The sequence below is a fragment of the Quercus lobata genome, chromosome 5 (genome assembly GCF_001633185.2).
Source record: "Quercus lobata isolate SW786 chromosome 5, ValleyOak3.0 Primary Assembly, whole genome shotgun sequence".
NCBI classification, from domain to species: Eukaryota; Viridiplantae; Streptophyta; class Magnoliopsida; order Fagales; family Fagaceae; genus Quercus; species Quercus lobata.
Genome location: NC_044908.1, coordinates 17,555,961 through 17,608,510, shown reverse-complemented (window position 1 = coordinate 17,608,510; position 52,550 = coordinate 17,555,961). Strand labels below are relative to the sequence as shown.

The 52,550-nt window shown below is 34.1% G+C and overlaps 2 protein-coding genes across 5 annotated transcripts; both read right to left on the bottom strand.

The window, feature by feature from the left end:
- Positions 1 to 18,753: 18,753 nt before the first annotated feature.
- LOC115992664 (transcription factor bHLH87-like) lies at positions 18,754 to 21,226 on the bottom strand. 3 transcript variants are annotated; one of them, XM_031116892.1, is made up of 3 exons: positions 21,195 to 21,226; positions 20,378 to 20,554; positions 18,754 to 20,178 (listed from the first exon to the last, which is right to left on the bottom strand). In XM_031116892.1, the coding sequence occupies exon 3, from the start codon at positions 20,167 to 20,169 to the stop codon at positions 18,769 to 18,771; it is 1,401 nt and encodes a 466-aa protein (XP_030972752.1). In that variant the 5' UTR covers positions 20,170 to 20,178; positions 20,378 to 20,554; positions 21,195 to 21,226; the 3' UTR covers positions 18,754 to 18,768. The 3 variants fall into 3 exon arrangements, with proteins under 3 accessions (XP_030972752.1, XP_030972750.1, XP_030972751.1); XM_031116890.1 differs by lacking the exon at positions 21,195 to 21,226 and adding an exon at positions 20,830 to 21,178; XM_031116891.1 differs by lacking the exon at positions 21,195 to 21,226 and adding an exon at positions 20,830 to 21,109 and having other exon boundaries at positions 18,754 to 20,554.
- A 15,447-nt stretch (positions 21,227 to 36,673) lies between these two features.
- On the bottom strand, positions 36,674 to 49,432 carry LOC115989498. Of its 2 annotated transcripts, none has more exons than XM_031113189.1 (11): positions 49,373 to 49,432; positions 44,964 to 45,071; positions 43,453 to 43,628; positions 42,776 to 42,907; positions 42,640 to 42,690; positions 41,325 to 41,421; positions 40,418 to 40,464; positions 39,597 to 39,813; positions 37,229 to 37,358; positions 37,096 to 37,138; positions 36,674 to 36,952 (listed from the first exon to the last, which is right to left on the bottom strand). In XM_031113189.1, the coding sequence occupies exons 2-11, from the start codon at positions 45,013 to 45,015 to the stop codon at positions 36,887 to 36,889; spliced, it is 1,011 nt and encodes a 336-aa protein (XP_030969049.1). In that variant the 5' UTR covers positions 45,016 to 45,071; positions 49,373 to 49,432; the 3' UTR covers positions 36,674 to 36,886. The 2 variants fall into 2 exon arrangements, with proteins under 2 accessions (XP_030969049.1, XP_030969050.1); XM_031113190.1 differs by lacking the exon at positions 49,373 to 49,432 and adding an exon at positions 46,322 to 46,344.
- Between the last annotated feature and the right edge of the window lie 3,118 nt (positions 49,433 to 52,550).

Sequence of the window (52,550 nt, the reverse complement as noted above, 5' to 3'; positions counted from 1 at the left end):
TAAAAATAAAAACTTTTTGGATTGATCCATATAAAATTGAGCACACACACATCACATTTAAACAAGTATAATCGAACAAATGAATAAAGCATTCATTGAACATTAGACATGTGTGTTTTGTGTGTGTATCAAGTGTGGAATAGTCCTTAGTCTAGAATGAAACTTCAATGATCAATTCAATCAAGTCATACACAACTAGTACTAAGTCAAGTGGTCTATCTCAATTATAGAAATGAACATATATGACCTCCCACAAGAAAATGATTACATATCTTTGAAGCTTTTTGTTTGGCTTCTTTACAATTCATAACATTTAATCATTTTGAATCAATACATCTCATTTTGAGATTGATGCCTGAAATTTTTGATATTTCAATTTGATAAACAAGTCTTTGGCTTTTGGGCATCATACATTTTCAATACAAGTCGCTTTCCCTTTTTCCTAGTCAAATACTAGTATGTGCAATGACTTTTGCAGCTCATTATTTCTTTTCATTTTGAGATTTACATTTGTTGAGCTCTTTAAGCAAAAATATAAAAGAGTGGGAAGATATATAGGTACAAGTCTACGTATGTATCAAAACCAACATGACAATTGATTAATCATTCATGACAAGCTTGAAGATCGATTTACAACAATCACACATAGATGTCAAGATTTTTCCCATAGAGATATAAGTGCATAAAGAACAAGCTAAGCTTGTAAATGCACAAAACCATTTAATAGAGGTACAAGTCAAAACTCACATGTGATATGTGCTCAAACATATACGATCAAATTTTTTGAAATTTTCACTTTTTATGTGGTTTTGGATTTTTACTCACATAAAACTAAAATATAAAAGGAAGATAAAAAAAGAAACAATGCATAAAAAGAAATGTGAGATGCACAAAATGCATGAAGATATGACATTTAATGCATGAAGAGTCCTACAAAGATCGAAAGAATTAGATCAAGGTCCAAAAGAGCAAAAACTCAACCATAGGAACTCTTCCTCATGCAAACAGAACGATTGTTTGGAATGAGTGTCTTATGAAAAGTGAGACAAGGGTTAGAAGAATGAGAACTGGAGATGCACATAGACAAGGAGTTAAAAGCATTAAACACTTTCTTTAACAACATGCTATTTTCACTCAAATCCGGTTGACCCTTTTTAGCACAACTTCCATGAAGCTTAAGTTTCTCTTTTCTTTTGATTCTTTTAAGAGCATGAAACTTAGAGCAGTGAAATCTTAGATGACCAGAAGCACCACAATGGTGACACATAATGTGTTTAGGGCCACTGGGCTTTTTGGGAAGGGATCTAGCAATATGGTTTTGTTCCCTCTTTAACTTATGACATTGAAGTCTTATATGACCAATCACACCACAATGGTGACAAGTTGGAACAAACTTAAATCCATCCAAAGTCTTAAGTTGAGACCTAAACGGAGGTTTTGACTTAAGAGCCTTTCTTTCCACCTTTTGATTTCTTTTGTGTGAAGGAATGTACACCGATTTGCCCTTAGAGATAGAACACACATTAGGCACAAAATCGGGTACCACAACATGATTGCAACATATATTATCATCCTTTTTATCAATAGGTTCAACAATCAAACACTTGGCATGCATCTTAATAGATTCATTTTCACATTTTAGCTCATCAACAAGTTTGTTAAACAAAAAAAGTTTAGCATCCAAGTCCATATTTAAACAGTCAAACTCTTTTAGCTTTTCAAGAGAATTTTCAGCAAGTTTCTTATATTTCTCAACCAATTTGTTGGATTCATTGAGCTTAACAATCAAATCATCATTTTCACAAAATAACTTGCTCAAATTCTTTTGAAACTTCTTAGCCTTTTTTTGCAAGAGTTTGTCATTTGGAATATCAACAACAACAAATAATTCAAGTAACATAGCATCACAATCATGAGAATTATCACTCATATAGGCATTTTCACAAACACGTGGCATGTTACATTTATCAACATCCAAAACATGCATAGAGGCATACAAAGCATTATCCATGGCAATTAAACACAAGGGATCAAGGATCACATTTAGATATTTAAACCACAACAAGTGTACCCGCTTTGATACCAATTGAATGTTCAAATAGTGTGTAAAACACCTTCAGCGTTTAGACCCCCAAATTACAAATTACCAATTCAAGTTTATTATCAAATAATGTATGTGAAGAATACGAAAATAAGCTAAACCAGAATTGATAAAACAATCTAAACCAAATAAAATCACAACCGTAGCAGAAATTAAATAGCAAAGATTAAGAGAAGAGAGATGCAAACACAAAGATAACACAGCGATGTGTTATCGAAGAGGAAATCGAAGTCCTTAGCGTAAAACATCTCCGCCGCCCTTTAAGTGGTCAATAATCTACTAAAGAATGAAGTTGGGATACATGAACAGTAGAAGACCCTCCAAACCTAATCTACCCAGTGTACCTAAACCCTCCAAGCTTCTTGCTCCAACGAGGTTATGCCGAACCTTTGTCTTCTCTAACTTACCGGATCCCGTTATAGCCCATAGCATCAACCAATATCAATTGGTACCTTCCTAATTGCTTCCCAAGCACCAAATAGCCTCCTTACAAATATGGGTATGGTGAGAAAAGGTTTTGGCTAATGTACCTCTCAAGGATGTATCAGTAGAGAGGATGGGAGTAGAGGAATTTGGAGAATCAAAGGATGAAGATTGTGGATGAGTCAATCTTGTTTTTCTTTAGGGTTTCTCTATTAAAATTCTCTCTGGAAGCTCTCTACTATACGTGGATATAAGGGGTATTTATACTGGTGTGTGTTTGGAATGCGAAAGGTTAGTTTTTCCCAAACAGAGTGGTCTGGCGACTTAACCTCGCGACTTGACTGAGTTGTGAGTCTAAGTCGCGAGCTAACTGCCTGGCTAGACTGGAAGTTTTGTCCTGTAGTGCTCCAGCTGGTGTGACTCTTTAGCTCCTTTGCATGCTACACACATGTGCCAGCTTTGGCGACTTGCCAACCGCGAGCCAGTCGCGAGATCCAGTCGTGAGGCCCTGTTGAGTGCACACTCTTGAGCTTTTCTTCACACTTTCTCACACACTACCCTTACATGAATCCTACCTAAATACAGGATTTCTAAATACTAAATTATAAGCAAATTTGGCACGGAATAAAGCCAACAAGATGGTTGATTAAATTCAACCTTACAATAGCAAATATTTATTTGCACATAGGCTACTATCAGACATTACAATAAACATTTGGCATTCAAATATGCTTCAATATACAATTCTTATACATGGACAGGAGATGTTAGTAAAGAACTCAACCATGGATACCATTATTTGATTTTTTGTGAACACGTGGAAGAAGAACAATTGAATGTGTGAGGAGGGGACTCCATTTTTTGTGATACTGACTTATATGTATATATAATAAGTGGTTGGGATTTACTATAATGCTCTATGCTCACTGTAAAACAAGTTACTCATTACATATTTTATGAGCCAGGAGAGAGGTACCAGTCTCCAAAGTTGTGAGAATGTCCCTGCAATATCAAACCAGATTATTTTAAATATGTTAATAGTACTATAGAACATGAAATAGATTATTAAAAAAAAAAAAAAAAAAAAAACGGCGATTATTGCAAAAAAAAAACACAAATTTTCCAATTCCTACGTCTAAAGGCAACCAAAGGAAAAATACACACAAATACAAATCCACCAAAATTTAAACACTTAAAAGCATATCAAGTAGAAAGACCTATGTGAGATAACGTGTGGAGCTAAAGTGTGTCTAATCAATTATTGGGCAACCATTGCAGGAGTGAAAGAAAAAGGGTTTAAAGGAGGGGTAGAGGGAGGAGTTCAAGAGATTCAAGTATAAGGAAAATAGAATTTTTTTTTTTTTTTTTTTTTAAAAGTGAAAGGAACGGAGTTGTAAATAAAAAGGAAAGAACCCAAATTGATTGAAACAACACAAGTTTGGCCTTTGTGGCATGTGCAGCTGAGAAAGACCAATAGAGAAAACCTACCCTTTCAATTCTTTTCATATAATTCTCCTCCTTTTTCACATCTTCTCCAACTAGAATTCAATCATGACCTTCTTTTCTTCCTCTCTCTCTCTCTCTCTCTCTCTCTCTCAAGACTTAGCAGTGGAGAAGACACGAAATAGTGTCATATATGAGGATGAAGAATTGAAGAATCTGTGAGTTAACAAATTCCATAGTAGATAACTCAACAGACTCCATAGTAGATAAACACTATCACCTTGAGAAAAAAAAATTATACATTAATCATCAGCAATTATTGGCTACTTTAAAAAAAAAAAGGTTACATATCAAAATCCAAACTAAGTATTAAAACAATAAAACCCTCCAATTCAACTAATTTGAACATTTTCCTCTGTAGATAGATACCCAAAGAACCAATCCGTAAACAGGAACCCACCTTGTAACAGCTCTGGTAGAGCGATGGAAGAGGAAATAAAGTTTTCCTATGGTTGGAAACTAATGGTAATGTCGGCCCTGAGATGTCTCTCTTTTTCCCCTGTGCCCTATCAATCTCAAACAGTTTGTGTTTCTTAATAGTGATACATTATTTAACGTTCCACACCAAACGGTACTCACAAATCGATGTTTATTCACAGCCCCTAATAATACTATTTTCTCAATCTGATTGCAAGCATACAAACTTGATTTTCATATTCAATTTTTCAAAGTTAGGTATTTTAAAATCAGTTTTAATTTCTTTGCTTAAACAAATGAGGTTTTTTTTTTTTTTTCCCTCTCTTTTGGGTAGCTTTTTTGTTTTTCTTGGGTTTCTTTTTATCTTATGTTGTGAATATGTTGGCTTAACCACCTAAATGTTATAAAGGCCAAACTGCATACATTGAGTACTTTTTTTGAAAGAAAAAAGAAAAGAAGAGGAAAATTGCATTAGAAAATAAAATCAAGAAGAAGTAAAACAATTAAGCTATGCAAACCTTTCAACTTGTTTGGGTAGTTGTTCTAGTGCAAAACAATGTCAAAACAGGGCTCTTAAAATTGAATTATAATGTAATATTAGACACACTTGTCAATATATATTAAAAAGGGAATTGATGATACAAACCTTGAAACTTTTTTCAGTCATTCAAAGCAACAAACATACTGCCAACAGAAGCCAATAATTGGTTGGAATTTTCAAAACCCACTACGTCTCCAACCCCATCAATCTATGAATTCAATTTCTAATTCACCCATCATCCAAGTCTATGCATAATGAATTAAAATTAACAATAGCCAATACAATAGAATTAGAAGAAGACAAAAATTATTAAATGATCACCAACAACGTTGTCGAGACATTGAAAAAAAAATTGGAACCTTAACTATTTTAATTAATATCTATTATTTGTTAATCATGCTAAAGAATAACTTATACAAACCTACACCTCAATCATAAGCAAATTCATAATAGAAAACTTTACTGGAATACTTAAAATGAATTTAACCCAAATATCCAAAAGAAACACAGATAACTGATATTAAAAACCATTCTAAACCAAATTTCTTACTCAAAACCAATCAAAGCCAAAACATGAATGCAATCCAATCCTATTTAATCAAAATACCCAGACCTAAATCATATTTAAACCAAATTTAAAGAACCTAAACCAAAACACAATACAATTTCACAACAGTACACCCACCAATTAGCACCATTTTTGGTAGGGATAGAACCCAAAACTATGTCGTATTTCATTCCCAGATCTAAGAAGAAAAAAAAAAAAAAAAAAAAAAAACCTACTTTACTAGTGGTAGTTTCAACAGTTTGATGGTAAGTGCTTGTATATCTATGTGCCTGCAGTTTCGATGGTCGGAGTATGGCAAGGGAACAAGTGGTGGTAAGAAAACTGATGGTGATGGCTGGCCTTTAGTTATTTCTATCTTGATGTGGCTTATGATTATAATATCTTTTCTCTCGATCTATCTTTCTCCTTTGATCTCTCTTTCTCCTTCTCCATATAGCAATCCTTTTGATTGTAATTTATTGATTTAAGCAATTAGTTTTCTTTTTATACTGAGATGCTCTCAAACAGTTTTTTTAATTGTAGTGAAACACTATAATTTATCACTTTTTAATTGTGAATGTGGCAGAATTTAAAGTAGGCATTTTTTCCTATGTGGCAGCATCTCCTTAATTGCAAGAAAAACCTTCTGCTTTTATATATAGTATTTGATTCTACTAAGTCTAGTATAACTTATGATTTTGGTTTGTAACTTATTACTACTTCTAATATAATGATTGACATGATTTATAATACAGTGTATTTTCTACTAATACCTCATTTGTCATGATGTCACTTTCATTACTTTCTTCTCTTCACATGATAATGCTTACATTACAAAATATTGGATTACTTGCTTGTGACACGATATCCCTTACAAGGGCAATCACTTGGAGGAAATACAAAGAAAGGTAAAATTACATACTACTACTTAAGCATAATATTGTTTGAGCTATTTGCCATTGATGGGATACATCAAGTCATTCCCATTCACCCATTTGCATTGGCCTTCCTTATCACAAAGGGTCCTTTCCATTTGGGCACAAGCTTGGATGGTCTCGCCAATCTTCTTTTGACATGTTTTGCCATTCTCAACATTAGTTGTCTTTCTGCAAACAACCTCTCTTTCATGGCCTTTCCATAGGCTTCCACCATCCTTTGCCTGTGCCTGTGGCTATGCTCCTAAGCTTCTTCCCTCTTCTCATCTAATCCTTCCAAGTTTTTGCATCTTTTGGCCAGGAACACATCTTTCTCGTTTCCCTTCTTTTGTGCATGGAGGACTCTCAAAGAAGATATCATCAATTCTCTAGGGCTGACAGCTTCTAGTCCATATGCTAGTGAGAAAGGGGAGAAACTGCAGTAAGCCCATAACGTGTTTGCCAGGTGTGACACCCATCCTCCACTATATTCTTGACTCATTTTGCTAATGATCTTGATGAGGGTTTTTTTTGTTGCCTCAGCTTACCCATTCCCCTATGGGTAGTATGGTAAAGATTGATGGTGCTTCACTTGATAGTGTTCTAACATTCTCCTAACTTCCCTATTTACAAAGGGTGTGCCATTGTTGCTTATAATCCTGTGGGGTATCCTAGATCTTGCAATTATATTTTCTTTGATAAAGTTTGCCACGGCTCCTCCTGTGGCTTTGCAAAGTGGGATAACTTCTACCCATTTAGTGAAATACTTCATGGCCACCAAGATCCAAATGTTTCCATTTGAGGGAGGATTAACTGCTTCCACCAAATCCAGCCTCCAAGTGTGGAACGGCCACAACGTTACCATACTCCATAGGCTTTGGGGATGGGTGTTCATAAGATTTGCCTGCACCTGACACCCGTGGCACTTCTTTACAAGTTCTACTGTATCCCTCTTCATACATGGCTAGTAATACCCCATCTATAGAATGTACCTATACAACTTCTTCCTTCCTTGGTGTTCTTTGCACTCGCCAGAGTGCACTTCCTTCAACATCTCCTTGGCTTCCTTTCGACCCTAGCATCGTAATGGGTCTCCACCAAATCCTTTCCTGAATGGTATCCCCTCATGTAGGAAATAATGGGTCACCAATCTTTTAAGCTTGTACTTGTCTTCGTGTTTCCAAGGTAAGATGCCACTGGCTAAATATTCAACAAAAGGGTTTCTCCAATCTTCTTCAGTAAACACAGCATAAGTTTCCTTCCGATCTATGGCCATCTGGTAGGCTTCACATTGACTTTGAGTCTGATCTGCCTCTTTTCTCATATTAGGCCAATAGAAACCTACTCTCTGCAGCCTGCGATATAAGCTAACTTCCTTGCAAAATCCACAAGTTCTACTGTGTACTTCTTCCAGTTTCTTCTGGGCCTCTCTATGCCCAGCACGCCTCGCCAGAATTCCACCAGGCATTCTCCGGTAGAGCTACCCTTTCACAAGGGCATAATCCTTCACACTCTTCAATCCTTCAATAGTCCTTTCACTTAACAAAGCTTCTTTTATGGGAATCCTCCAGTCTTCCCCACATCCCTCTTCTTTGGCAAACTTTTCCTTGAGTGTTTCGATAATGGGCTCCTTTCTCTTCCTAATCTCTGTCGTGGTGCTATTCCCTTCTATTAATACCGTATTTTGTCTAGCCCCAATTCACGTGATGAAACAAAGACCATAAAAACCAAAAAAAATTAGAAAATGTGCAAAATAATGGATTTCAAAGGAAAAGAGGGAAAAAATAAATACAACATATTTGAAGGGTAAATCAAAAGGTCACAACATTTGAAAAACCCGTTTTACAGAAAATCTTACTAAAACCTTAACTTAGTATGGTCAAAAAGTTGAGTTTTTGATCCGACCATTGGATCATTTTTAATTTTGGACCATCTCGTAGGGAATATTTTTCCCTTCAAAACGATAGTTTATGGACCAAAATCAGAGTTAAAACAGATGAGATATCACAAAAATACCAAAATACTAATAAAGTCTTCATTGAATTTTTCAGGAAAACTGGTAGTTTTTTACCTGGCTTTGTGCAATAAACTGTATCGATTGGGCAAGAACTGAAATGAACGGGCTGGACCATCTTGAATAACAAGGTCTTAGCTAATTTTCACCAAAAGGGCTCGATGATATCAGATCCAGATTAAAAGATATGAATTTTTCAAGGAAAGACGTTCAGAATTTTTCAACTTTGCATCACCTCCCTTCTGAGCGTAATATCTCGACGACCGTAGCTCTAAATCGAACAAAGCTAAAACCATTGGAAACTAGATAGCTAGAGCTTTCCATGCATATAAAATTCAAAGAAACCAGAGCTCGAAAAGGTCTCTAAATAGACATGCGAATTTCAGACTAGAAATAAGGAAAAAGATGAAAAATGCTGACGAGGCGATGACGTGGCAAATAAGGATGGAGTTGGCATTGGTGTACCAAGTGTCATGCTTCAAACCCAAAAGGATCCAAAGCATGAGAAAAACATCTAAAAGGTACCTGTAGATTTTTCCTTTTTGACAATTCAATTCAAATAATTCATATCAAGTACCAATATCAAGAATTATCATAATAATTCTATTAAAGATACTCCCAAAGTAAGTTGAAGCTCTATACAAAAATTACAAGGACCATTGGCCACAAAAGAGTGGAGGTTTAAATAACTATAATTACATATCATTAACTTGTTCCATCGGTAAAAATAAAGTCATAACCACTATTAGATACAAAAGAATGATTGTCAAGCCTACTCTAGGATGTACATCATCTAAACATCTCCATCACAAAAGTCCAACCTCCATTAGTAGTTAGTCTAACTACTGCTAGCTACAAAAACCTGTCTCAAAATGATTGTTGCCTACTCTGAAAAGGTTTGTAAAAGAATGGGATGAGACAGAGCCCTATAAGTAGCATAATCAATGGGGGGTGGGGGAAATGCAAGTTTCATGATGATAAACAATTTACAAAGCATGTTTTAATTAGGGAAATTTCTAACTGAATAATGCAAGATCATTTTCAATAATAATATGACAAAAATGATCAAATAATAAAAGACAACTTCTCAAAGTAAATACCATGAAACTATATACTATAATCTATGAGCACTAACAACATAATTCCCAAGCCATGAAATCTAATATAAGGTAAATTATCACAAAGATAACACACTACCACATAGACCGGTCAGGGGATTCACCGATTCACAATTGGCATGATATTGTCCTCTGTGGTATGCAGTCTCTTGGCCCCATAGGCAACAGCCTCTCCCATACTCTCAAAGTTTTGTCTCTCCCATGGGCAGCAGGGAGAACACGTTAAATAGGACTTCTTTTGCATGTGGTCTTTTGGCCCCATGGTAGCAACCTCACCTACACACAATCAAAGGACCTCTTCCCCCCATGGGCAGCAAGGAAGAATGCGTCATCCAAAGTGAAAGGGCACTAATCTAGATCTGATTCCATTGTCACAAACACTACGAAAACCAAATCGGGTGATTACTGGAAAATCACACATGGCATAGAGTTAAAACACCATAAAGCTCACACGTTACATTTCCTTTCAAATACATAGCTTATATCCAGGTGGTTTTAGATACATAACAATCAAAACTTCCATAAAATTTGTAAGGTTTTCAATTTCATTCTTTGTCCAAAAAGGTTTTCTATCTATTTCCCAAATAATACAAGACAAGATAAATAACCACCTTTAAATTTTCCAATATACCATAAAATCCATGAAAGTCATCATCAAAGGTTAAATCAAAGATGCTCATATTTTCCATGCCAACAATTCATGCATTTCCCCATATGCAATAACAAATACGATGCACTTTTCATGTATAATCATATATAATAGGGTCACAACACAACACTTTTTAAGAAAACATAATCCACAAATAATTTTCCAAAATGTGTTTGACCCAAAAATAATTTTCCCATTAAAAAGCTACTTACCTTGCAATCCGCAAAAAACCTAATTATCCGAGCTCCAAAGGAGATTAACTAGAGCCTAAACAATATCAAGCAATAACAAATACGATGCACTTTTCATGTATAATCATATATAATAGGGTCACAACACAACACTTTTTAAGAAAACATAATCCACAAATAATTTTCCAAAATGTGTTTGACCCAAAAATAATTTTCCCATTAAAAAGCTACTTACCTTGCAATCCGCAAAAAACCTAATTATCCGAGCTCCAAAGGAGATTAACTAGAGCCTAAACAATATCAAGCAAACCTATTACAATAAGCATAAATTTTAAAATTGTATCTAGATACAAATTAGGAATTGTCAAATAAGCAATTAATTAGGTAAGCCTAGTATTTAACCTCACAAATAATATATTCCACTTCCAAGGTTTCTCAAAAAATTAATTTACAAGGCATAGACTCCCATTATTCTCATAAATCATTCAAGGTATTATCTCTAACATCAAAACCTCCACACTTAATAAGTAGTTCCCACAAGATTTATATAATATCATCAAGAGACCCATGATACCAAAATCATAATATTCTCCAAGACAAACAATTTAGAACTTCAACTAACTCTAAATAATCAATAAAAATTATATTCACCATTGATTTCACATTAAAAAGCCAAAACCCCCAAATCTTCCCCGCTTAGATAGCCACCATTGTAAAAACTATAAACCACTCATCAAATAAATCCACTAAGACAAAATCAATACATGTAAACACATCTATATCTATATATCTAAAAGCTGAAGCGTAACATTTATTATTACTATGCTCTTATTGAGCCACATCAATGGCAACATCATCTACCTATTTCTCATTTCTCTCCACTACATCCAATCGTAATATCTCTTTTACATTTTCATCTCTCCACTGCTCTTAACCTTAATGTCACTCTTGATTTATCTCTTCCTTTTCCTTTTATTTTGACTCTTCTTATCCCTCTTATATTACTATAAATATGACATTCTTTATCTCATTCTATACATATTTTCTCACATGAAAAAGGTTATTACTCTCTCTCGCTCTCTCATGTTTTATTTTTGTGTGAATTTTTTATTTTTTGTATCTCTACTTTAGATTGATGTACTTATACGTTCTTTAGAATTTTACTTTGGGTTGCAATTTGGTTTTGTGTTTTTAAGTTATTATCTTTTTTTATTTTCTATAATTGTTAAATGTTATTTTATTGCATATAAATATAGTTTGCAAGAATATAATGTTATTCTATTATATATCAGGCTTGGATAATTTGGTGTTTGACTTATGACTATATTTTTTATTTGATACTTCATTTTCTCATTTTATTTTCTATTTTTCTCTCAAAAAATCTGATTACTCTCTCTCTCTCTCTCTCTCTCTCTCTCTATATATATATATATATATATTCTTTTTTGCAACTTTACTTTAGGTTGCTGAATCATTGTATTTTTTATATAATACTATTTTTGGTTAATAGGATTTGATAGTGTGTTTGATTTTTTAAGTTTTCTGTCACAAGTCTTTTCTCTCCCTCTTTTAGCTTTTGTTTGATTTTTTTATTTTTTTATTGACATAATAATTAGTTATTTTGGAAATGAGATTTTGAATTTATATCAAAATAAAATGTTGGCTATGTATTTGAATGTGTCTATCAACTATTAAAATTAAACAGCCCAAGATGAATATGTAAAGCCAATATATTTATATTTTTAATATTTTCAAAAAATTAAAAGTAAAAATAAATACTAAAAGGAATAATGATGTGACCAATAATGTGACAAATGAGAAGGCTCAATAGTAGCGTAGTAACAAAAATGCGATATGAAGATCCAGTCAAAGGCAATAAAATCTTAATAAATAAAAGTGTATGTAATAAAAAAAAATTAGATCATGTTCTCTTAATGTTATACTGATTATTTTCTTTCATTTCGATAGTTGAAGTGTCCAATTTTAGACATAAAGTCTATTTTTTTCCTACATATTATTTTAAATATTAAATTTATAATATGGTATAGTCACTTAGGAATGTTTAAGAAATATACAGTTCCAATTTCATGTATCTATATTAGTAAAGAAAACCCAATTAATAGTTCGAAACTAATCCTATGATAATAAAAATTATAAATATAATAATCTTTTTTTAAGTGAATGAAAATTTTGAATAATATATTTGAAACTCAAATAGTTTAGTTGTACAGGAAAAACAAATTAGGAAAATATAACACACGATAACATAATTTATCAAAATATGGACCGTCTAAAAAATGAATAATATCAATCAAATAAATCCAAATAATAAAATGATGATATATTTTTTGAGATAAGTAAATGAAAAATAATTTTAGAAAGTGTTTAAGTTTTTGGGAGAACAAATTATTTTCCACAAAATTTAGAGAACAAATTATATATTATACCATAACTAAAATATAATTATTTATTCTCACGCATCGCGTGGGTATGTGACTAGTGAATATAACTTCCAAAGCTCATAAATCATGTAAAGTTGTGATTTACAACTATGTTTTATGTTGGCTTTATTCCATGACAAAAAGTGTTGTAATTGATTTAATTTTGTTCCTTGTATTTTATGGGATTTTATTGTATTGGGTTTAGTATTAAATTGGTGAAGAATCGAGCATGTATTGGATGAACAAGTGGATTTCATGAGTGTCTCACGAGAAACTACTCGCGAAAAAGCCACGTGAGAAGCACATGTTAGAAGCTGAAGAGTCGTGTCAGGCTGTCAATTTCGTGAGTGACTCGCGAGAAGGGCCAACCCACGAGATATCCGTGAAATTCTCTGTCTGGAGGATTTTAAGTGTGACTTTCTTACCCTTCACCCATACTATATATACCCTCATTACCAACAAAAATATGAGAAACCATTCAGAGAGAAAAACCCTAGATAGGTTTTCTACAACATAACACACCCATCTTTTAGAAAGAGAGAGCTACTCATCTTTAGTGAGAAATCATTGTAGCCTCTTCTCCTTCCCTTTCCCATTGCCATACCTTGAGAGGAGATTAGTACCCAAATACAACCCACATCTTTTCAGAGTATAGAGAGTGTTTTGGAACTTGGGAAGCTTTGGGGATTTGCCAAAAGAAGCTAGTAAGGCTTGACGGATGCAATCAGGTGTATTATTGGATCCAGAAAGCTAGAGAAGACATGACTCCGAGAAATCCGTTGGTAGCAGGAGCTTGGAGGGCTCAAATATATTGGGTAGACTAGGCTTGGAGGTTCTTTTGTTATTCGTGTACTCCAACTTTATTCTCTAGTGGAACGATTTCGACTTGGAGGGTCACGGGGCGGTTTTTCGCCGAGTTCTTCGGTTTCCTCTTCAATAATATGTCTTGGTGTTATCTTGTATTTGCATCTCTCTTCCCTTACTCTTGTACTTTACTTTTATTGTTTGTTGCTCATGTTTATGCACTAGAGTAGTATCGGTTCATTGCACACATTTACTCTTATTCCGCACTTTGATTAAATAAGAGTAAAAGCAATTTAGCCGTAATTTTTATTTTGGGGTCTAAATAAGCTCTTGTGTTTTCACACAAATCTGAGCTTTCAAATCACATGAGTATCATTATCAAAGCTTAGAATAGAAAGCCTCTAGCAAAAGCATATAAACCCATCAAAAAGCTTAGAAATGTTTACCTCAAATAAAAGATGTGAAGATGCAAAGGTTCCTAAGAAGTTTTTCTAGTGCTTGTCAGAAAGATGATGGTGGTGTGGAGTGGGTACCGTGGGAGAGTGTGAGGGAGTGATAGAGATGAGTGTTGAATGAAAAATAAAAAGTGGAGGATCCTATGTTGACCGGCCAAAAGAGTGAGATATGAGATGAAATTGTGTGGTGGGGAAGTAAAAGGGGTAGGTGGGTCATGTGGGAGTCTCAAAAATATATGACCATACTTTTTCATTATTATTAAACTTAGGACGTTAAACCAAGGTACACCAATGCTGGCCTCTCCTTTCCCTCACTTTCCCTTTAAATACCCTCCCTTTCTTTTTGAAAAATCATGTAGAAATTAGTGTAAGGTTGGATGCAAAATTTTTGTGAGGAAAGAATAGAGAAAAAGTGAGAAAAAAAAAAAAGAAAAAAAAATCGAGAAGTTAGAAAAAGAAAGGGAAAAATCAAGAGAAAAACTCTCATAAAAAAAAAAAAAAAAAAAAAAAAAAAAAAAAAAAAAATCTCTCTCTTTCTCTCTAGGAAACCCCACACCAAAAACTCCATCATTTCTCCGTTCTTATAACCTTTTGTGGGTAAGGATTTAGGGGTGGGTTTAGTTCATTAATAACTAAACCCATCCCACCCCTTTTGTGTATTGTAATCATCTTTTCATATATACATATATATATATATATATATATATATATCTTTCCTTTACTTTGTTGTGTAAATAGTTGTTTTATTTGACTAAGTTCTTGCATATATTGTGTTTGTTTCTAACCCCTTTCTTTTAATGCTTTTAATATTAATGTTGGATATTATATTTGTATTGTTCATCCTAGATGGGTATTGGACCATCATCCTAGTTCATGAACGGGAAGTACCCTTAGGGGATCCCATACCACCTAGGCATCTAGGACTTTATATATTTGCCTTTACATTTCTTGTAATCTCTTTTATTTTCTTGCAACATCCCTATCCCCCTTTACATTTCTTGCAATCCTTTTTTTTTTTTTTGCAACATCCCCATTCCGTTTTACTTTTATTGCTTATATATATATATATATATATATATATGTATGTATGTATGTATGTGTGTGTATATATGTATATATGTATGTCTGTACGTCTGTACGTATGTATGTCTATACATATGTATGTATGTCTGTATCTAGACACCTAAAAAGAAATGATTTTCTATTATGTGTATTTGTCACAAGAGTGGTGATGGCTTAAGAACTCCCCACTTCTTTATGTTGATGGACGCATAAGGCTTGAAAGGGATTAAATCCTATTTAATGGGAAAATAAAACATTTTAATCAACTTTACAATAGAAAAGAAAGAGGCAAAACATGAAGAAAAAAAATAAAGAAGAAAGAGGCAGCAGCAGCAGTAAGCCAGTAAGATTTCCAAAAAAAAAAGAAAAGAAAAAAAGAAGCAATATTAAGAAATGAATGGGAGGGTAGATGGGTAATTTCACATCAAACCCACTCCCTCCCCACTTTTCTTTCTAGTTTTTTCTCCAAATTGGAGAGAAAAATTTTTCCTCTTAAATTGTGAGCCCAGCGAGAAAACTCCACCATCCTATTCCTCCCCCCCCCCCCCCCCCCCCCCCCCCCCCCCCCCCCCCCCCAAAAAAAAAAAAAAACCAAACGCCCTCCTCTCCCATTTTCTTTCCTACTTTCTCTACCCCTCTATCATTTCACCCCCACCCAAACATACCAATAGGGATTAGCATCTTGAGCTTTCTCATGCCTTATAGGGACATCACATGTATATTCGTACTACCGTCAGAGCTAGCCCATATTTTTTCATACAAAATGTGGCAACATCCTTATTTGGTGCAATAAATGGGATAACACTATATACATTCTCAAATCTATGGAAACTAAATTTGACCCTAATTAAATTGAGTTGGATTCTTCATTTGAAATAGAGAGGATCATGATCAAGCTCTCCTAGTATTCAAGGAACCAAGATCTCAATATAAAAGGACACCTTCTGTCTCTTCAGCTGATCGAGAAGCCTAATGACCCCATTGTTCACTCCAAGTGAAGTGCTTTTATTTCTATATGAAGAAGTGAAATTGGACATCCAAACACTAATATTTGACAAGTCAATGAATTTGACGGTTTGCTGATATTTCATTACATTTCATAAATATAGGATTTTAATCATCATAAGTGCAGGATTTGTTTGAAAGGATGGTTCTATGGTTCGGCCCAAAATAAAACCAAGAATACCATGAATAACAGCTTTGGAGATTCTTAGTTTGACAATCCATGGGGACTACAACCTACCAGTGTAATTGTGAGTCTAATTCCCTCCCACATTCCTCTCTCTTGGACTGTTGAGAAAACTTTCCACTATTGAAAAAGAAGTTACCGACGGTATTTGGTGAATCTCAATATAAATGAATAAGAAAAATACTAAAATTATAAACAAATTTTTTGCAATTTTTTTTACAAACTACTAATGTAAGAAGTGATTATTGCTAATGAATAATAGCATTTAGCAAGAACTCATTGCAGCCAATCCTTTCCTATCATTTGTGACACCTGACCTCAAGTAGTAAATTACCGCAAAATTACTAAAAAAATAATGGATTAATGGTTATTATCACTTACTTTCAACCAATATCAGGTTATTGGTGAAACAGATATATGGATGAGCCCAACCCACTGAAAACCCCAACATAAGTGCAATGGGCCTGCAATTTTAAGAAGACCACTATACTGGGCCTTAAACAATGAAGAAAATTTAAAAAAAAAAAAAAAAAATGAAAAAAGGATTGAAGATCACAAGGGACCTGTAGCAGCTATTTCTAACTAATCAAGATATGACACCTGTAGCAGTAGTCAGCTTATGAGAAAGTTAGAAACTGTAGCTGTCCTCGGCAAACAACAGCTATACATCACAGCCTGAAAACAGAGTCAAAACTCTCCCACTTGTGAAAACCTACAAAATATGAAGTTGTAAGACATTCTTACACACACGCAAATTGGTTATCATGTGACCTATTGTTGACTTTAGAAGTGTAAGAAGAAAAGCCAAGCCAGAGATCTGGCTTTTTTTCAAAACAGAAAGCCTAAATTTAGAAAACAATCCCAACCAAAATAACCTATTTGATCATTTTGAAGCCAACCTTTCCAACCCTTTAGAGGCAAAGGCAAACAAGACCCACATATCAAATCATAGTCCCACATCACTATTTCTGTTTTTGATGGTCATAATAAACAATGTAACAAAAGGGAAAAAAACTAGCGCACATGGTGTGTTTTATACCTACCGAAAATATTCACTTAAAATATAATTTAAAGTTAATCAGTTTTTGGTGTAGATGGAAATTAAATCCCAGATTTTTTATATAACCATTAAAATTTTTTTCAGTTGAGCTAACTGAAACCTACTGAGCTGTGTAGATTTAATACACTAAGTGCGCAATTAACATTACCTATATATCATAAAATACAAGGAGAAGAAATGGTTTTAGATGAAGAGAAGGATTATAAGGGAACATTTAGTATTACTTTTTTTTTTAAGTATAATTTTTTAACACTATTTTTTAGTATGTATAATACTTTTAAATAATCCCATTTTCAAAATAAATAAATAATTAATTAAACCCAATATACAAAAGTTATGCCAATTGGAAGCCCGCCCCACATGCCAAAAAAGAAGCATAAAATAGGCGGTGAGACTTGTCATTTGTATCATGGTTCTCACTGGAGAAAGTCAAGCTATATCTAGCAGAACCCATTATGAAAACCAGAAAACTAACCCACATCATCATACCCTAATTATCAATTTCATCATGAATAATATCATTAGCTGCATAACCCTTATGATTTATTGTAATTTTCAAATGGTTTTATGCAGCCTGCCAAAAAAGAAGCATAAACACGTGCTAAGCAATGAGGTTGGAGTGATTTCCAAGGGCACGCTTTGGGTTGAATCAAGGAGACAGGACCACTGACTGGGGCTCACAAGTCTTAGAGAATGTCCCTTGCTTTGGTTAGCTAAACAAATTACATTAAAAAAGCCATAAAGATAACTAAGAAAGTGAGCTTTAACTACATAGATTACATTTAACAACAATATAACAAAGTGCCAATCACTTTCTTGGCATTCATCTTAATCATAAGTGTTATAATTGCTAAGCCTTTTTGTACAGAAAAGGTTCACGAATAGCTTAGCAAATTCCACCCCTTACTACCACTTCCACTATAATCATCTTCCTTCATTGAACAAAACACAATGATGGTAGAAGCAGCAAAAGCAAAACTAATAAAGGGTAACATACAGTGAAGCCAAAAAACTCTGCTTGCTGTTGGGCGGTGGGTCTCATGATGGTGATAATTAGGAAAAAGCCATTCTCATCAGTTAAAGAGTTTAGAACATAGTAGACCACATAGACATATAATAATGAAAATTCTGATATGGGCCGGGCCACAATAGATTTTTCAAACTTTTTTTTTTTGGGGCTAGAAAATGGGATTTGGGATGTTAATGATTGGTACTGAAATGATGTTGAATATGATTAGGGGATCTTTGGTTAAAGTATCTTAATGCAGCTTAAGGGACTTGATAGTACAATGGAATTTTTTTTTTTTTTTTTTTTTTTGGGGGGGGTTGGTCACTGTTTTCAACTCTGTGAATGGTGGATATGGTTAGGGTTTTGGAGTGGTAGATGGGTTTGCATGGGAAAAGAAGGGTTAAAAGAAAAGGCAAAGTCTGCAGGAGGACAATAATTCATTGTGTCAAGTTTGTGGCCAAGAATTTCTAGTGTTTTGACTTGTGACCTGAGAAACTTGAGGTAGTTTGCAGCCTCATCAAGCATTGACGCAGTGTCCATCTTGCTTCCACCAGGAACCAGCCTCTGCAAAACCCTAATTCTCTCACTGATTCTCTCCCTCCTTTGCCTTGCAGCCACAGTTTGTGGATCTGTGGATATTTTAACATTCTTCCTCTTTGGCTTTTCCATCACCTCCAAACCCAAGTTCACTGGCCTAAAAGCTGCAGCCCTATAAATCATTTCCTTCATTTGTGCAATGGCCTCTGGATCAGGTTCTTCAATGGAAGATGATACTGATGAAGTTGACTGTTGAAAGTTGATGTTGGATGAGCTTGGTTGCTTCTCTGATCTAGGTTTTTTGGATTTTGGTGGATTCTCAGAGATGAGTTTAAAACCACCTTCTGAATTATCAGAATGATCATTTTGAAGAAGATCAAAACAATGATAGTTTGGAACAGCTGCCTTGAGCTCAGTTTGATCATTGCTTCTCTTTGTAGAAACAGGCTTGCATTCTTGAACTTTTTTTCCATGATTGACATAGAGATCCGAGGAATTTTGAGACAAAGTCTCATCAATCTCATTTACAGGGCAGTGTTGCATGTCATTGTTTCTTGCATTATTGGAGGCATTATTCTCGGACTCACCTGATGAAGCTGCACTGCCAGAACCAAAGCTCCATAAGTTTCTGCAGTCAGAGAATAACATGGAAATCCCATCATCTTCGGCCGATGTGTCTGTATTGCTATTGGTAGCTGAGAGCAAGCAATCCAATGACTCAAGTGAGCATGTTGTTGCTTGAGCCTGGCCCTTTTGTAAGCCGTTAATGACTTGTGATTGGAGTGGCAACCTAAAACCCCCCATGACACATCTCGGTGGGTTCATGCTGTAAGGCCTATTGATCAAAGAAGAAGGATATAATTGATCAGATGTTAAACTTGTCCCAGCTCCTAATTTTGCAACCATTGTTTCTCCACGTAACATCATAGCTTCTTGCTGGTGGGATAAGTTGTTCATGTTTGACTCAGCTCTCATTGAATCCAATAGGACAGCTGGTGGCTGAATCATGTCACTCACTCTTTCAGAATTTGTATAATTATGAGATGTTTGAGCGTGTTGGAGCACCTGAATTGGATTGAACAAGCTGGAATTTGAGTTGGACAGAACCAAGCTTTCTTCAAGACCATGATGGTGATTACTCCACAAGGATGGTGTGTTTGTGCCTTGTAAGCCATCCCAACCCAAACCATCCATTGATAATTACTAATATTCAATATGACAAAGTAGGTAACTCAGTCAAAGAAATATCATCAAGAAAGAGAGGAGGACATGAATATGAGATAAATCAAATAAACCATCAGATTCATGGGAGATATGTCATAGTAATATATGCCAAATATCTTTGCAAAAGAAAGGCATTTATATGAACAAAAAAAGAATAAGTGTTGTACATAGGACTTACCAATTCCAGGATTAGCTGCCTTCTAAAGAGGAATACCCAAGAACAAGTCAAGTCACTTGTTTGAGTCTTTTTATGCCAATAAGAGAAGGAAAATGATCAAATTAGCCTCAGCTTTATAGCAACTTGTGCCCAATCTGGTACTGGCCAACCAACCTCTTAAATCCTATATCATGAAAACTGTGATCATAGAAACGGAAAAACCAATGCAAACGTCAGTTTGAGCAAACAAATTTTGTCCACTATTATAATGAAGACAACCCCAAAGAAACTCAAAAGAAACCGCTTCAAGAATTCACACTAGCTAGTAAACATGAAAATAAAAGCATCCCAAGAGAGAGAGAGGACAGAACAAGTATATAACAGAAAGTTGGCTTTCTTTGATTTAAATTGCATTACAAATTAAATACGCAAAAGAAAGACAACAAAGAAGGTTTTTTTTTTTTTTTTTTTACCTTGAGCTGCCATGGAGAGCCAAAATTGATACAGTGTTTTGTTTGTTGAAAGGTATGCTTATATAGATGGGAAGAACAAATGGTTCAAGTTTATAATGCAACAAATATTGGTAAGAGTACTTGAGCATGTATGATATGAGAAAGGGAGAAGCCTAATAAAATATACTGTTAATAGTTGAATGAAGTATAATGGGGTTTGAAAAAGATAAGGCTTTTTAGTCAGTTTGGTGGGGTGTGAGAGTATAATATATTTTTGCAGATGGGGAGCATGAGATTTCAGAGAAGCATTTTAAATCTTAACTAGTTTATTTGTTTAATACATACTATGTGGATTTATGTATTTCTTTAAGTGGGGAAAGTCTGACCTCCTTTTGTTGCTTATGTTATGCTATTCCATGCGCACTGTAAAGTTTCAATAAAACTGCAGTGAGAATGAAAATAAAGGCATCTTTAACAGTACCACTTTCTTCTTAAAAGGATTTCCTTTAATCATAGTTTTAATCATAACCTTTACTGCTTCACTTTCTACTACAGTACTTTTTATTTTGGTGAGAAGATGTACCTGGTACCACTCTTTTTCTTAAAAGATTTCAATTACTCATAACTTTGAGCAATCTGTCATTTTTATAACCGTCCATAGGATGGAAACAAAAGTCTAAACCTTTATTGCAAAATTTGTCCTATTGAACTATTTGTGGTTTGTGACGGTATGTATGTAGACAATTTTATGAGTTCAAATCTTATTATTAGACTTCACTTTAAAACAAAGAAAAACAAAAACAAAAACAAATGCATTATGATGGGATGTAAAGTTAGACATTTTTTGTTTTACTAGTTGTAGGTCTGTGACAAAAGTTTACCATTAATAGGGGGATTTACTTGTTTTTATGTGTACCTTTCATCCGTGCAATAGAACGATGTCAAATCATTAGCTTCATGATACACGAGGTGTAATGGTTACAGACAATTAAACTCTTACCAAGCAAGGACAATAATCACCTGTCAATTTTAGCTTGTGAGTTCCACATGTACATCAGTACATGTAATAATTGGACAAAATAAATGCTTATGTTTCCTCCAGCAACATTATACCTAGGTAGATTAAATTTGTACCTTTGTTGATGTAAATAGTGAAAGAAGTACATTTCACAAACACTATAGCACATGAAAAACCTGAAAAAAGATATGTGGGTATGAATCTTAGGATTACCATTTTGAACAAAAAAAAAAACTGGCAGTGGGACTGGGATGTTTAGAGCATAAAAGATATTGCCAGGCAAGCAGAGGTAGGCAATAGCAGAGAGAAGATATAGCAGAAGCAACTTGCTAAATGTTAACAGAAATTTGTCTCTTCAATACCTTGATTTTTCACTTTGTTTTTATCAAAAGAGAGAGAAACAGAGAGGTATCAGCTGAGTTCTGAAACCTACCCACATGCGCCCCATGATTACAGCTCAGTGAATGGGTTACCATAGTATTTGCTTATAACATCTCTAATTGTCAACTTTCATGTATTTCTTCACTTCTCTGCAGATCAACATACAAATAAGTAAAACTTAGATTTCTTGAAAAAAATTTAAGGAAAACCCAAGAGAAAGGGTGAGAGAATTTAAAGACAAAAAAAATACCTAACCAGTCATATTCCTTTGCAGTATTGAATTGACAAGTAATTATTCAGTTTTTCAAGATTTGTTTTCACCCTATTCAATTTTTCTGAGATTAGTTTTCACTCCTCTCCTATAATAACAGGTTTTATTAATTAAATTTATGATGAAAGGGATCCACTATTTATGAAAGATGGGATCCATCATTTATAAGAGAGAATAAGCATTAGTCCCTTGATTTGACACCACTTTTTGTTTCTTTCTTACCAAATTTGAAACCCTATTGATATATCACACAATGACATAAAAATTTGAGAGAGAGAATAAATAAAACCAATTTATGCCACGCAAACTGGAAGTTATAGGGACAACTTGTTCAAGAGTTTTGTAAGCTGACTCAATGATGAACTATGTGTCACCAAATTTGACCCTACTCGTTTGTATTTTGAATAAAGATGTCAATTATGAGCTCACATTGAACATAGCCTAGTATTACTAATACATGTACCTAAAGGTAATCAATGTGAACCCTCCAAAGTTCTAAGGTTTCGATTGATTTAATGCTTTTCCATTACTAAAACTTTTATGTCGAAGTCATATATAGTGTCATCTTTTGTTCCTCCCCTCACTATCTTTATAGTAGCATATACTTAAAATGTCAGTTCTAAAATAATGACTCTTTACTATCATGTCAAATAGTAATGGATTTTTATTTTTATTTTTATTTTTCATTACCAAGGGAATTTGAATACATGTTCACTATTTAACTATGAAATATTTTACCAATCATGAATAGACTAAGTTAGACACTTAACAATACTCCTATGGTTAGCCAAAAGAAAAGATATAGTACTATTTCAATCTTTCTTCTTCTGTTTTGTCCCCCATTTTCTTAACATAATTTCATAAGAAATTCCATCTTGTTAATTGAAACAATACCGAAATAATAATAATAATAGCCGATGTTCAAGATCATAAGTAATAGTTTCATGATCTTCTTGTAACTCTAAACTGAAAATTACATGGGAAGTAATAAACATAAACCATAGTAATTTCATTCACAAATCATTTTGGTTGTCGAACATTCACATGTCTTATTATAAAGATTGCAAGTAGCCACATTAAACCTTTAAGACTCAAGAGTAGCATTATATAGGCTTCCAAAATATTCCAATCTTTCTCACACAAAATTTGTCTCTAAATCAATTTGGAAGAATTTCTTTTAATTTATTATGTGGTGATTTAAAATACTATCCATATATATTATTTAAACATGTCATAGGATTCGTTAACTAAGTCATCTAACTAAAACAACACATGATGATCATTTTAATTGTCATATAGTAGGTAAAGGTATTAGATACCTCTTGACATGTCCCACTGCAATTTACTAATGGAAACAAACATATAAATTAACCCAAAGATTATTGGTAACTTAATTGTTTTTAAAATTATATATATATATATATTATTAGTAACTATTAATCTTTTTATTTTTAATTTTTTTATCATTCTTATTGTGTTTTTACTACCATCTTTATCTGGTCTTTCATAAATTATATATCTTGCCAATGCAACGAGTTAAAATTATTTTTGAATTACTAATTCTGCCAACCATTCTATAATGTAGAATCTCCATTTAAATTGGTTTAACAATTATTTTTTTTACCACCCGCTTGTTAGGCAGGAGCAGGATGAGCTTAGGAGTTGAGGGGAGGAGGTGTTGGGTTCTATTCTAGCTCGAGGGGAGTTCTTTAGAATATATTAGGATAAATCATTTTTAAAAAAAATCAATCTAAATAGTTATTTTTACCCCAAAAAAGAAAAGAATCTATCAATTTTTTAGATTTTTTTTAATTTAAAATAGAGAAATTTGGAAAACAGTAAATTTTAAAAATAAAGGAGGGAAAAATAATTTAAAAAAATGATTTGGCTTATTTCTAATATTTTTTCAACTTGACATTTCCTTTTATTTTAAATATACAATAGAAAGTGGTAGTGGATTTTAATCTCCACTTTTTATTTTAGTTAGTGGATGATATAACAATTTATCATTAAAACAAAAAAAAAAAAAATTATAGTTTAAAAAGTACTGAAAGTAAGTCAAATCCTAAAAAAAATAAAAAATAAATCCATTTTTTATGCACTTTCTCCTCCTTTTTCCATCCAAATTTGTCTTTACCTAAAACACAAACGTCAAACTTTCCTAAAGGATACATGTGAATTGAGAAGCCTTCATTTGGCTTATTTCTAATACTTTTTCAACTTGACATTTCCTTTTATTTTAAATATACAATAAAAAGTGATAGTGGATTTTAATCTCTATTTTTTATTTAGTTAGTGGGCGATATAACAATTTATCATTAAAACAAAAAGAAATTACAGTTTAAAAAGTACTGAAAGTAAGTCAAACCCTAAAAAAAATAAAAAATAAAAAAATCCATTTTTTATGCACTTTCTCCTCCTTTTTCCATCCAAATTTTTCTTACCTGAAACACAAACATCAAACCTTCCTGAAGGATACATGTGAATTGAGAGGCCTTCATTTGGCTTATTTCTAATACTTTGTCAACTTGACATTTCCTTTTATTTTAAATATACAATAAAAAGTGATAGTGGATTTTAATCTCCATTTTTTATTTAGTTAGTGGGTGATATGAAAATTTATCATTAAAACAAAAAGAAATTACAGTTTAAAAAGTACTGAAAGTAAGTCAAACCCTAAAATTTTTTTTTTTTAAAAAAATCCATTTTTTATGCACTTTCTCCTCCTTTTTCCATCCAAATTTTTCTTTACCTGAAACACAAACATCAAACCTTCCTGAAGGATACATGTGAATTGAGAGGCCTTCATTTGGCTTATTTCTAATACTTTTTCAACTTGACATTTCCTTTTATTTTAAATATACAATAAAAAGTGGTAGTAGATTTTAATCTTCACTTTTTATTCAGTTAGTGGGTGATATGGAAATTTATCATTAAAACAAAAAGAAATTACAGTTTAAAAAGTACTTGTGGGGCCCAGCAATTCGTGGACCAGGCCCATTTGCCCTTAGAAAGTCCGAGGGCCCAATCCGAGGAGAACTGTGGCCCAAGCTCCATGACGCCGAATACGGACCAATTTTTGGGAGGCAGCCGAGGACAGTCTAGTCCTCGGCAGGCCCATAATCTGCCCAGAATAAAGGGATAAATTCGTAAGGAAATCCAAAATACCTTGGGGCGATTACCCTAAATACCCTTCTGGATAAGGCCCGATGCCTGGCAGAACCGTACTCTACAGCTTTATCAAGTCATCCCCAACAATTCCGGGATTAGACTGATGGGACCAATGTCAGTATTTGTAAAGACTGACCCTACACGTGGACGAAGGACATCGAACGCACACTAGTATAAAAGGAGAAGTAAGTGAATCTAGCAGGGAGAGGCAAAAAAGGGAGACTTCATGAGGAAGATCGCCGGAACGATCCATGCACAGAACAGAGAAAGTCCTCCGTTGGACAGCCGGAAAGGACCACAAGGGCCCTCGGATCAAGTCCGAGGATCCCATTCTCAGAGGTGGCAGTATGGCGGGGCTTTAAACGTTTAGGCCCAGTCCATTTTCCACAGGGATCTTTCTGAAATCCAGACCGAACCATCCCACCGTGACCAAGCCCAAGCTTTTCAAGCCCACTCTCTACAAATCGTATTGTGAGGGATCTCTCCCGCGTGAACCCGAAGATGTCACTGGGCCGCGCAGGAACCGTGTCCTTACAATTGGCGCCGTCTGTGGGAAGCATGCGCGCTTGGCGCAGGTGGCGGTGGAGTCAACTCTCTACTAAGCAAAAATCCACGGAGCTTCCTCCGTCTCCTTTGACGTGCAGCTGTTGTTCCGACATAAACTTCTGCTAGGGGCTACTCCTTGCAGCGCCCATGGCGTGGGCAGCCCTAGGGGCTCTTGGCCTCAAGCCGGCTCTCCCCGCCCTGATCTAGGGGCTTACATCCGAAAAACAAACCAAAAGTTTTGGACAGAACCAAGGCCTTGCATGGTCCACGGACTCAAGCCTGTGGGGAAACCAAACACAAAAAAAATAAATCTCGTAAGTTTTGGACAGAACCAAGGTCTTGCATGGTCCTCGGACTCAAACCTATGGGGAAACCAAGTACAAGAGATGAAAATCAAAAGTTTTGGACAGAACCAAGGCCTTGCATGGTCCACGGACTCAAGCCTGTGGGGAAACCAAACACAAAAAAAAAATAAAATAAAATAAATCTCGTAAGTTTTGGACAGAACCAAGGTCTTGCATGGTCCTCGGACTCAAACCTATGGGGAAACCAAGTACAAGAGATAAACATCACAAGTTTCGGACGGAACCAAGGTCTTGTATGGTCCTCGGACTCAAACCTATGATAAAACCAACTACTCGTAAGGAAAAACTACATTACGTAGAATTTGGATTCATCTGAGGAAAGCTCCCCACTCGCCATTGGGTCAGTTCCCAAACTGCGGGGATTCGCAAGTCTGCTCTTAGATCTGCAGCACCAGGGGAATCGATGCGACGTAGGGCAATACGTCACCTGAGAAACAATTTGAGTTCTTTACCCTCCGTCAACTCCTTGGACGGTACTCTCATACTTATCACAGAATATTCAATTGTTATTTTTGCTAGTTTCCTGAGTTAAACCTGCTATGAGTTATCGCCGTAAGGTTTGGTAGTGTTGGTACATTAGAACTGATTGGATTATGTTTCAAAACTTCCTGCTCTAAGTATCATTGAAGAAACAGACACAGGGAGCACACCCTTCCACAAAATAATGTTGCAAAAAGAGTAGTATTCAAAATAAGTAGGCAAAATTTCTTTTCTTATTAGAACAAAGAAACAGTACAGCATACAACAAAAAGCTGAAATCAACTTGTGATAAAACTTGCTACATGATAGAAAGGAAGGTTACAAGGAAGCAAGAGAAGGCCGAGGAGGTAGCACAGACGAGACGTGGGCTACTGCTTCGAGGCCTTGTCCCTTCCCCCATGCTTTCGCATGCCCATAGCTCCGGCAGCAAAGGAGCCCAACTTGAGCCTCACGCCGCAGTGGGGAGGACGCAGGTAGCACAGAGGAGAGGTTGGCTGCTGCCTCAAAACCTCGTTTCATCCTCAACGCTTTCACGTGCCCGAAACTCAGGCAGCAAAAGAACCTGACCTCAGGCTAACACCATCTACAAAGAAGATGCAGGGAGCCGAAAGTTGGGAAGCCCCCGCAGAAATTTGCCGGCTGCAAGGTAGACAGTGCTGATGGTGGAAATTCCTTCTTCGGACATACCAAAAATCTGGCATGACCAGAACCTGCTTCGGATTTTGACTAAAAGCGTGGGAAACATCCTCTCCCCTCTGTCATAAGGGAATATTTCTTTGAATCTATGCCTTCGTTGCCCGTATATCACTCTTCTGAGCTTGAGGAGAATGTGGCGCCCTTGCGGCGGAGAGAGTTTTTCTTCCCCGACCCTTGTCTCAAACATGACTTGCTGCGGGAGGAAGCTGAAGGAGGAGACTAAGGAGCTGGTGCCTAGGCAAAGAAACTTGCTCTCTTATTTATTTGAGGAGATAGGGTGGTAGCATTTAATTAGCGCAGCTTCCCGAGGAACGCTACAGACAAAACGTCTCCAGCTCGACTTCCAACAAACCTCTGCAACGACAAGACTAAAGGAGCCTCGTCGAAGTGCACCTCGAACATCGGGACACCCAGAAGTACCGCGTGGCCAAAGATTATGGAAATATCTCATGACCCGTGGGCCTAGTAAATCCGCGGCCCATGCCCTTGCTACATGATGGCCCACGGACTACGGGCCCCGCCGGGTAATAACTAATGCCGAGGACAACCTCCTGCCCGGCCGTGTACGGGATACCTGAGGAGAGGGAATAAAACAGAACCAAGGCCTTGCATGGTCCTCGGACTCAAGCCTATGGGGAAACCAAGTATAAAAATTATTATTATTACAAGTCATGGACAGAACCAAGGCCTTGCATGGTCCTCGGACTCAAGCCTATAGGGAAACCAAGTATAAAAATTATTATTATTACAAGTCATGGACTGAACCAAGGCCTTGCATGGTCCTCGGACTCAAGCCTATGGGGAAACCAAGTATAAAAATTATTATTATTACGAGTTTTGTATAGAATCAAGGCCTTGTATGGTCCTCGGACCCAAACACGGCATCAAGCCTCCAGTTCTCTCCTCGGCCAGCATGGGTAATCATTACTTTTCACTGGTCGGCCTTATTGGGCCAAACACTTATATTAGGGTTATGGCAACATCTTTTTATTATCAAGTATTTTGGTCTTAGTTGTCATCGGTTTAGAGACTTTCTCATTGAGCCGAGCAGCATTTACCAATATACAAAAACATAAACGGAATATGCAAAATGAAATAATAAACACTTTTATTAATATAAGAGATTATTACAATGTACGAAAAAGGGCTCAAACAAGCCTATACAAAAGGAGAACTGCTGAAGCAACGATAACACTCGCAGTACAGAGAAGTAAACAGTCAGGCTTCTTCTAAAACTCATCTTCAAGGTCTCTTCAGTCTCTGCCTCAACATTGCTCATATCATGACAAGAACCTTCTTCGGAAAAGGATGAAGGACAAGGAAGAAGAATTGAAGGAGAAGGAAGAAGAATTGAAGGAGAAGGAAATAGTAAGGAAGAAATCAATGAAGAAGATGGAGGAGATGAAGGAGGAAGATGGAGGACATGAGTAAAGAAGGAGGAGAAGAAGAGAGAAGGGATGAAAAGAAAGAAAAGGAGCAAAAGAGGGAAAAGGGAAGGCACCAGGACGGAACTGGTACTGGGAAGACTATAAGAGGAAAGCGGAGGAGGGCACCAAGGAGCAAAAGAGGGAGAAGCAGAAGCACTTAGCCCCTGCCTCAGCCCTGACTCCTAACACGTTGGTGCCATATTAGGTATGCACATGAGGAGCCGGGTGGTGCTGGTCTTGGTTGTTCTCGACTCAGTCGCGCCGAGAGTTCGACACGACGAGTCCCTGCTTCGGATTTTGGCTGAAAGAAAGGCGAGACAAATCTTAAGTCTGCGCCACCCTTGTCCTGATTGAGCCATTTCAAGTTTTATCAGAATATGGTGTCTAGAAGAGGGGCATGATTTCTTCATCATTTGGTGCGATCTCAGAAGAATAGAAGGGAGTTAGTACGAAAGTGATGGCCTCCTGCTTGCCTTCTTATAGGAAGAGCAGAACGGATGGCATTAAATGCATTCAACCTTCCCAAAGAATCTGAAGAAAAAAGAAGCGTCCGTTCCACTTCTCCACCTTATCAAATAAGCCGCTGGATATAAATGAGCCTCATTAAGGGGAATTCATTAAGGGCGCGTCTGGGACATCCAAGCGGAAGGAGTAGATCCCGAGCGGATTAAAAGGAATCCCTCAAAAACCGCCTGACTTCCTGAGAAACCGCTCACATAAATGCGGGATCAAGCTAAATGGGCCATATTAAGGGCTCGGGTTTGCCAAAACCCTCCTTTCCAATCCGGAATTCGGATAGAAGGGTTTTGAGGGGCTATTGTGGGGCCCAGCAATTCGTGGACCAGGCCCATTTGCCCTTAGAAAGTCCGAGGGCCCAATCCGAGGAGAACTGTGGCCCAAGCTCCATGACGCCGAGTACGGACCAATTTTTGGGAGGCAGCCGAGGACAGTCTAGTCCTCGGCAGGCCCATAATCCGCCCAGAATAAAGGGATAAATTCGTAAGGAAATCCAAAATACCTTGGGGCGATTACCCTAAATACCCTTCTGGATAAGGCCCAATGCCTGGCAGAACCGTACTCTACAGCTTTATCAAGTCATCCCCAACAATTCCGGGATTAGACTGATGGGACCAATGTCAGTATTTGTAAAGACTGACCCTACACGTGGACGAAGGACATCGAACGCACACTAGTATAAAAGGAGAAGTAAGTGAATCTAGCAGGGAGAGGCAAAAAAGGGAGACTTCATGAGGAAGATCGCCGGAACGATCCATGCACAGAACAGAGAAAGTCCTCCGTTGGACAGCCGGAGAGGACCACAAGGGCCCTCGGATCAAGTCCGAGGATCCCATTCTCAGAGGTGGCAGTATGGCGGGGCTTTAAACGTTTAGGCCCAGTCCATTTTCCACAGGGATCTTTCTGAAATCCAGACCGGACCATCCCCCCGTGACCAAGCCCAAGCTTTTCAAGCCCACTCTCTACAAATCGTATTGTGAGGGATCTCTCCCGCGTGAACCCTAAGATGTCACTGGGCCGCGCAGGAACCGTGTCCCTACAGTACTGAAAGTAAGTCAAACCCTAAAAAAAAAATAAATAAAAAAAATCCATTTTTTATGCACTTTCTCCTCCTTTTTCCATCCAAATTTTTCTTTACCTAAAACACAAACGTCAAACTTTCCTGAAGGATACATGTGAATTGAGAAGCCTTCATTTGGCTTATTTCTAATACTTTTTCAACTTGACATTTCTTTTTATTTTAAATATACAATAAAAAGTGATAGTGGATTTTAATCTCCATTTTTTATTTAGTTAGTGGGTGATATGACAATTTATCATTAAAACAAAAAGAAATTACAGTTTAAAAAGTACTGAAAGTAAGTCAAATCCTAAAAAAAAAATTAAAAAAAAAAATCCATTTTTTATGCACTTTCTCCTGCTTTTTCCATCCAAATTTTTCTTTACCTAAAACACAAACGTCAAATTTTCCTAAAGGATACATGTGAATTGAGAAGCCTTCATTTGGCTTATTTCTAATACTTTTTCAACTTGACATTTCCTTTTATTTTAAATATACAATAAAAAGTGATAGTGGATTTTAATCTCTATTTTTTATTTAGTTAGTGGGCGATATAACAATTTATCATTAAAACAAAAAGAAATTACAGTTTAAAAAGTACTGAAAGTAAGTCAAACCCTAAAAAAAATAAAAAATAAAAAAATCCATTTTTTATGCACTTTCTCCTCCTTTTTCCATCCAAATTTTTCTTACCTGAAACACAAACATCAAACCTTCCTGAAGGATACATGTGAATTGAGAGGCCTTCATTTGGCTTATTTCTAATACTTTGTCAACTTGACATTTCCTTTTATTTTAAATATACAATAAAAAGTGATAGTGGATTTTAATCTCCATTTTTTATTTAGTTAGTGGGTGATATGAAAATTTATCATTAAAACAAAAAGAAATTACAGTTTAAAAAGTACTGAAAGTAAGTCAAACCCTAAAATTTTTTTTTTTTAAAAAAAATCCATTTTTTATGCACTTTCTCCTCCTTTTTCCATCCAAATTTTTCTTTACCTGAAACACAAACATCAAACCTTCCTGAAGGATACATGTGAATTGAGAGGCCTTCATTTGGCTTATTTCTAATACTTTTTCAACTTGACATTTCCTTTTATTTTAAATATACAATAAAAAGTGGTAGTAGATTTTAATCTTCACTTTTTATTCAGTTAGTGGGTGATATCGAAATTTATCATTAAAACAAAAAGAAATTACAGTTTAAAAAGTACTGAAAGTAAGTCAAACCCTAAAAAAAAATAAATAAAAAAAATCCATTTTTTATGCACTTTCTCCTCCTTTTTCCATCCAAATTTTTCTTTACCTAAAACACAAACGTCAAACTTTCCTGAAGGATACATGTGAATTGAGAAGCCTTCATTTGGCTTATTTCTAATACTTTTTCAACTTGACATTTCTTTTTATTTTAAATATACAATAAAAAGTGATAGTGGATTTTAATCTCCATTTTTTATTTAGTTAGTGGGTGATATGACAATTTATCATTAAAACAAAAAGAAATTACAGTTTAAAAAGTACTGAAAGTAAGTCAAATCCTAAAAAAAAAATTAAAAAAAAAAAATCCATTTTTTATGCACTTTCTCCTGCTTTTTCCATCCAAATTTTTCTTTACCTAAAACACAAACGTCAAATTTTCCTAAAGGATACATGTGAATTGAGAAGCCTTCATTTGGCTTATTTCTAATACTTTTTCAACTTGACATTTCCTTTTATTTTAAATATACAATAAAAAGTGATAGTGGATTTTAATCTCCATTTTTTATTTAGTTAGTGGGTGATATGTCAATTTATCATTAAAACAAAAAGAAATTACAGTTTAAAATGTACTGAAAGTAAGTCAAACCCTAAATTTTTTTTTTAAAAAAAAAAATCCATTTTTTATGCACTTTCTCCTCCTTTTTCCATCCAAATTTTTCTTTACCTAAAACACAAACGTCAAACTTTCCTAAAGGATACATGTGAATTGAGAAGCCTTCATTTGGCTTATTTCTAATACTTTTTCAACTTGACATTTCCTTTTATTTTAAATATACAATAAAAAGTGGTGGTAGATTTTAATCTTCACTTTTTATTCAGTTAGTGGGTAATATGGCAATTTATCATTAAAATAAAAATAAATTTCAGTTTAAAAAGTACTGAAAGTAAGTCAAACCCTAAAAAAAATAAAAAATAAAAATAAAAATCCATTTTTTATGCACTTTCTCCTCCTTTTTCCATCCAAATTTTTCTTTACCTCAAAAACAAACGTCAAAACTTCCTTAAGGATACATGTGAATTGAGAAGCTTTGATTGATAATTTGTTGAGCCCCACTTTTGGGCTCATCAAAGGGAAAATTATTGCGTACTCTGAGAATATTATAAATGCGTATTTCCTCCTCTCACATGAATGGTGAGTCCTACTAACTAAATTCATGGTGGGACTCACTATTTATGTGAGATGATGGAATACGTATTTATGGTACTCTAGGAGTATCTAATAATTTTCTTCAACAAAGTGGTGAAGATGTGCCGTTGTTTAAAGAGCATTTTCCAGTGTTTGAATAACATTACAAATATTTTCAAATATTTTTTCACTCACACGTATTTTCAAAAAATACAAACAACATTACTAAAAATTTCTTACCAAACGAGACTGTTTGTGTGCGGAGAATGTCAAAATTGCAATTAATGCCTTCTGTTCCCTCCCGCGTTATTTCTGGCTTTAGTTCTTATATCAGCTTTACGTAAATTCTTATCGGCTCGGCTAAAAAATGGTCCCCGCCGAGCCGAGCCCAAGCTAAAGAAACATAAAGGGCCCACGGCTTAGTCCAATTGTTTTTTTTCTTCTAAAATTTTATTATTACGGCTGGGCTGGGCTGGGCTGGGGTAACACGTGAACTACAGGCTCCCATTCACACGTGGTCTTCTGTCATTGGCAGCACCCCTGATGGGATAGCACTCTCCCACGTGGGAAAATCCCAAACACCTTGCCAATTGGGATTTTTGGGACCACCCCTATTCTCTCATTCATTTCTATCACAATAACTACATTTCCAAACAAATCTCCATTCAATTTTAACATTATCTCCATCCAAGCAAATCTCCATTCTCGTTTTTATGATGTAGATGTGTATTACACTATTTTTTTTTCACCTTTTTTAAAAAAATATAAAAGATTGTGCCTTCTTTTCTTAGTATTTTTTTTTTTTTTGAATTTAATGGTGGTATTATTATAATGGATCATTCACATTTTAAATGTGTAGAGGTATTATTTTTCACCAAGATAGTGTGAGCAAGAAAATTTATAATATGAATATATGATAAGTAAGATTTTCAAATTTTTGACACGAAATCTAAGATTTGTTGGAAACTTGGAAATAGCTAATATTTTTATTTTATTCATTTAGGAAATAGTTAACATTAATAGCTCAATGAATATCGTCATCCATCTATATGATTTCTTAAAATTTTTTAAAGAGTTTTAAATTTTTAATATGATTATATTTATTGGCTCTCTTTTATGTAAAAAGATGAGATTTTGATTCTTAGAAAAAAGAAAAAGAAAAAAAGATTAGATTTTTATTGGTAGCACTTGAAGTTTTCAATGGAAACATCCAGAATTTGAATCTTCTCATAGTTATCAAATTATTAAAAAGGAAAATAGAAAAAAAATTAGAGTGATTTTAACTATATGTTGTATTTTTGGTTTTACAAGTATCAAATGAAAAGTATAACTAAGATTGAGCTACCTTCACATAAAAATGACAAAGTATTTAAAAATATATATATAGCAAGATTAGATATTATCTACAACAATTCTGTGTATTAATATTGTTTACAATACGTCAGACCAGACAGCAAACTTGAATATTAGATGGACTCGTGGTAAAGCTCATTCTAATAAACTCATTAGAGTCCTTACCAAAAAAAATTAATAAATAATAAATAAATCACTCTCACGTTTTTCAAGTTATTATTATGAGATTCAGCTAAACCTCATTATCGAAGTTATATATGGAGAATATTTTGTTTTGATTCATTGTCAAAATTTTCACCTTGCTATTATTAGAAGAAATACAATTTCAACTAAAGTCCATTGACAAAGAATATATTATTATGATAAGTTATTAACACACTTAAATCAATTTTTTTTAATCACATTTTACACATTATTATAGGTTTTATTTTTTCTTACACATTATTTATAGGTTGAGATCATCATTGCAGGAAAATATATTGTTATTGTCAATGATATTACCCTATTGGACGGTGACCTAATAGTACAAAGTTCTTATGAGCCATCACACTTACGAAATCAAGAATTGTGAATTTGAGCAGTGGAAAGCGTCATTAGTGCCTAGTGGTCCCTCACCTGCAAGCCCCTTTATTTTATTAAAAACAAAACAAAAATAGGAAACAAGCTGAGTGATATTTCTTTATACTTCTATCATCTTCATCATAAGAACATTAAGGCAACACAAAATAATGGTCCGTGGACAAAAATATTATATACCCAAGGAAGCACATTAAAAATCAGTATGGCCCAATTGTCGGGAAATGCCTACCAAAACATGGCACATTACCATCTAGATCTACTGGCATTGCTCTTGAGAATTTTTTTTCAATGGTTGTGCAGCTCCTAGCTAGTAGAAATGTCAAACGGCATGTCGGGCATAGAAGAGATAAGAGAGGGATGTGAACTGTGACAACTGACCACCACCACAATCAAAGAAGAGGCGGAGGAATTACAGCGACCGGACAACTTGTCGTGGTCGATGAAGACCATCTCTTCCACAATTCCACTATGTGGTAACTGGGTTTTCAATTTCATGCGTATAAATGTACGTACTGAAGTTTGTCAATTGTCACATTCTCAATGGTCTTTTGCTCAACAAGCCATATGGGGCCAAAGGCCCATGCGATGGGGGGTCCTTATCTCTTTGGAAATCAACCATCATTTTCTTCATTTATTTTTTTAGAACTAACTAGTATAATCCTATAGAATTCTCTAGCAGGCTGGATATTGATGCTGACCCCCATGTGCATTACACGCTAGGCCCACATGATAACATTTATAAAGTTTTAAGTCCGGACAAAATTTGGTAAAAATTGGGCTCATATCCAACTTTGTTTAGCAATCTGATGGGATTTTGGCTTATGGGTCAAAAAAGGTATCCTATACTTGTTCATTTTAACTATATCAAAATAATTGAGCAGATTTTCACTCATTTAATGATTGGGTTATGTTCAAGTTATCCTGATTCTTATCAAGTAAAAAAAAATCTTCAAATGCTTTCTTCTTTTACCCAAGTTTAGGTGGGTTGATAGATGTGGATTATAATTTTCCAGTCTATAAGCATATACTTCTTAAGGGATGGTGTTGAACTTGCTAAAGATTTAGGAATCACCCATTTTTTGGTGGAATTTGATGCTAAAGAACTTGTTATGCTTCTTAATAATGAACACTCACCCAATTTGCTGATCCGAAGTATTGTATCTGATTACAGGAATATTAGCCAAGCTTTCCATAGCTTCAAAACAAACACAACTTCAGAGAAACACATAAGGGAACTAATGCCTTAGCTAAAAGAGTGTATTCCCAAATGGCTGATTTTATTTTGTATGAGGCTTGCCCTCCCGATATTTTATTTTCTATAGATTTTGATAACTCTGACTTCGTAGTGTTGTAGAGTGTGCTTATTATCTTTTGACCTTTTCCTCTTCAAGCAAAAGCTTGCCAAATGTCATAACAAAATGACTAGCTGTTCTATTAAACCCATAAAGAACTTCGAGTTGGCTCAGCCAGAAAGCTAGCAACATACATTTAGATACATGCAGTGAGCCGGTCATATCCATACATGATTGAGAATGCGGACAAAGCAATAAGTTTAATGCAGTTATGACTTGCACAAGTATAAAAAATATAGAAAATCTTGTGGATGTTGGTGATACTTCTCAAAGTCACAAATTCGTTCAATGTTTTCCAATCATGGCTGGCTTATAACAATCATATTAAATAGGAGCAAGTGCAATTTGTGTATCAACAATACTACACCAATACATCTTTTGGAGATTGTATTGAGTTGATATATAAGAACTACGCTGATTCATCTTCATAATTCTGTCAAAAATTATTAAACAAAAGGCTTGATGAACGTTTTCTTACATCCTACCCCTTAATATGGCTTCTGCCTTCCTCACCTGCTTAACTGGTCCAATAATGAACACCTACAAGAAGATCCATGTATTGGTGACAATTAAAGTATATGGAGGGCAGGAGGAGATTTTTCATGAATAATAAAGCTTCATAAATATTGTAGCAAGTAATTAAACGTAAGAAGTTATAAATGTGAAGTTGTTTGTGAACTAACCTTGTCAGGTGGTCCCTTCTCACCTCCAATAAGAATTTCAGCACTGCAATAATATGCATGCGAAATCAATAAACCAGTACACACAAACAAACAACAACCTCCCCCACCAACACATACTGAATGAGGGACTTACTTGCAAGAATTTTTGATTGACAAGATGGAAGCTCCTTTTCTACCAATTACAAGTCCCATTTTTCCAGGAGGAATGTTAAGCACTGATAAAATCTCTTGTTCAGGAGCAGACTCTTCCACAGTGAGGTAATCTAACAAGACAAATAATAGTATTCAGAGGATGCTTTCATTAAAGCTGAACAACTTGCATTACTATTTCATGATAAATATTCCAGGTGCATGAGAAATGTGTCTAACTTCAAAATAGTCATAACAATCATCTAAAAAAGAAAGTGAGAGGGAGTGAAATGGGGCCCGGGGGGGGGGGTGGTGGTGGTGGTGATGCAAGTATGAAAGACAGGAGTCCCCTGAGGCAGAACAACCTTATTTTCCATTGTGTTTTAATATTTTCTTCGAAAAACATTGATGTTTTCACCCATATTCTATCACCACTCTTGTCTCAAGTGGTGCAGAAAATAGCTTCTCTCTGAAACTTCCATCCTTCTAAGTTTTAAGCTGCATATACGGTACCCAAAATCTAAGACTATACAGAAATCTATAAACCGTTATCCATTGTATTCCATGAATATGAAGCCATCTGAATTGATCTGAATTGTATTCAGATGACAATGTACTCTAGAGAGGAAATCTTCAATATTTTGTCTTGCTTAAACCATCTCAACATGCTCTTGAAATTAAGTTTAATTTCTCCATCAGGAATTGTTTCCAGGATTTTGTATCACCTCGAGCTCAGCCCAGACAATAGCAGCATTTGCTCAGCTCACCCAAGTTTTAGTCTGACTGACCAGCCAGACCAAAGACACAACCAATGGACATTTATACACTATTAGGATATCTATATGATTGAACAATTGTATGATTCAAACATCACAAATTGAAATTCAAATATAGCTGAGACAGGAAAGACTTGGAAATGAAGCTCTTGAGGTCTGCTTCTTGACGCACAACTTATGGAAACTTTCAAACTGCAAGCCCTATAGGCTTATCAATACAAGAATATTCATTTTTAAATGAATATTCAGCTCTCCACTTAAAGCGATTAATCCTCATGTACATCCATCCTAGTCTATAATTGATGCCAAGATAGAGGTGGGATCACTTAAGTATTTCCTCACTAAAATCTTTACCTGTATGATTTTGTATCTAGAATTGCCTTGCATATGATCAATCTTGGTCCAACGTCCAACTTATATTTGAACCTGTTGAATTCAAAAGCACCATTCCTGAATACAATTAGCATTTTCCTAATCTAGCCTAATTAATGGACATAAAATAATCTGTAAACTATATGTGATATAGTATGATAGTATCTTATGCCTGTATATATTATTGATCCATCCTTAACCTGAGCAAAATAATTATGGCTCATGCTAATATTTGGTCCAGACTGGATTTAACTTGGACCCATTTCTCTCCACTACTTGTTTTTGCACCAACCGATATACCCCTATACGTTCATTCGTGTCATCAATACATTCATGAATGATCATGCCTGGTTATATACTATAACAACCATCTCAGAGAGTAGAACAATTCAATAGGCATCAGACAAATATTCCATCATTATTATAGATTTCCACAAGTCTAAAGATAGCCTCCATAGACAATGCCTTGAATACGCACAGTTGACTTCCTTGTTATTTACAGAAAATTTTGCCTAGTGGCCTACTCACTCTCTTCCAGTTTATTCTGCACCTTAACTCTAGACCTTTTCTTCCATTCCAGGAAACTCTTATTGAGCCGTATAATCCTTTTCAGAATCATTAGACATGGTCACCAATATAACCTTGCTTCCAAAACACTCAATAGCCAATTGCAATCATTTTCTTACATATCTAATGTAAACAATCAATAGTTCCTCCACTGCTCCCTAAGACCTGAATGAGCACTTTTCTCACCTTCTCTCATTCCTAGCTTACTGTATAGTATGTTAACTTAAGACTCTTCTCTACTTGCTTCCTTAATTTCCCATGTATTTAACTTTAAGGATGCAGTGAACTTACAACGTACTGTCCAAAGGAACATCCAGGTAAAACTGTAGCCAACTTAAACATCAACATATTAAATGTGTTCCTATGCAGAGTATCTTGGTTTTAATCTTACATATCAAGAATAGCAATAAATTTTGAGGTACTAAATATTTAGGAAAAACCCTCACTCAATATTCAAAATGATTTTACTGCAGCACAAAGAGCTTTTAAATCCATCTTAAAGGAATTTAAAATCTTAAAATCATGTATTTCTGAGGAAAAATAAATTGCCTCTAAGAGGCTGATATCCTAACTTCCAATAAAGAAATATGAGTATACATTCTCTATGTTCTACAATAAATGATGACCCCAGAGTAACAGGTAAAAAAAAAAAAAAACCTGGAATAGTGGGAATTGAAGGCCAATCTGCATATTCATTATCAGTGTAGCAAAAACATCGGCAATAAAGTGCACCACGAACAGCAAGTTGCCATAAATATCTTTCATTCAACTTTTCCATCATCTTGTAGAAGATATAGAGGAGGAAGCGGACATCATCAGTAGCTGTGCGGACCATTGATTCAGATAGGGGTCTCCGTGTCCAAAATTTTGGATCCTGGATATGAAAGTTAAGATAGATATAAGTCTCCAAACCTAACAAACTAAGGTTACAGAGGCTTCTGTCTAACAAAAATAAATACAAATAAAATAATTATTTATTAATGTATGTACTAAAATAAACTAATTCTTTGTCCAGTTGTATCTGGCTTTAAATGACAGACAGTTTAAGCAATACAGCAGACAATGTTATGCATATAATGTTGCAAAGGGATTTCAGGAATCTATCAAAGAATTTTTTTCAGATATGAAGAGATCAACGGCCCAGCCATCATTTCTAAAGAAGTAATACGCACAATTAGAGTAACAGAAAAGATCTCATATGCATTGATGAATTTCCACTGACCTTTGGGTGTTGATTTGAGGATCGAATAGGGACAAAAGTGTGCCAAAACATGCAAACCAAAATACATGCATGAGCTGAGTGGCTCTTCACCTTTAGTGGAGAACAATATCATAATTTTATTTTTGCTAAACGAAAAGTTACCATTAAAGATAATAAAAAAACATAGTGGATCAAAACTAGCATTCCTCCCCAACAATTCAATGATTGAGTATATACCATTATTACACCAAACTAATGAAACTATGCTGCAACTGACCTGCTTTAGATGGACACGAACCACTTTCTTCTCAGTATATGATATACCTACATTTACATGCCCGTAAGTAAGACAATCAATGAACACAAACAGGACCCAAAAAAATCTGAGAAGAAAGAAACTCTCCACTTCAGATTTTGGAGATATTTGCAGATCAAAATAATGTCACAATAATAACATCTATGAATAACTAGTAAAGCATGGAAAAGGTTCAAATCATAAATTCGTAAATTGCACCTCACAATCCAATTGCATCCCATAAGGGGTTATTTATTAGACATAAGATTAGTAAATCAAGACAAAACCAGCATACTCTAGATTCCTCCATAGATATGCACATTACATAGTTCTCTTAGTTATGCAAGTGACAAAATATATGCTGATTCAAGTTACATGGTTGCAGACTTCAAAAATAAATTCATTTAGTGGTGGCCGAAATGGAATATGTGTCTGTTGCCTGCCTGTGTCAGTGTGCATCATACAAGATATAGCAAGAAAAAGTGATTTCTGTCTAGGTGGTAAAAAAGCTGGCAGTCAAAAATTAGTTCCTGTTTCTCAATATACATAATTTCATCTAAGCTGGTCAGGTTAGAATCTGAAAAAAAATCCTTATTGCATCGTCTTCAAAAGCAAAATAATATTCAATACAATAGAAACTAAAAAGTGCAATAACTATGATGTACAACACATTATGAACTAGTAAGTTAGCATAACAACAACAGAATAGGAGCATTAGAAAGTTAAAACATAATTTGAGCTTAAAATCAAATAATAATGCAGAAAAGATAGCATTGATCAATAATGTTGTCAGACCAATAATGAATTTTCCTCAATTAGAGAGAGAGAGAGAGAGAGAAGACAAAAGAGAACACTAAAAGAAATGAAAAATTCTGTAAGAACATTATACCACAATAGCGTGGATCAGCAAGGAGTCCAACAAAAGAAATGTAGTCATCTGGCGCTCTTGTCCGTCCCTGTTGTTCCTCTATTAGGTAATATGCAATCTGTATGGACATGGATGTATAGACATCGGAACAAGAGCAATTTCTCCCATCAAGCACTCATGATGTAAGTGCACCCAATCAGGACTATATACTTTAAATGAAACAATTGGAAGCAACACCAGTGTAGTATCAAAATTTCAATACAGACAAAGTTTTCCTTTGAAGTGGGTTGAAGGATATCTCGTGGTAGTTCAAATGACCATTCACATATATTTGGTTTAGATAACTCATCATGTCATACAAATAAGTCACGCGATTATCAAATGGGCCATTAGAGGTCATTTGACTAAAATCGCACATGAATGCTCACATAATTTCCACATAGTGGGTTTGAAGGAAATTCTGTCCTTTCAATAATGTAAGGCAGCCAATGTAGCCCTTTGACAAAGTATTAAAGGTGTGAACTCCATAAGTTGTATGAATAAATAATAAAAGGTTTAATGATGGATTGCAAACTTAAATTAGATTGTACTCTCACATTACTCAATGGCTGATGGTAAAGATGTGGGGTAAATTGGAACAGAAAATGCCCTCTCATGGACACAAGACAAAAGTTCAAGATAGAAGTCAAGTTAGAACTCATTCTTGAAGCTCATCACATCCACCCAAGAATAATTACATTAAATCACAAGCTTTTGATTTATAAGCTCATTTGCATTCAAGTGCAGCAGTATTGAATATTATTGCTAAAAGGGCTCTCTGAATTGAGTTGTCTAATAGCAACAAGCCCTTCAGACATTAGCATAAAAGATCCAAAGGGCAGACATAAGCAGGATGATCAATGTTAATGTATTATTCATAGATAAGTACCCATTGGCCCATTTATGTCAAGCCTAACAACCTACCCTATGTCTTCACCTTTTCAGATTTTTGAACCCCAGCTGCCTCATCACTGCAACCACCCCAATTTCTCCCCTTAAAAATGAAAAGAAAATATAGAAACTCACCAATAGAAAACAAATAAAAAGGGAGATTCTTCCTCAACTTTTTCTGTTTTCACCTTTTTTTAAGGAAAGAAAAAGAAAAAAATATGCTTAAGTCATGATGAGTTGCCAATGCAGTCTTCTCTGTTTCAACAGCCAGGCCAGACTGGGTGGATTGACCATAACTAAATAGTTCCCAAGGTTCCCACGTTTCTAGGAAAGCAGTTAATTAGGGTATAGAAGAAATATATGAAACAATTTTCCCCAAAAGCGTGAGGGTAATAATTGAACCCACCTGTGTATCTACCACATTATGCAACTTGATTCCATACTGAAAGTACAATGCCTACAAAATAAGAATCATAATCAAGGTTGAGCTTAACATGTAATGGCATGTTCCACAAAAGCCATCAAAAAGTAATTAATCAGACCTCACTATCTCGCTTGCAGTCATGAATGACTTTTGTGATGAAGTTAGATTCAAGAGCTCGCTTACAGGCTTTCATTAGCTTCTCTCCTCCCTGAATGGCATCGACCAAATATATGGCATCTGAAAATGCAAGCTGCCCCGGATAACACTATGGTCAGGTGTCAATCAATAAATTTATATCCCTCATGATTAACAAAGAAAGATAACAAAATATGAAATTGATGAGAAAATTTATTGATAACGTAAGAACTCATATGGTTTTTACAAAGAAAATGGCTAACAACCTTTTACGGGAACTTTTTCTCCCAGGCTTAACTAATTAGTTTGCAAAATAATTCTCCCAAGATATATTCATAAGGTAGTAATCTACAACAGGTTACCACCATTAACCATTTGCTACAAAATATAAACTCACTCTTGCTTAATAGTTGAAACAGTATAGATTTACATTCAAATTAGTTGATTTATTTAGCCACTTAACATTACCACCCTTTTTTTGGGCTTCTAGGCAAATACATGTTCATTGTACTAGAACATGCATGCATGTGTATATTTATACAAATCATGATATGAAATGGCCTATGAACCTAGATAATATATAGAATGAACTCGTGTTTTAACAATTTATTTGTGTACATAATCGACAAGAGATTAAGTTAGTTAAGCAAAAAAAATCACCTGCATGATGCAAAGAGTTCCATAACGGCACAGGTCAACACCCTCACAATCAAATCCAACAACCAATTGCTTTTCGGGAGAAGGAGAAAGAAACTCAATTGGAAGTTGGGAAGCATGAGTTACTATGTGAATTGGAACCAGTGACAAATGTGCCTCATGGCCATCATCTTCGCCACCTATAGAAATACAGTAACAAACAATCATGCAGCAATGAGAAGACCATCAGCTAACCTCTACCTTCAAGAAAGAGAACAACCAAAGGGAATATAACAGGTTATAGAATAGAAGATACTGTCTGATCTTATTGAGAAGTATCTTTGATTTCACTGATGTAGCAACTGTCCCAAATATGCATAAACACAGTTTCATTCGAAGTAATATTCAAGAGAAAATATAATATAAGATAAATTTCAGTTAAATAATAAAATTAATAAAAATATCCTCTTTTCTCAGGGAAAAAATAAATAGAATATAAATATTTACCTCTGTATTTTTACCAAGAGAAATAAAAGAAAGAGAGACTAAATAAATAAATACATATTTCCCACTACTTTATCTCAGATAAAATGAAGAACTCAGGACAGCCAAGAACTCTGCATTTGCACTAGATTCCCCCTTTTTGATAAGTAACCTTTGAAGAGTACTTGAGTTAAATTCCTTTATTTCTTTCCCTCTCTTTTCATATTTCAAGGGAACCAAAGTAATAAAGGATTTAAAATTTCCTTCATTTTTTTTCTTTTGCTTTCCTTATTTTTCCACAACCAAGAGGAAGAATTTTGGACATTACACAGTTTCTAATTGATACTGAAATTATTTTCCCTACTTTCTCACAAATTGAAAAATGGGAAACATTCAAGCTGAAAACAAGTTTTAGTTCTTGTAAAATCCATATCACACATTAATTTTTTTTTTTTAAAAAGAACCAAAAAAGAACACCAGTTACGAGCAAAACAAAAAAAAAATTGGATATACTAACATAACTACGTAAGTATGAAAAAGAAAAGATGAATACACCCACATAGCAACATCAATAGCAGCAATATACAACACACAATTAAAAGTAATACCAGCCCAAGGTCGACCCAAAAAAAGAGGAAAACCCCCAAAATTATAAGTCAAATTAACACCCAAAAGTTGCTAATAATCAAAATCCACAAAGCAATAAGCTTTAAAATATTTGAAAATAGCCCCAAAATTACATGCAACACCCTCATTTAGAACCTACTAATAATCAAAACCCAGAAACCAACACTCCCAAAACAACGTACTAAAAAAAATATAGTGAACTAAGCCGAGCTTAAAAACAAACAGGAAATCATCACAATAACACTGAAAAAAATGTACAAAATATATATATATATATATATAGAAAATGTCCACATTTAGAAACCAAACCCACATTCCTAAGCTGCCAATGATCAAATCTCAGAAAGCAAAGCACCCAAAAAAGAAAAATCATATCTTTTCACATCTGTTGGAAACCAAACATAAAGCTCAAGTATATGTAATACCTGAGTCAGAAGGCAAAGGTATGTATGTCTGGTAGGGTGAAGCAAAAGCCATGTGTGACCACCAAAGTCCAAAACCCAACTCTCAGATTTGCCAAGTGTTTATTTTTCCTGAATGAAACGCAAGAAATGAGCCATTTTTACAAAAACATTATTGAGCTTTATAAGAAACATGCATGCACATGTTAATGCAGGAGATCACAAATAGTAAAGCTTGACTGACAGGTCAGAGCATATATACCGCATTAAACTTTCGTACATTATGATGATTATTTTCCTTTGTGTAATGATAGCTATTGGATTCATAGACATTATGTGGGAGTCTTGAGACAACAAGACTAGTGTGAGTATGGTTCATGCATTTAGTTTAGTTTAGTTGGGCTCTATGTTTTGTATTGAAATTTTATTTTTTTTGGGCTCCATGCTGGTTCTCTCATGTGTTATTTGTACTCTATCTAGTAAGATTGGGGTCAAATTATGATTGAATTTACTTAGTTTCTTAATTCTTGTATGATTTTTTTTTTTGTTCATATGATATAATTAAATCCGCTTTTATTATATACTAGCCGCAAATTCATATGACACATGGGAATATATATATATATATATATATTATAATGGGATGTAATATATAGAAAGTAACACATTAAGTATTGTCAATTTTTTAAAAAGATTTCTACAAGTATTTTTTATTTCATTTATCTCTACAAATATATTATTCTATTCTATGAGTTAGATTAATATATATATATATATATATATATATATTAAGGTGAATCATATCATTCTAACTTATGTTGTAGTGTGTTATATTTGCTTACTATACAACTAAACTTGATAAGTTTCAAATTTATTATTCAAATTTCTCATCTCTTAACAAATAAAGAGATTATCATGATAATCAAAACTCATCATAAAATTACAATGTTATCTTGACCAAAATTAAAATAAAGCCAAAGGAGTAAAAGATAGACTTTATCATAATTTATTATTCAAACAATTGGTAGGCATATTAAAATCCATAGTCACCATCGCGCACCCTTGGCGCAATGGTCACTCCAAAATTATAATTAGTGTTTATGGGGTATGGGGGTTCAAGTCTCTAAGAGGGAACTTCACACACATATACACTTAAATTAGGTTAGAGTAGAATTTTTATCTTACATATATATAAAAAAATCCATAGTCATAAAAGGGAGAGAGAGTAGAGAGAGAAAAGACTTTTTGATGAAAAATTTTAAAAACACAATACCAAAACACATATTAATAAATAAATAAATAAAACTATCAACCTTAATTAGAGTTATAAGAAAGAACAAAAATTCACCCAAAAAAAGTAGAGAGAGAGAGAGAGTACTCACAATTTTTGTGTGGGAAAAATATGGATTGAATGTGAGAAATGATATCAAATTTATACAAAATAAAAAGGAAAGAAGAAGAATCAAATTATAAGAAAAGAAAAAAGATGAAGGAAGTGTAATAGTGATGCAGACAGTAGTGGGGAAGGTAAAAAGGCAAAGAGGGAATAGAAAGATTTGAGAAAGTTTAATTGTAGGTGTGAACTAATATGGAGAAGAAGAGGTTTTTGTTTTTGTTTTTATTATTTTTTTGTCGAGAGTAGTGAGAAGAAAGGTTTAAAAGAGAGGGGGAAAAAAAACAAAATAAAAGAGGTAGAAAATAAGTAAATGATATGGCTCAATGAAGAATGGAAAGAAAATGGCACTCAATGTTGAAAGGAACTTATAATATAGATTGATGATGCACAAAAAATAAGTAGGCTAAATGCTCCGGGCTTCAATGGGTTAGTGATTGCTTGAAAGGCCTGAAAAGAAAGAAACACAAGATCAAAGGTAACTGGGGTGAACCGGCCAAGAACCCTCCGATACTTTAGTTTTTTCTCTAAGACTCAAGAATTCCAACTTTAGGAGTGGTGGAAACTTACTTTTATTTGATATGGATGAGACCTTTTATAGTGAACTTTGGAGTGGTTACTAGTTTTGTAACTTTCTCAATGTGGATGGAAGTTAGAAGGTTCAAATTTAACTTCCATAACTGCTATGGAAGTTTAGAAGGTTCAGTCTTATCTTTTATAACTGCTATCAGAAGTTAGGAATTTAGTGGGAAGTTATAGTGATAATAAGGATCTTGCTCGTACTTCTTAATAGTGGAACGTGGTCCGAATTAAAAGTTTTTGAACATAAATTTATTCTGAAAGTTTCTAAGGGTTGGGAGGTCGTCTAGGTGCTTCTATGCTAGACAACCTTCTTACCCTTGGACGACTTTCTTATGCTAAACGACCTTCTTATATTAGGACAACTTTTCTGGACTTGGACGACACTATGGCCGAATTGGAGATGGTCTAATTTTTGGTTCACCATCATAGACAATATTTGTGAGGGCATGTAGTGCATCATATTGGCCACAAAGAATTAATTTTGTAATAGACAATCAATAAAGATGGAAAACCAAAAAAGGAAATATATATATATATATATATATATAAAATGTTGTGGCCACTGATGTAGCTCAATAGGAACATATTAACAATAAATAAAAAGAACTTTGAATATAAACAATAGATAATTAGAGTTATGACGGGTGGTGTATCACTTTGGGTGTAGTGCAATAGACAATTCTAAAAAAAAAAAAAAAAAAAAAAAAAAAAAAAGACAATCAATAAGATGGAAAACTAGAAAAAAAAAAAAAAAAAAATAGTGACGTAGCCACTGATATAACTACAGTAAATAATACGCTTCAACTTATATATATAAAAGCTACTATGATTGTGTCAAAATAAATAGACAAAAAAAAATTAGAAATGTGAGGAAAAAAAAGTGATGGTTTGATAGTGCCTTTACCTCTTTGTATATATCTTTGTAGTGTGAATATTTATTTAACTTATTTCTTTAAAAAAAAAAGTATAGTATACTAATTTTTCAATTAAATTTAAATATAATAATTGTATTATGCAATATGCATCAATCTAATGATTTCAATTAGAAATTACAAATTTTTTCACAGACTCACGAAGAGTGAAAGAGATTAAGGGTTTAATTTTCTTATAAGAATATTAAGATTGAACATTAATTATGGGATATAATTTCTTCTATAAGAAATATTACTACTTTTACCAAATCATCTACAAATTAAAGGTTTTACGTTGGTTAATTCATCGTTTGATATGACAAATTTATTAATAACTAATAATTTGGTAGAGTTTATATGTACAGTTGCATACTTGAATTTGTAAGTAAGTTCCAGTTTACTCAATTGGTAAAATTTCTGATAGTTATATAAGAGATTTGGGGTTCAATCCCCGTTCACACCAAAAATTGATTGGTGTCTTGGTTTGATGATAAATAGTTATCATTAGAAGCGGGCGTCATGAGTTGAAACTCTTAAAATGGTTATATAAGAGATTTGGGGTTCAATCCCCGTTCACACCAAAAATTGATTGGTGTCTTGGTTTGATGATAAATAGTTATCATTAGAAGCGGGCGTCATGAGTTGAAACTCTTAAAAAAAATGTATTTGTAAAATTAAGTTTAGATTTAAGAAAATGAGAAAAAAAAAAATATATATATATATATATACACACACACACAACTAGACTTTGTATTTATTTCTAAGGAAAAAAACTATGTACCGTTATTTTTTTTTTTTTTTTTTTTGAGAAACAAACACACACACACGCACAGGGGAGAGGGAAAGGGGTTCTAACACAAAGACACACCATAACTCCACTCAAAAACTATGTACCGTTATTTTGGTGTTGTATATCCGATCTTTTAATTAAATTTAAACATATCCTTATATTAACCAATAAAACATGTTATTATTATTTTTAAATAATTAAATTTAATGTAGTTATGTATTTGAATTTAATCCAACTACCTAATCCATTGCATCTAAAATATATATCTAAGTTTTTTTTTTTCCTATTTCTAATTAACATACGAAGCCCACAGAGGAATTTCAGACTCAGTTAAAAGGAAGAACAGCTCCATGCTTATTATATGCAATCAGTGCAAGATAACAATAAATTGATAGTTTTTTTTTTTTTTTTTTTTTTTTTTTTTTTTTTTTTTTTTTTTGTGAGAAACAGATTCACAGTTTAATGTAGTCCCCTTTATTTATCATGAGAGTAGTGTCTATTGTAATTGAAATGGTGGATGAGTTTTCAATTAGCATTTGCACTTATTTTTTAGGCATACATGGTCAGACACAGACTTTGAAACTGGCATATACCAATGGACTCAGTGCTAAGAGAGAGTAGGTTGCAACTATATATGGTCATGTACAACACCTTATATATATGGCTTATTCTTCTTCATTTGTTAGAATTGTAATCATTCTCAGAAAGATAGTGATCGAAAACAGAATTAAAAACGAAAGATGGATGAGCTACGTACCATAAATGGATTTCTTATGTGATTATAAGAAGATTTGTTAACCAAAACAAAAGGAAAAGAAAAGGTAGACAAATAGTATTGTATGAAAGGCGTTATAATAGACACAATTCACGTGAATTCTCTGTTCGTGCTTCAAAGTTAGGGCAAAATCACACCGTGTGTATTCACAAACTGAAATCGTGGGTTAAATTCACAATTTCAGTTATTGAAACACACAGTAATAAATGTTTTTTTTTTTTGAGAAAACAGTAATAAATGCTTTTAGATTGTCCAATAATTGAAATGTTTGGGGTATTTTATGGGTGGTCCTTGTCAAGTTTGCACGTATAAATTATGTTGGTCAATCAGATTCATCTTTCATGCTTTAAGTATGCCTTGGCTTGTAAAAAAAAAAAAAAAAACTTATTAAGTCATGCATTTATGACCTATTTACTAGTATGAAAGTTGCATAAAATAAAGAGATGATATTCAGGCAATCGATGAGTTGTTAAGAAAAATAAGTATTTCCTTTTAATGTCTCAATAACTATAATCTTAAAATGCTTTAACTTCTCAAGAGGCTTTTTTTTTTTTTTTTTTTTTTTTTTTTTTTTTTTTTTGGAGAAATAATTACAACATGCTGCTAACCCCGCAACTCGAACCCTTTCCCCCCAATTCAGCTACAAGGCCTTTGGCCTTCTCAAGAGCCTTGATTACTCAATTGACTAGTCTTGTTTACAAGGAAAATTAAAATTAAAATCTCCTCTCTACTAACTATAAAAGTATTTTTTTAATTAAAAAAAAATTTAACTTGCATTGGTTATCTAGACATATGCAGCATTAGTTCAAATTGGACTTTCCCGTTATAAATAACCCAATATTTTATAGTGAATTTGAAACTTACACCTTAATTAAGATATTCATATATTCTTCTAGTTCTCTTTAATTATATAAACAAAGCAAAAAAAAAGAAAGAAAAAAAATCACATAACTTGCACCTAATGGGAGGGAAATCTGGTCAAAGTTTTTGACATGCGAAATTTGGATATTCATGTCGTTGAGTTTTCACAAGCATGAATTGGTTCTGCTCAAGAGCCTTAGAGGTTAACTGACATTTCTTGAAATTTCTAAAAAAATGTTCAAAGTTCAAATCCTTCCTCCACTCTTACTTATAATTATCAAATTAATATATATATATATATATATATATATTTATTTATATAAAGAATTGGTTTTGTGACTTTATTTACAAATTAAAATCACAAAGTCATTAGTATTTTATTTATTTTTTTTTTTAATTTTGGAAAAACAACTTAAAATCAAGGATATCACATTTCTTTTTTGTTGCAAAAATATTATTTTAGTCCCTACATTTTGGGGTCATTGTTAATTTGGAAGTAATTAATTTGTTCCTTAATATTTTCAACTTGCAATTAATTTGGTCCCTATTGTCAACATACTAATGAAATTTGACTATAAGTTTATTGCACGTTAAAAATATCATGAATCAAATTGACTACTACCTAAATGGTACTTTTGCATTTTGTGTGTGTGTGTGTGCGCGCGCTTATATCAGTGTGACACGTCTTGTCTTATTGCACTAGATAGACATGCAAAAAGCTTGCTCAATACTAATGGATTTATATGAACAACGATATCGTCAGATTCTTTCTATTAAGAATTTTTTTCAAAATAATTTGATAGTTGGAGGGAAAGGGAGATTTGAACTCTGAATGTATTTATTAGAACTACCTGGAGTTGCAAACTCGTTGAACCACGAGGTTCTTAGCATTTAGAAAACCTATTTTGAATATCTCTATTCCCATATATTATATGGGGAAAATATGGGCTCGTTATCCTAGACTGACCTCATTTTAGCCTTTCCCAATTCTATTTGATGTATGTGGGTGAAACTCATGAATGTACAATTAATACACTATAATAGATGTTATTATTTTTGGTCACTTTACAAGTATAAATGCTTGTGGGGTGTTGGGGGCAAGGGCAGCTGGGGTTTAAGTTTCTAGGAGGGAACTTCACACACATATACACTCAGATTAGGTTAGAAGAGAAATTTCATCTTGTATAAAAAAAATAAAAATAAAAAATAAAAAATCTACAATAATGTATTCTTAACAAGGTAGTCAATACTGTACCAGTATATATACCAGTATCGAAATATCAACGTTTCATACCAGTTTAAATACCGGTCATACCGGCCAATTTCGGGCAATACCGGCCGGTACCAGGCGTACCGGCCGGTACAGGAAAAAAGTTTTATTTATTTATTTATTTTTTTTTTTTTAAGTTTTGTAATTTTTGAATTTTTGTTAGGGTAGAATGGTAATTTATTTGCATTAACTTATTAGTATTATTTTTTTTTCTTAGTATACAATGGTAACTTTTAAGCTTTCTATTTTTTTTTAATTGATATTTAAGTCTAAAACCATGAATAATTAGTTCTGAATTGAGGAAATGTTTTATAGTAAAATTTTATATTTATTATAATACGCGCGCGCACACACACACACACATACATACATACATACATACATACATACATATATATATATATATATATTTATTTATTTATTTATTTATTTATTTATAAATATAAAAAATAGTGATAAACCTGAAACGATACACCGGTATTAATCGATATCCAAAATATATCGTACCGTTGGCCAAACCGGTACAACCTCCGGTATGATATTGACTCTCTTTCTTCTTAATACAAGAATAATAATACCATAGATAAACCAATTTTGATATTTTTTATAGGGTAGATATTCAATAATTACTTTTAATTCAAAGAAATTGTTAGAGCGACGACTTTATTAATGTTCTTAATATTGTGTTTTTTTTTTTTAATTTTTTTTTATTGATGGGTTAATATTGTGTTCTTAATAATACTTTATAACTGAAGGGCTCTTGATCTAGACCAACCCATTTTGGTCGTCTCCCAGACCCAACTATTTATTAACACAAGTGGCTGGACCCTCTACCAGCACCAATGGGCCTATCCACATTGACAATGAGATCAACAAACCAACCCTCCATTTCTAGCCCAAAAAGAAAAGTTCCAGCCATCTAGACTATGCCACACCCACATGTTAATACAAAAAGGTGATAGTTCATCACTCTACCATCTCTCCCTCCAATCCTAACTTCCTAATTAATCTCCCCCGCCTTTTACAAGA

Coding starts and splice junctions, on each gene's coding strand:
- LOC115992664 (XM_031116892.1), bottom strand. CDS start 20,169: ATGGATGGTTTGGGTTGGGATGGCTTACAAGGCACAAACACACCATCC.
- LOC115989498 (XM_031113189.1), bottom strand. CDS start 45,015: ATGGCTTTTGCTTCACCCTACCAGACATACATACCTTTGCCTTCTGAC. Junction 40,465..41,324: donor TGCTGATCCACGCTATTGTG/GTATAATGTTCT, acceptor ATGTAAATGTAG/GTATATCATATACTGAGAAG. Junction 37,359..39,596: donor TTCAATTCCCACTATTCCAG/GTTTTTTTTTTT, acceptor TTGTCTTGTTAG/ATTACCTCACTGTGGAAGAG.